Source organism: Podarcis filfolensis (assembly GCF_964270895.1).
Source record: "Podarcis filfolensis genome assembly, chromosome: 4".
Lineage (NCBI taxonomy): Eukaryota > Metazoa > Chordata > Lepidosauria > Squamata > Lacertidae > Podarcis > Podarcis filfolensis.
Window position 1 is genome coordinate 877,067 of NC_139607.1, and position 72,089 is coordinate 949,155.

General features: G+C 43.0%; 1 protein-coding gene across 1 annotated transcript; it reads left to right on the top strand.

Annotated features, from left to right (window-relative positions):
* Nucleotides 1-9,945: 9,945 nt before the first annotated feature.
* On the top strand, nucleotides 9,946-53,184 carry LOC310761199 (uncharacterized protein). Its single transcript, XM_083610986.1, has 2 exons — nucleotides 9,946-10,964; nucleotides 53,003-53,184. Exon 1 carries the CDS (start codon nucleotides 9,974-9,976, stop codon nucleotides 10,961-10,963), a length of 990 nt encoding a protein of 329 aa, XP_083467112.1. The 5' UTR covers nucleotides 9,946-9,973; the 3' UTR covers nucleotide 10,964; nucleotides 53,003-53,184.
* The last annotated feature ends 18,905 nt before the right edge of the window (nucleotides 53,185-72,089 follow it).

Below are 72,089 nucleotides of genomic sequence, written 5' to 3' on the forward strand. Positions count from 1 at the left end.
AATTGGCTGGCGCCGGGGGCGGGATTAGTAGGGGGGCATTTAAGGTCGGGGCAGCCCGTGCTCGCCCCTTTCTTTTCTTTCAGCTGCTGCGGTTTCCCACCCACCCTCTAGGTTTGCATTGGACTTTGCTATGGGCTTTGGCTGGTCACCGCAAGGGGCCTGGTAGGAGTTTTTCCATTTGGCTAATTGGCTGGATTTGGAAGCCACTTGGTTTTTTTCGCCTACCTCGTAGCAAAACGTCACAACACCTTTGGTTTTGGCGGTTAGGCATTGGCGGGGGTATTATTATGTAAATGAGTCGGGGGGGAGGAACACCATCACCTCCCCCAATTCTTGAAGGGTAGTTCGTTAAAGGACTCCGGGGGGTGTCGCCTCGTCCGAAACCTATGGAGGCTAGGACCTAAAGCGCGCTCCCGAGCGGTAACCCCTCGGGGAGCGCCTAGGGATGTGCATCTTGGGGGCTCCCCCTGTTGGTGCTTAACCCTTCCCGGTTTTATACCGGTTAGTCTGATAGGGCCAATGCCTAAAGCCAATACCGCTCTTACCTGTAATCAATAAAGTTGTGGCCATTTTTCGCCCATTAACCTAAATTCTGGTGTCCAGTGTCTTTATTTCTTTAATTATTCCATCTGTGGGAGGGGGCAGGAATCGTCACACAATGGTTAAGAATGTTATCAAATGATGACAACATCCCGGTTTGTTACCTTTGCTGCTTCACCAATTCGTCGGTGAAGTGGACCTTTAAATAACAATATTTAGTCTTTCTGAATCCTGAATCCTTTTCAACAGCCCTTTTGTACAGGATTGTTTATTTGGGTTGGTAATTATTCTGTCATTGTCCACATTGTCAAAATTCAACTTATAAACTCTTTGGGGCAGCTCTCTATGACTGCCTTGCTCACTTGTTAACTGGACTTTGTTTTGTATTTGAGTATATGCTTCTGTGCTTTTAAAATATGCTTCACAATGCCTTTTTGAGGGGGGAAAGTGTGATATGAATGCATACCCTCCAAGTGTCCCAATTTTCCAGGGACAGTCCCAGAATTACAAAAGCCATCCCAGATTCTGATTGAATACTGGAATGCCTCTATTTCCACTGCCAGTGCTGCCACTGCCGAGCTCAGGAGGGAGGATGAGCAGGCGCTTGTCCCAAGTGATGGTGGCTGCAAGGGAGCACCCCATGGCCTCTCCATGGCTGCTGCTGCCGCCGTCCCCCCTTGGGCACCTCAAAACAGCTGCTGGCAAGCAGGGGAGGGGGAGGGGGAGAGGCTGCAGTCGCCAAGGCCCATCCCTGAGTGACAGGGGCAGCCAGAGGGCAGGGCTGCCCTGGGCGGGATGAAAGGGTTTTTGGTTGCTGTCATTGGTTTGTTTTTTGTTTTTAACATGCTTTGTGTCTAATCTTTCTCCTTTCTAAAATTAATTTATTGGTGTGTGTTTTTCTTTTTGCAAATCTACCAAAGAATAAAATAAAATAGGGATTAAGGGGTTTTATCGGGAGGTGGTGGGAGTGGTGTGGTGGTGGGGACACTTGCCCTTCTTCTGATATGAAATGCTCCGTGTGGGCATTTTTCTTTTTTTTCTTTTTTAAAAAGCAGGAGTTAAGAGGAGGAACTACAGACATGAAGGGAAGCAAGAGAGGCAGTTCCTTCAACACACGATGAATTGATCAAATACGGCAAAGGATGGGCAAGGGTGACCCTGGCATTCCAGATTTTTCTCCCTCAGCTTTAACCAACCTGATGCTCTTCCAGTGTTTGGCCTGCAGTTCCCAGTACTGGCTGGGACTGATGGGAGCTGCCCTGCAAAAAATCTGGTGGCCCCCAAGTCAGCAAAGGCTGCTCTAAGCCACATGTTTCTTGTTTGGGGCAGGAGAGGAATGGATATATTTATTGATATCCCTTATATCTGTTCTAAAAGTTGACAACTTTCATTTAGTTTCACTTCTAGATGGGAGGAGTTGAAGGATGGGGAAAGTTGATCAAAGCTGCCCCAGGCTGATTTTCCCCTCTATGGGCTTCAAGCACAGGAAAACAACAACAACCAAGCATTAATGTACCCTAATCCTCCATTTAATCTCCCTTGGCTTGCTCTGGGTTTGTCAGCCAGATCCAGGAGTGCAGACACTGTTCTCCCTCAAACCCCCATGCCAGTTACATGTGACAACAGCAGTTCCATCAAATACAGCAGCCCATTTGAAGGAGTCCTTTTTCATAATTGCTTGCTTGTTACATTTTCAAAATAATAGGAAACAATGAGGCAAATACTATAAATCATGTCCTCCCTAAAAGAGGGCACGTGTTGCGGTGAGACCTGGAGACTGACCTCCTGGTTGTGGGTGGGTCTATTGGATAGCCACAATGCCCGATTGATAGGTCCCTCGTTGCTGGGTGTAATCTGGCCAATGGGGTGCAGTCTAAATGGTTCAAGGGACCTATTTAATCCCTTGCACGTGAACCAGAGATTCTCTTTTTTATTATTAATATTTTTATTAAGTACAAAGTAGAAAACATACATATTCACAACAAAAGAAAATACAAAAGAAAAAGAAAATACATCTAACCAAGGAGAAAAAAATAGAGAATATTTTGTCTCTTTTCATATTTACAGTTATTTATACCTCTATAAAATGCTATTCACAATAAAGCAGTGAAATGAAAGATAAGATATCAGAAAAAAGGAAAAAAGAACAAAGAAAGAATAAAGAAGTAAAAGAAAAAGATCATAAGTGAAAATTTTAAAAAGTAGATAAGTACTCACAATACATAACCGTTTCCCATCTATATTTATATTCAATTGTATAATTTCATCTTGTCCTTATCTACCTTAAATAAAGTGGTTTTTTAAAAAAAAGAAAAAAAAGACTTCCACCGTTTACCTCACGCGTTTTTAATAATCCATTCGTCAGAACCTCTGTTCTTCATATTTTCCCTTTGGATTTCCTTAATGTCTCACTTTGTATTTTTTATATTATGCAAAAGATAATTCTAAACACAACCAGGTTTTTGTAGCTGAGCCCTGGTTTTGTAAATAATCATTTAAGAACTCCCATTGCTTCATAACCATAGTTTTGGATTTTCTCCTTATTATATCCATCAGTTTTCCATCAGTTTTGCTAATTCCAGGTACTCGCAAAGTTTCCCCAACCATTCTCTTTTTGTTGGGATGCTGTCTTCTTTCCAATAGCTAGCAATCAAAATTCTTGCCGCTGTTGTCGCGTATAGAAATAAGTTAGTTTTATCTTTTGGGATATCTTTATCTAGAATTCCTAATAGATATGCCTGTGCCTTTTTTGTGTGTGATGTCCTTATCAATTTTTTTTTTATTTCGTCGTGGATCATGTCCCAAAAGGTTTTAATCTTTGGGCAAGTCCACCACATGTGGTATAACGTACCTTTTGTTCTGTTACATTTCCAACATTTGTCGTTGTTCCTTTTTTTATTTTTGACAATCTGTCAGGGGTTAGGTACCATCTGTGGTGAATTTTTCTGAAATTCTCCCTTAATAAATCACACACAGTAAAATTTATGTTTTCCTCCCAAAAAGTTTTCCATCTTTCCAGATCTATCTCATATCCCAAATCGTGCTCCCATTTTAACATGTTTTCCCCTTTCGTCTCTTGTTCTAAGGTGGTTTTCATTAATAATCTATACATTTTTGCAAGTATTTTTTGATCGCTTTGCAATATTTCCTTTTCTAATTTTGAGGTTTTATTTTCAAATCCCCCCTTTTTATGTCTTTTTCATATGTTTCTTTTAATTGATAATATTGTAACCAATTTATTCCAAATGTTTGTAATTGTTTGTAAGTTTTTAATTTAATATTTCTGTCTGCATCCTCTAATATTTCCCTATATGTTGGCCAAGACTTTTTTACATTACTCTTTAATGTTGTGGTTGCTTCCACTGGCGAAACCCATTGGGGAGTTTTCTCAATAATTTTTCCTTTTGTTCTTTCCCAGACATCCAATAGAGCCTTTCTTACTATGTGATTTGTAAATTTTTTATGTTGTTCTTTTTTGTCATAGAATAAATAGCCATGCAAGTCGTATATTTTGTCCCAGCCCTCTAGTGTTAGGACTTCATTATCTTTTAATAATATCCATTTTTTTATCCAACATTAACACGCTGCCTCAAAATACTTTCTTAAATCTGGCACTGCGAATCCTCCACTTTCCTTTGGGCCCGTCATTACTTCTAATTTTATCCTTGCCTTTTTTCCCCTGCCATATAAAATTTGCAAGATCTCTTTGCCAGCTTATAAAATATTTAGTTCCTATTACAATTGGAATCGTTTGAAATAAAAATAGAATTTTGGGGAGTATCATCATTTTAATCATAGATATTCTTCCTCCTAATGATAGTTTTCCCCATTTATCCATACTTCCTTTAATTTCTTTCCATTTTTTGATATAATTATCCTTAAATAAATTTGTATTTTTATTTGTAATCCATATCCCTAGGTAGTTCACTTTATTTTCTATTTTTAGTCCTGTTGTTCCTTCTAATTCCTTTTTCCCTTTCTCGCCTATATTTTTAGTTATCAATTTCGATTTATCTTTGTTCAATTTGAATCCTGCTACTTTGCCAAATTCTTTCATTCTTTCTAATGCTTTTTTAATACTTTATTTTGGTGTTTCGGTTGTAATGATCACATTGTCTGCAAATGCTCTTACTTTGTAACACTGTGTACCAAGACATATGCCCTTTATTTCTTCATCCTTTCTCAGAGCTATTAATAGGGTTTCTAATATTGTTATAAATAGGAGTGGGGATAAAGGACATCATTGTCGTGTCCCTCTCTCGATGTTAAATTCTTCCGTAATTTCGTTGTTTAGGATTAATTTGGCTCTTTGTTTTTTGTAAATTGCTTGAATTCCATTCATAAATCTTTTACCAAAATTTAAACTTTCACAGGTTTTGATCATAAATTTCCAAGAGACACTGTCAAATGCCTTTTCAGCATCTACCAAAAGCAATGAAATTTCTTTACTTGGGTTCATTTCGGCATATTCTATTAAGTCTGTAATTATTCTAGTGTTGTCCTTTATTTGTCTGGCTGGCAAAAATCCTGCCTGATCTTTTTTAATTACCCTTTTTAGTAGAGTTTTCATTCTATTTGCAAGAACTCCAGTAAATATTTTATAGTCTATATTCAATAAAGATATTGGCCTGTAGTTTTTTATAAGTCTCAAATCCGTACATGCCACGAATTGGGTATTTCTCCTTTGTCTAAAATTGCATTCATAATTAATTGTAATTTGGGTGTTATTATTTCCTCTAATTTTTCCTCTAATATGTTACTGAGATTCCGTCTGGTCCTGGCGATTTCCCATCCTTCATATTTTTAAAAACTTTTTTAATCTCTTCAAGTTCAATATTTGAATTTAAAATTGCATATTCTTCTTCTTCTATATCTGGTAATCTATTTAATAATAGGCATTTTTGGATTTTCTTTTCCTCTTTCAATTCTACTTTATATAAATTTTTGTAATATTTTATAAATCTTTCTTTGATTTGTTTTGGGTCAATAATTTCTTTTTCTTCGTCAATAATTCTATTTATTACTCTTTCTACCTGTCTTTTTTTAATAAACCATGCCAGCATCCTACCCGGTTTATTTGCTTGTTCAAAATATCTTTGTTTTGTCCATGTAATTTTTTTCTCAACTTCTCTATTAAATTCGATAGGTGGGCTTGTAAGTTTTTTATTTGTTGGAGGATATCTTCATTTTTGGGGGTTTTCACTAAATCTTTTTCTTTCTCTCTTATCTCTTTATTTATTTCCATAATATTATTATCTTTATTTCTCCTTATCCTTCCCATTTGTTGTATTACATACCCTCTCATATAGGCTTTACTCGCTTCCCAAAACATTTTTTTATCCGTATCCTGATTTTCATTTATTTCATAGAAATCTTTCAATATTTCCTTAGCCCTTTTAACCCTTTGATCATCTCTTTCAGCTCGTGCAAATGGAACAGCTCTCCTGTGTGCAGCCAAGAGACTTGCCTTCGATGATCTCATTGGGTGATGTTGTTTAGTTGTTTAGTTGTTTACTCGTGTCCAACTCTTTGTGACCCCATGGACCAGAGCACGCCAGGCAGTGCCAGGCAGAGCCAGTGTGGTGTAGTGGTTAAGAGCGGTAGTCTCGTAATCTGGCGAACTGGGTTCGCGTCTCCGCTCTTCCACATGCAGCTGCTGGGTGACTTTGGGCCAGTCACACTTCTCTGAAGTCTCTCGGCCCCACTCACCTCACAGAGTGTTTGTTGTGGGGCAGGAAGGGAAAGGAGGGTGTTAGCCGCTTTGAGACTCCTTCAGGTAGTGATAAAGCAGGATATCAAATCCTAACTCTTCTTCTTTTTCCACTGCATTACAATATTTATTCAAATAATCCTTGAATTTCTTCCAATTTTTTTGTTATTCCTCCTCTTTCTGGTCGCGGATTCTTCCAGTCAGGTCAGCTAGCTCCGAAAAATCCATCATCTTCCTCTGCCAATCTTCCACTGTTGGTATTTCTTGTGTTTTCCATTTCGTAGCTAATGAAATTCGAGCCGCTGTAGTGGCATACAAAAATAATTTAACATCTTTCTTTGGCAGTTCCAAACCTGTTATTCCAAGAAGAAAGGCCTCTGGTTTCTTAATAAATGTATATCTCAACATTTTTTTCCAATTCATTATAAATCTTCTCCCAGAAGTCTTTCACCTTGGGACAGGTCCACCACATATGGAAAAAAGTACCTTCTTTTTCTTTACATTTCCAACAGAGATTATCATTATTGTGATAAATCTTTGCTAATTTTACAGGGGTTAAATACCATCTATACATCATTTTAATAATATTTTCCTTTAACATCGTACATGTGGTAAACTTAACCCCTTTCTTCCATAACCTCTCCCAATCCTCCAACATTATATTATGTCCCACATCTCTTGCCCAATCAATCATGATACTCCTCTTCTTTCCGGTCGCGGATTCTTCCAGTCAGGTCAGCCAGCTCCAGAAAGTCCAACATCTTCATCTGGCATTCTTCTACTGCTGGTATTTCTTGAGATTTCCAGTTTTTAGCTAATAGCAGTCTTGCCGCTGTAGTGGCATACAAAAACAATCTAACATCTTTTTTGAGCAATTCCTATCCTATTATTCCAAGTAGAAAGGCTTCTGGTTTCTTAGCAAATATATTTTTCAACATTTTTTCCAACTCATTATAAATCTTTTTCCAGAAGTCCTTCACCTTGGGACACGTCCACCACATATGATAAAAGGTGCCTTCTTTTTCTTTGCACTTCCAACATAAATGATCATTCGTGTGGTAAATCTTTGCTAATTTTACCGGGGTTAAGTATCACCTATACATCATTTTCATAATGTTTTCTTTTAATGCAGTACATGCAGTAAACTTAACCCCTTTCTTCCACAACCTTTCCCAATCTTCCAACATTATATTGTGTCCAACATCTCTTGCCCAATCTATCATCACAGATTTAACTTGTTCATCCTTTGTATGCCACTCCAACAATAAATTGTACATTTTGGATAGGTTTTTAACACTGGTATCTAACAACTCCATTTCCAATTTGTTTTTTTCCTTTGCAAAACGATTTTACTTATCAAGCTTATACACCTCATTGATCTGATAATATTGTAGCCAACCATCCAATTTATCTTTGATTTGATCAAATGATCTTAATTTAAATCCTTCATTATCTTCCAACAATAAATCAGCATATTGCTGATTCCACCTGGCCCAGGGGGCGGGGCCCAGACTGACTCACCACTGCCACAGCTTAAGATGCCTCATGAGGCACTGGGACACCGCTGCGGCTGCTGCACCGTGGGGGTTGAGGAAGGCCGCTCCCTCCTGTAGGCCCATTCCACCAGGCCTAGGGGGTGGGGCCCACTCGCCACCGCTACAGTTTTAAGGACACTGGTGTTGCTGCAGCAAATGTTAAAAATGTTTTTATATATTTTAAAGTGTTTTAAAGGGGTTTTTACTTTTTACTTTGTTGTACCACCGTGAACGGTGGTCTGTATACATGTATTTTTATTTTGTTCCATTTTATGTTGGTTTGGGGTTGGATAGTGAGTGGGGTGGGGATTTGTTTTGTTGGTACAATTGTTTTTGGTTTGATTTGTTTTTTATTTTGTAAATGGAGGTTGGTTTGAGGCTTGGGATTGCTACCGTAGTGGGGCGAGGGAGGTATGGCGGTGAGGGCAGATGTCATAGGCGAAGGGGATCGAGATACGGATATGCTCGTACCCCTTCCAATCTGCGCCCCATCCCGAGGGACAAAGGTAGGGTGAGCAAGGATTACTCACCTCCGTCACTGGTGTTGTGCAATGCCAGGTCTATAGGCAACAAAACCACCACCCTGCGAGACTTCTTCACCTCGCAGGGGGTTGACCTGGCTTGTGTGATGGAGACCTGGGTGCGCGAAGGGGAAACTGTTACCTTACGACAGATGGCGCCCCCGGGTTTCTCCGTCCTCCACCAGTCGCGGACTGTGGGCCGGGGGGGAGGGGTGGCATTATTAATCCGGGAAGATTGTTCTTTCAGGGCTCTACCATCGCCATAGATTGCCGGCATTGAATGTGTTGGCCTAGTGTGGGGCTCCGAGGTGAGCTTGGCTGTCTGGCTGGTGTACCGGCCACCTAGCGCACCAGCAGCCATCCTGTCAGGCCCGCTGGAGGCGGTGGCCGGCTGGGCCTTGGAGTTCCCTAACCTATTCGTATTGGGGGACTTCAACATCCATGCTGATGCCATTCCCTCCTCACAGGCTCTGGACCTGGTGTCTTCCATGGCGACACTAGGGCTCTCCCAGTTTGTTTCGGGCCCCACACATCAAGCAGGCCACACGCTGGATTTGATCTTTGGCGCCGGTATAGATGTGATCATGCCTTCGATGAAGGTGCCATGGTCTGATCACTACACTCTGAAAGCCAGGATTGATTTTCCACCCCCACCCTGCTTAGGTGGCAAGCCAATTTGGGCTCGCCCGCAGAGGCTGATGGACCCTGATAGATTCCGTTAGGCCTTGCGGGACCTTGCTCCCCCTGGCGACTCACTGACTGAGCTTGTTGAGGGCTGGAATATCCAGCTCCTAGCAGCCATCGATGAGATCGCACCTAGGCGCCCTCTGCGACCCCGCAGAAACCGGGCTCCCTGGTTTACTGAGGAGCTTCGGAAAATGAAGCGGGACCTCAGACGGCTAGAGCGAGTATGGCGGGGTGCCCGTGACGGAGCCTCAAGAACATCTTATAGGGTTTTTATGAAAACCTACGAGATGGCAGTGAAGGCCGCTAAGAAGTCCTACTTCTCGGCCTCCATTGCCTCCGCTAGCTCTCACCCGGCGCAATTATTTAGTATAATTAGGTCTTTAACGTCCCTTGAAGGACAGCCAAATTTAAATAACAATTTGACACACAGCTGTGAGGCATTTGCGAGCTTTTTTGTGGAGAAGGTCCTGTTGCTCTGCCATGACCACCCTGCCAATTTGGATACAGTAAAGGAACTGGAGGCCCCTCGACTATCCTCGGGTCCAGTATTGGACCACTTTGACTGGATATCCCCAGCCGATGTGGACAGACTCCTCCAAGCTGGAAAGCCCACCACCAGTCCTCTTGACCCGTGCCCGTCTTGGCTGATTAGAGCGTGTCCAGACGAGGTGCGGGCCCCCCTGGGTGATATCATCAATTTGTCCCTTGGCACCAGGATATTCCCAGGGGAACTGAAGGAGGCAGTGGTGTGTCCGCTCTTAAAGAAAACATCATTAGATCCCTTAGGTCTATCCAATTACCGCCCGGTTTCGAATCTTCCATTCCTGGGTAAGGTGATTGAGAGAGCGGTTGCTGAACAGCTTGGTAGGTTTCTGGATGAAACATCGGCTCTCAATCAGCTCTTGGTGCAGCAAACTAAATATGACATAATAGGAATCACTGAAACCTGGTGGGATAAGTCCCACGATTGGAATGTAATAATGGAGGGATACAATCTATTTCAGAGAAACAGACCAGACAAGAAAGGAGGAGGAGTGGCGTTATATGTCAGGGATGTGTATACCTGTGAAGAGATCCAAGATTTAGAACCTCAAAGCCAAAGTGAGAGCATTTGGGTCAAAATTAAGGGAAAGAAGAATAACAGTGACCTCATTGTGGGAGTTTACTATAGATCCCCAAGCCAAACGGAGGACATAGATGATGCCTTCCTGGAACAGATGGCCAAGCATGCAAAAGGAAGGGAGATAGTAGTAATGGGGGACTTCAATTACCCGGATATTTGTTGGATGTCAAACTCAGCCAAGAGCATAAGGTCAAACAGATTCCTCACTGGCCTTGCAGACAACTTCATTGTCCAGAAAGTGGGAGAAGCAACAAGAGGAACAGCCATTTTAGATCTGGTCCTAACCAATGTTGATGACCTGGTTAGTGGGGTAGAAGTGGAAGGATCATTAGGCGCGAGTGATCATGCTCTTCTGAAGTTTACTACACAGCGGAAAGGAGCAGCCAAGCATACTAGGACACAATTTCTCGACTTTAAGAAAGCCGACTTCATAAAACTTAGGGAAGTGCTGGGTGAGATCCCATGGACAGTAATACTAAAAGGAAAGGGAGTTCATGATGGCTGGGAGTTTGTTAAGAGGGAGATAGTAAAAGCACAACTTCAGGCAATACCAATGAGACGGAAACATGGAAGGTGCCTAAAGAAGCCAGGGTGGCTATCTAAAGAACTTTTAACTGAGTTAAGATTAAAAAAGGATGTGTACAAAAAATGGAAAAGGGGGGAAACCACCAAAGAGGAATTCAAACAAATAGCCAGCACGTGTAGACACAAAGTCAGAAAAGCTAAAGCACAGAATGAACTCAGGCTTGCTAGAGAGGTTAAAAGCAACAAAAAAGGCTTTTATGGGTATGTTCGTAGCAAAAGGAAGAACAAAGAAACAGTGGGGTCACTCAGAGGAGAAGTGTAAAGTATTGCACTTGGGCCAAAAAAATGAGAGGCACAAATACAAGATGGGTGACACCTGGCTTGAGAGCAGTACATGTGAAAAGGATCTAGGAGTCTTGGTTGACCACAAACTTGACATGAGCCAACAGTGTGACGCGGCAGCTAAAAAAGCCAATGCAATTCTGGGCTGCATCAATAGGAGTATAGCATCTAGATCCAGGGAAGTAATAGTGCCACTGTATTCTGCTCTGGTCAGACCTCACCTGGAGTACTGTGTCCAGTTCTGGGCACCACAGTTCAAGAAGGACACTGACAAACTGGAACGTGTCCAGAGGAGGGCAACCAAAATGGTCAAAGGCCTGGAAACGATGCCTTATGAGGAACGGCTAAGGGAGCTGGGCATGTTTAGCCTGGAGAAGAGGAGGTTAAGGGGTGATATGATAGCCATGTTCAAATATATAAAAGGATGTCACATAGAGGAGGGAGAAAGGTTGTTTTCTGCTGCTCCAGAGAAGCGGACACGGAGCAATGGATCCAAACTACAAGAAAGAAGATTCCACCTAAACATTAGGAAGAACTTCCTGACAGTAAGAGCTGTTCGACAGTGGAATTTGCTGCCAAGGAGTGTGGTGGAGTCTCCTTCTTTGGAGGTCTTTAAGCAGAGGCTTGACAACCATATGTCAGGAGTGCTCTGATGGTGTTTCCTGCTTGGCAGGGGGTTGGACTCGATGGCCCTTGTGGTCTCTTCCAACTCTATGATTCTATTCTATGATTCAATCCATTCCAGTCCGGCTTCCGCGCTGGTCATGGGACCGAGACGGCTCTGGTCGCCCTAACAGATTATCTCCGCAGGCAGCTGGATCGAGGCGGGTCGGGGCTGCTGATTCTTCTAGACCTGTCAGCAGCCTTCGACATGGTCGATCACGAACTCCTGGACCACCGCCTTGCCGACGTGGGGATCCAGGGCACAGTCCTCCAATGGCTGTGCTTGTTTCTCTCTGGTCAGGGACAGAGGGTGGCGCTTGGGGGGGAATTGTCATCGTGCCACGCCCTGGTGTGTGGAGTGCCTCAGGGTGCGATTCTCTCCCTGATGCTTTTTAACATCTTAATGCGCCCCCTCGCCCAGCTTGTCCGGAGTTTTGGGCTGGGTTGCCATCAGTATGCCGATGACACCCAACTCTATCTGTTGATGGATGGCCATCCTGACTCGGCCCCAGACACACTGACCAGATGTCTGGAAGCTGTGGCTGGATGGTTACGTGGGAGCCGGTTGAAGTTAAATCCTTCGAAGACAGAGGTCCTCTGGCTGGGACGGAGCGATATGGGATTGAGGGGGCAACTCCCATCTCTTGCGGGGGTGCAATTAGTGCCAGCACCGTCCGTTAAGAGTTTGGGTGTAATCTTCGATACCTCCCTCTCTATGGTGGCGCAGATTACAGCTATAACAAAGGCGGCATTTTTTCATCTCCGCCAAGCTAAGCAGTTGGCTCCTTATCTCTCTCGCCCTGACCTAGCCACTGTGATCCACGCGACGGTCACCTCCAGACTGGATTATTGTAACTCGCTCTACGTGGGGCTGCCCTTGAGACTGACCCAGAAACTCCAGCGGGTGCAGAATGCCGTGGCGAGACTCCTTATGGGGTCTTCGCTGCGAGATCATATTCATCCGGTACTATACCAGCTGCACTGGCTCCCGGTGGAGTACAGGATCAGGTTTAAGGTGCTGGTTTTAACCTTTAAAGCCCTATACGGCCTAGGACCCTCTTACCTACGGGACCACCTCTCGTGGTATGTCCCACAGAGAAATTTACGGTCTGCAAATAAAAACATCCTGAAGATCCCAGGCCACAGAGAGGTTAGGCTGGCCTCAACTAGAGCCAGGGCTTTCTCGGCCGCGGCTCCAATCTGGTGGAACACTCTGTCACAAGAGACTAGGGCCCTGCGGGACCTGACATCTTTCCGCAGGGCCTGCAAGACAGAGCTGTTCCACCAGGCCTTTGGTCAGGGCACAGCCTGACCCCCTCCTCTGGCAATCTGCACAGAATTTTGCTTAATGGTTGCCATCAATTTGATTTTAATTTGATTTTAATTAATTTTATAATGAATGTTTTTAGAATGTTGGATTATTTTGATTGTTGTTAGCCGCCCTGAGCCCAGCTTCGGCTGGGGAGGGCGGGATATAAATAAAATTTATTATTATTAATTTATTATATTGCAACCATTTAGTCTCCATATTCAACTTTTTCTGGGCCTTTGCTTCCATTGGTGAGAGCCACCTGGGTGTTTTCCTTTCTAGGAGATCTTTATATCTTATCCAAACATTATATAAAGATTTTCTAATTACATGGTTTTTAAAACCTTTGTGGGCCTTTATCTTGTTGTACCATAAGTATGCATGCCAACCAAATACATTGTCAAATCCCTCCAAATTTAACAAATCAACATTATCTAGTTGAATCCATTCCTTAATCCAGCAGAAAGCTGCAGCTTCAAAATATATCTTCAAGTCTGGCAGGGAAAATCCCCCTCTTTTTTTTGAATCTGTTAGTAATTTATATTTAATTCTTGCCCCCCCCCCCCGTCAGATAAATTTTGACAATGCTTTCTGCCATTCTTTAAAACATCTAACATTATCAATAATTGGTAAAGCTTGGAATAAAAACAACATCTTTGGCAATACATTCATCTTAACCACTGATATTTGGCCCATTAATGACAATTTTAAATTTGACCAGATCTCAAGATCTCTCTTAATTTCATTCCATAGTTTCTCATAATTATCTTTATATAAATTCAAAATTTTCGCTGATAAATTCATACCCAAATATTTCACTTTCTTCACAAAAACAAGGTCTGTCTTTTCTAGAAGGATTTTTCTCTCCTCATTATCTAATTTCCCCCTCCCCAACACTTTGGGTTTACTCTTATTTAACTTGAATCCTGCTACTTGCCCGAACTCCTGAATCAGCTCCAGTGCTTTTACTGTACTGGAGTCTGGATCTTGTAAAGTTAACACCAAATCATCAGCAAAGGCTTTTAACTTATATTGTTTAGATCCTACTGTTATACCTTTAACTTGTTCCTCCTTCCTTAGCATGTTTAACAAAACCCCCAGGACTGAAATAAAACGTAGAGGGGGAAGTGGGCACCCTTGCCTGGTTCCTTTTTCAATTCTAATTTCTTCTGAAACCACATTATTAACTATAATTTTTGCTTTTTGTTCAAAATAGATTGTATTAATACCATTTCAGAAATCTTGTCCAACCCCAATACTTTCTAAATTCTTTTTCATAAAGCTCCAAGATACATTATCAAAGGCCTTCTCTGCATCAATGAACATTAACATCACTTTACAATTTTTTTTCACTTCCAACCTTTCCAACACATCAATTATATTCCTAATATTATCTTTCATATGTCTTCCAGGCAGAAATCCTGCCTGGTCCTTGTGAATATAATCTGTTAATATCTTCTTCAACCTATTGGCCAAAATATTAGCAAAAATTTTGTAATCCACATTAAGTAGTGAGATTGGTCTGTAATTTTTACATTGGATCTATCTTGATCTGGTTTTGGTATCCAAGTTATAAAAGCTTCCTTCCAGGTTTCAGGTGCTTTGTCCCCTCTTAATATCTTGTTGCATACGTCAACCAATGGCTGAACAAGCCAATCTTTCATAGTCTTATAGTACTTTGCAGACAAACCATCGGGTCCTGGGGTTTTGTCAAGCTGCATCTGATTTATTGCCCTGTCAACCCCTTGTCTTGTAATTAATCCATTAAGTAGGATCTTTTTATTTTCAGGAATTTTTTGCAGTCCATTTACTTTAATAAATTGCTCAATTTTATCCTTATCTTCTTTTCAATTTTTATACAGCTGTTTATAATATTTCTGAAAACATCTTATCTCCGCAGGGTTCTCCACAGACTTTCCTTCTGAGACAATATTAGTAATGGTACTTTGTTTCTATCTCTTTTCCAACTGCCAAGCAAGCAGTTTTCCACATATATTTGCAGATTCAAAATTTCTCTCTCTCATCATTTTTATTTTCCATTCTATTTCCTGATTTATAATCTGTAGTGCTTTAATTTCCTTTTGCATCTGCTGATTTTTCAGGTTGGATCTTAAATTAAATCTTTATCTTTTAATTGAGACAAAATATTGTCTTTTTTCTCATTCTGTATCTTTTTCTTAATAAAATTTTGTTGTATGAGGAATCCTCTCATTACTGCTTTACTTGTGTCCCAAACGACTCTTGTTTCCACCTCTGAATTCATATTTGTCTCAAAATATTCATTTAGAGACTTTTGGGCCTTCCTAATCGTCTGTTCATTCCTCAATAAATCATCATTCATTCTCCATCTGTAAGATCCCTGCAGAAACAATTTCATTTCCAAAAACACTGCATTATGATCTGAGCAAGTCTTTGGGCAAACCTTTGGAGTGTACTGATGGTGAGTTGGTCAAGGATGTTAAAGTTTCGATCAATGCACTTAGAGAAATCATTCCTGGTGCGCATTTGCCATCAAGAATGTGAAACAGAATACGTAATGGTTGTTATGTCAACATCTTTAAGCTCCTTCCCCCTAATGAATTCCCAGATAGGGATAAGCAGGTATCAGCGGGCAGGGGTAAGGCCGGCTCTCACAAGTCGGAGATAACTTTTGAAAAATGGCTCAATGCTTCTCAAGTATTTGCTGGAGTCATTTCTGCAGCTTATCCCAAGAGAAGTCTGCACCTGTGGATTTAGCAATTTTTGGTGTGTAAGGCTTTCACATCGCCTGGAGAGGCAGCAGCTATAAGCTATGATGAGAGCTTTAGATGTCGGGCCGCCAGGATCCCTTCTGTTCGATGGGATCAAAAGGATCTCAATGTGTGGACTACTTATGTCTCTCCTAATTTTTAGCATAAGTCCACTGAGCAGCAGAAACCAAAGGATGCTAAGAAGTCAGGGAGGCGTCTCTTTTGCTGGGAATACCATAAAGGGTCCTGCCAGCGTCAGGGCTGTAAGTATTCCTATGCATGCGACAAGTGTTTTGGGGGCCACCCTGCTGCATCATGGGTGGCCAAACGGCCCTTTTGGGGGGCAAGGAGAGGCTTCCAGCAGGAACCAAAGGGAGCCTCTCCTCAAGCAGCCCGCAATGCTTAATAATGTCTTATTGAGCCTAGCTCGCACTCTCATTAAGTTGCCCGCCTTGAAGGCATGGCTATTCAGGTACTCTGACATGGTTGCTGCCTCTTATTTGTGGCTTGAATTTTCAGAGGGCTTTCGTATTCCAGTGGCATTTCTGCCCAGGGATGGGAAAGTTGAAAATCAAAAATCAGTAAGGGAGATGCCGGATGTTGCTAGGAGGAAGATGGGGAAAGAGCTGGTGTTGGGAAGGATGGCTGGTCCATTTGAGTGCCCTCCTTACTCTGATTTGCACCTCTCCCCTTTGGGTGTGGTACCCAAGAAGGCTCTAGATGAATTTCGTTTGATTCACAATTTAGCTTACCCAAAGTGTTCATCAGTAAATGATGGTATCCCTCCTGAGTTATGTTCTGTCTGGTATGCCACCTTCGATCAGGTTGTCAAGCTGATTAGGAGCTTTGGAAAAGGGGCACTTTTGGCAAAGTGTGACGTGGAATCTGCATTCCGTTTACTTCCAGTCCATCCACATGATTTTAAGTTGCTTGGATTCCAGTTGGATAATAATAATAATAATAATAATAATAATAATAATTTTTATTTATACCCTGCCCTCCCCAGCCAAGGCCGAGCTCAGGGAGGCAAACAAGCAATAATAAAAAGTTGAATGAATACAACTTAAAAACAAAATTAAAATACAACATTAAAATATTGAAACATTAAAATATTAAAATGTAGCCTCATCGCAGGAGGAGAAAGGAAAAGAAAAAAGAAAGAGGGGGAGGGAATCAAATTGGCTCCAAGCCAAAGGCCAGGCCAGGCAGAATAACTCTGTCTTACAGTCCCTGTGGAAAGAAATCAGATCCTGCAGGGCCCTGGTCTCATGAGGCAGAGCGTTCCACCAGGCCGGAGCCAGAGTTGAAAAGGCCCTGGCTCTGGTTGAGGCTAATCTAACTTCCTTAGGGCCCGGAACCACTAGGGTGTTGCTATTTATGGACCTTGAGGCTCTCCGTGGGGCATACCGGGAGAGGCGGCCCTGTAGGTACAAGGGTCCTAGGCCATGAAGGGCTTTAAAGGTCAAAATCAGCACCTTAAATCTGACCCTGTACTCTACCGGGAGCCAGTGCAGCTGGAAAAGCACTAGGTGAATATGCTCCCATGGCAGAGACCCTGTGAGGAGCCTCGCTGCAGCATTCTGCACCCACTGGAGTTTCTGGGACAGCTTCAAGGGCAGCCCCGCGTAGAGCGAATTACAGTAGTCAAGCCTGGAGGTGACCGTCGCATGGATCACTGTGGCCAGGTCAGGGCAGGAATGGAGCTTATTATGTGGATAAGGCCATGCCTATGGGCTCCTAAATATCCTTTGCAGCTTTCAAAGCCTTCAGTACATTTTTGGACAGGGCCTTGCGTGCCAAGACGGGTTTAAGGGGCGTGTCCTATTATATTTCTGACACTCTATCCCATTTTCAGATGGAGCGCTTCAGATCACTGGCTTCGGATGCCCAGCAACTTCCATAATATTTCCCAGTTCAGCTTTGCAACCGTGGCAGCAGCTAGTCCTTCAGGGAGTAGTAGCTTCTGTTTCTCCTTCCACATTGAGGTCTTATAAGAAGGCCTGGATGGACTTTTTAGAGTTTTGGTTGCAGCACTTGACAACCGACAGTACCATGTTGGCATCCACATATAAGGTGTTGCAATATTTGGCTCACCTGTGGTATATGGGTCATGCTGTGAAGTTCATTAGAATTCAGTCTTCTGCCATTTCATTTTTCTGTAAATCCCTTTATTCTAGAGACCTTTGTGCAAAGTTTGTAGTGTGCAAGGCTCTTGAGGGTTGGGCCAGGTTGCAGTGGCATAAGTTGCCAGGTAGGAAGCCGGTCACCTTTGACCTTTTATTCCCAGATGTGCAGAAAGTTAAGACTTGTCTGCTGGTCCATTTATGAGGTGAGACTCTTTTTGGCAGCTTAATCCATTGCATTTTTTGGTGCACTGCGTGTGGGCGAGGTGGTGCTGGAATCAGCACAGGGAAGGGCAGCCAGGGGCCTGTTATTGCAGCATGTTCAGCTTTCTGATGCTGAGCTGGTTCTCACCATCAGGAATTCCAAAACAGACCAGTTGGGCAGAGGTGCCTTAATGAGGCTGCCTGCCACTGGTAAGCCAGGCCCTTGTCCAGTGAAAGATGCCAAGAGATATCTGTCACTTTGCCTGCCTGAGGATGGTCCCTTCCTGGTTCACGAGGACGGGTCCTCATTAAAGATGCATCAATTTGCTGCAGTGATACGTAAGGCAATTGGAGCACGTGGCCTGCTGGCCAGCGATTATGCACCTCATTCCTTCTGCTGCACACTGGGGCCTGTCTATTGACAGGATTAAAGATTTGGGCCGCTGGAAGTCTGACGCATACAGGGGTTATGTGCGGAAGCGGCGCTGAGGTGCAGTTATTAATATTATTTTGTTCATTCCTAGGTCTGCCTACCCTGCACGTCTGGATAGTCGAGCACAGCATTGTCCACTGGGCCAGCAGAAGGGCAGCAGAGTCTGGATTCGGACGCAGGCTAGGACTCCCTGTCCATGTGTGTCTCTCCTGGGTATCCAGACAAGGAATGTGTTGGGAGGAGCTTCTCCTGACGGTGCGGGCAAAGGTGTCTGCGGAAGGCACACCTGCGGCGATGGTGGTGCAGCTGGGTGAGAATGATTTGTGGAAGCTCCCGGCTTGAGCTTGTGGATCCGCATGCAGGAGGACTTGGAAGAGTTGAAGGCAGCTCTTCCTGGACTCAAATTTCTTTGGTCGCAGCTGTTGCAGCGACGTGTGTGGCGAGGGAGCCAATGCCCAGCTGCCACTGAGAGGGCCAGGAAGTGCGTCCAGAGCGCAGTGGCCAAGAAGGTTCTGACCTTGTGTGGGACAGTGATCTGTCACCCGGACATTACCTTCTGTGATGAGTCCCTTTACAGGCTTGATGGGGTTCAATTGTCTGATTGGGAATGATTTGTGGCTGACCTCCATGTCAGCGGGGTTAAGGGATTGGTTACAGGTGTGAGTGGTTGGCGGCAAGCATGGTGCTTGTGTGGCAGATAGGCACTGGTTCATGTGATAGGGATGGGATAACATTCTCGCCATCCCTATGTGAAGGGTATTCCGTTAAAGGAATCCAGGGACTCAACTTAGTTTGGTTAACCCCTGAGAGGGGGTTGTGCCCATGCCTGAATCCAGGGGAGCAGTTGGGGGAGTGAACAGAGTCTGTTCCCGGGTTTTTCACCTACCTCAGGTGTTCACCCTTGGCTGACCTATGATAGTGCTCTGGGTCAGCGCTACCTGGAACGGTGTTGGAAGCTAGTCGAACCAGAGTCTATGCAACCACCCACTTTTTCTGTAATCAATAAAGTTGTGGCCTAAATTCTGCCAAAAACCAAAACTAAAATTTGAGTCAAGTGTGTATTTATTTAGGGGGAAGGTCTCTGGGTCTGAACATGCAATTCCTGAAGTCTGTCAAAGGTTAAGATCAGCCAGTTCTGAGTCACGATATGACAAGAGTCAAGCCATTGACACAAAACAGCTGCCAGGCCTTTTTTTATGCAAGTCATTCAGCACAATATTGAAAGGGGAAAAACATCATACTCGTAGCAGCATTTCTTGTAGAATTAATGCCCAGGTGAGACCTCCTGAAATACCACAGTTGTGTCTTATCAAAAACAAGATGCAGTAAAGGCTCATACTCATTAGGACCCAATTTTCCTTAGCAGCAGCCAAGTGCTTCTGTTTGCTCCCAGTGGCCATAGGGAGGGAGGATTGGGGAATCAAGATACTTAAATTAAAATGGGAGTGTGCCATGCACATTTGGAATGCAATATTGACAGCTCTAATTTCACCCCTCTTTCCAGCACTCATTCATTAAGTCAGAGCAAGAGAGACCAGGAACAGCAGGAGCAACATCCCAGAGTGGCCAGCCTTCCCTCCTTTGTTTGTAATATGCTGCATGCTTTCCCCTATTTATTTGTAATTAAATAAAAGCAGATGATTTCTTATTAATGCTATCAAATGTGTACACTGACCATGGTAAACATTAAAAAGACAGGGAGATGGACAAGACTTGCCCAATAAGATCTGCACATAGTTTAATCTATTAAGCCCACAACTGTGCAAACAGTTATATTTTGCTTTTGTTTTCCATTTCATATTTGTTATTGAAACCTCTATGCCTTTACTTTTCATTTTTTAGAATGGCACTTCATTTTGACATGAAATTTTGCCTGTTTCACCATCCAATCCAAATTTAAGACTGGCGATTTCCCCCTGCTCACCCTCACCTTCCGTTTTCCTTGTAGTCCAGCCATTGGACCCAAATGCTCTGCTGGGGAATCTTTCTTTTCTTTTCTTTGGTAATAGAAGCATGAAATGGTGCCAAATGCATAGCATCTTTAACTGCCATTGGAACTGCTTGCTCCTTGACTATTCTTCTTATGATGAACAAGGACTGAAAAAATCAGTTTCATTTGCCCTGTTTTTCAGTTCATGCATCTCCTCCTCAGTATTCTACAAACTATTGGAAGGATGTCCAGCAGGCAGTGCTGGCGTGCATCCCAGGGGCAGGGCGTGCCACTCGCAGGGGCATGGAGCTTTGTGTGCTGAAATCATGATTACTGACACCAAAGTCAACATGGATTGGTTTTCTGCTTTCAACAACAACCATCAAGATTGTTGTTTGTCCCACACATCTTGTTGGGAGCAGACACTAGAGCACCTCAAGTGGACCTCTTGGAAGGTGGTGTTGCACGCCACTCCAAACTCTGAGCAATGCAGGATTCCAGGGGCCCAGGACTCCAGCCACTTACCTGGAGTTCAGTTTCCTTTGGAGTGAGGGACAGCAGTGACTGTGGTGTCTTTAGGACATATGGTTTATTTACACATATATACAATCTTAGCCTATGCTGGAGGGACTCACAGCATTACCCCCCCCCACCAGTGGGCCTTGCATCTCCTGAGCCACAGCCTCAGATTGTGGGATGTATTACATCAGTACAGTCAATTACAACATGCTTTACTTCCTAGAGTGTACAGAGACGGGGGATATGTAACTTCCTATACCTCTTGTAAATGACTCAGCAGATGAGTGTGACTCTCAGCGTAAATTAATAATGCAGAGTCACAGCTTCCAGAACAGCGTGCTCAGCGTCGGGTCGGAGTTTGAGCTCTGAGCTGCTCGAGACAGACTCGGCACCTGGAGAGGCGAAGCAGTAGCAACAGGAGGCGTAAGTTGCCCCTACTCGGGTGGATTTCCCAGGAGAAGAGGCTCAGTGGCGCAAAAATGGGTTTCCTGACCCTAGAACTAGACTTTAAGACACTTTAAAAAGAAGAAATTTAGGGGGAAACCTCAGCGCAAAGGAGCGAGACTGCCCTCCGGTGCCTGACTGCTCCAGACCCCATGAGCTAGCGCTGGACTCTCCAGTAAGATATTGACACAAATTCAAGGAGCGCCCCCCCCCATATATACAGTGAGAAAGGGGTTATTTAAGCCCCAACAATACATCAGAAACAAAAAAAAGGGGGGACTAACAAACAGATAAAATTAAGAAGTTGTGAGAGTGGAATGCTAAAAGAGGGTCATCCCTCACAACAGAAATTAACGCTGCAGAATGGGCAGTGTGGTAGAGATCTTGAGGGGCTTCTCTGCACTCCCAAAATAACACAGTCAACCCAAGAAGTGTCACTGGAGTTTGGAGCGGGGGAACAGTTTAGACCAGCTAAACAGATGACAGAAATAAGGAGACCTCTTTACCAGAGACTTGCGGCGATCTGGAGAGGTGAAGAGAAGGCTGGAGAAGTGTGTCAGCAGATTGAGTGGGGTGGGCGGCAGCCATTACTGAAAGACTACACTGGAAAAGACTTCAAAGAGCTGCTTTAACACCAGAGAAAGATAGAGTGAGGAACAGCAGGAAGAGCGACCCAGCGGCCACTAGTGGAAGAAAAAAAATAACAGCTAAGAGACATAATAGTCAAGAACCGTAGGAAGAGCTATACAGTGGCCACTAGTGGAAGGAAAAGATATAACAGCCAAGAGGTCTTTCTGCATGGCAATAATCAAATCATTTACATCCATACTTGCTTCACCTTCCTTGCTTGGCTGGCAGTTAAAGTTTGGCCAATTGTTGATTGCGTTCTCTTTGAACCCATTTGGGTATTTGGATATTTTTGGATATTTTTTATATAGTTTTATAAATTTTTATTAAGCTTTTCCTTTACAAATAAATCCGTACAACCATGTTTACAAATTTCCTGTTTTTGAACTTTCACCAGCACATCCCTCAATCATCCATTTTTCTTATCTTCACGCATTTTCTATATGATATTGCCAATTTAATATTATCTTTCCATCTCTATTTCTTTTTTACAATATACCTTATACTATCACAAAGCCTCCTTAAAACCCACTAGCGTTGTCTGTTCGTCACAGATAGTTTTCAGATAATCCGTGAACTTTCCCCAGTCCTCGATGAATTTGTGATCTTTCTGATATCTGATTTTTCCAGTCATTTTATCCAATTCTGCATAGTCCATAAGTTTCATTCTCCACTCATTCAAGGTCGGTAGTTCCTCTTGTTTCCATTTTTGGGCCATTAATATTCTTGCCGCTGTTACTGCATACTGAAAAAGTTTGTGATTATTTCTATTTATCTCTCTTCCTGTTATTCCTAACAAAAAGGCTTCTGGTTTTTTTACAAACGTGTAAAAACGGCAGCACATATACTAAAAAAGAGGGAAAGTATATAGCCATACCCGTAACGCCAATACTTGCTTAGAGGAACTGTAAAGCATAAACATCAGATATAAATAAAGGGAAAAATTAAAATTTCAAATATATCCAGCATAAAGATAAAATTAATTACCCATGAAAATTAGTTCCAATTAAACTTCCCGCAGGGGAACTCCCAATAGCTTTAATCTTTGGAGACTATATAGAATCCGAAGCGGAGAAGTGGAATCGAAAGACAATTGAACTCAATCTCGAAATAACCAGCCATCCAAAAATATCCAAATACCCAAATGGGTTCAAAGAGAACGCAATCAACAATTGGCCAAACTTTAATTGCCAGCCAAGCAAGGAAGGTGAAGCAAGTATGGATGTAAATGATTTGATTATTGCCATGCAGAAAGACTTAGGAGACAAAATAAACACAGTAGCCAGATAAAATCACTGGAAGAGAAAGTAGTAACTATGAGCAATAAAATTGAAAAAAACTCAGCTCTTATAATGGACCTTACACATCAAATGAACCAATTGACAATGAAGAATAAAGAAATTGATAAAACAGTGCAAGAAGTGAAGGCAAAGACATTGAAGCAAGAGCAAATAACCAAAAAGATGGGGGCTGAGCAAAAAGAACTGAAAAAAAATCCAAGACAAAAACAAGGGGGAAATAGAGGACCTAAGTAAGATGCAGGAGGAGATTTGGGATGAATTGGCGGTCCTTGAGTTGAGACAAAAAGAAATGATTCTCTGCCTGAGAGGAATATCAGTGAGCCAGGATGAGGACATTTCGACAAAATTATTAAAAGTCCTGGCGGACTGGTTGGGGGTCCAGGAGGAGGACTTATCACTAGATATTGATAAACTTTTCAGGATAAAACTGCATAAATCTAAAACCAAAAAAGGACCAGGAGACTGCCTAGTCTTCTTGAACTCAAGAAGTCTCAAAGAAAAAATATTGTTGAAAAGTAGAAGTAATGCCTTATGTATAGATGACAAAGTCATAGAAATAATGAAAGAGGTCCCAACTCGCCTCCTGAAGAAAAGGGAAAACTACAACCCCCTGTCAACTGCTCTAAAGAAAAACAAAATTTTATTTAGATGGGAATTCCCCAAAGGGTTAACTTTTACCTATAAAGGAAGACGCAAGACCTTCAGATCGGCAGAAGAAGCAGACACTTTTCGTAAAAAAAACTGGAAGGACTTTGGGGGAGAAACCACAAGAAGCTGAAGAAGCAAGATTATAACAGTACTGGAAAATAGGACTTTATTTTTAAACTTTAAAATATGCAAGATCACATTCTCCTGGTGCTATATCAGAGCATACACAGAGTTTCCATTGAGCACAGGCTCCACAGAGCACAGACATACACTGAGACACACACACTGAGAGAGTGTGACTCTATAAAAGGCAGGGTCACACAGCCATTTTGTTCTTCTGTTTGATTTCAGCTCTGTTCGATTCAGTTCAGTTCCGTCTCTGGCTCTTAGCCAGCAGTGCTTAGGCCAACCTCACCAAGGATGTGAGCCTCGTTATAGCTTTGTAACCTGAAGGTTTAAGCCTGCCTTCTAGGATGTGTACTGTGAACATCTTGTGAGTAAACTTATTGTTCTACTTTTAAAGACAGACTCGTAAGTCTTTATTGTATTCTAAGAGGGAGAAAGGGGGACACCAGGAATAATCCATCTGGGCAAGTCAGACTGTATTAGTCATCTTGTAAAGATTCAAGCAAATAATCAACTAGCTTCCGTGAATATAGAGGGGATCTGCTCTGCTACATCACTCACTAGAGTGAGTGAAGGAAGGATAATACTTAACAAATATTTCCTTGCCTATTATCCTAAACATCCCCACACAGATTCCAATAGAAATTGGGCATGGCTCTGTCTCCCAGCTGCCCAGCCTGCAGCCTGCCAGCTCCCAGCTCCCAGCTCGACTCCACTCTCTTCTCTGGCCTTTGTCTCTCTAACTACCAGCAAGTTGAGGATGGCAAGGGGCATGCATTTGTCATCTGGCACAGAGACATTTCCTTTGCTACCTTAATGGGCCATTACCTCCCCAGGAAGCTAGCCTGGCTATTCCAAGAATTGAATTTGTGCTGGATCTAGGAATTAGAATAGAGCTGATCCTCCACCCCAATGCTTCCCTTGATCTCTGGATATAGGCTACAATTAGCTGCAGAGAGGGAAACACAAACACAAGTCAGGCAGGTTTTTTGAGGGAAAAAAGAAAAAGACACAGAGAGAGCCAGTCATATCCTCCTATATTTGTTCAATTTAAAACTAAAAAACCACCCATGTTATTTTAAGTCCTCTCTGGAGTGCTTGTGAACTCTTGCAGAAAGGCAGCATTAAAATAATAATAATAATCAAAGTAATAAATACTTCCCTCACCAGGGAAGCAGAGTTTTCTTACTATTTTCCCTCAAAATATATGTGAGTGTGTATTCTGCTGAAGAATATTTATTTTATTTACTTTTAATATGAAGACAGGTATAGAAATCTTTTTTATAGTTGTCTGCTGATTGTTGATATACTGCATGTTCCATTTATATTACTTTTGGATTGTGGCCTTTATCCATATGCAACAACAATTTGCACAGATGCCCTTCTTGCTTTGTTATGGGGCATGGCTGCCTGTGTGGAGAAAGGGGTTGGCAAGCAGGGGCCGGAGCAACCTCTCCGCTGGCTCCCTGGTTGCCCTCATTCAATGGCAAGAGTGCTGCTTTCTGCTGCTTCTGTGATTCTTTGAATCAAGACAACTAATTGGTTACTTTGCACACAGCCGTATGCACATTGTTTCCTTGCTCTCCACATCTCCTTATATACTTGTGACTTACTGGGAATTTGCCAAGACTTTCCAGCAATCCGTGTCTGCTGGCTTGGAGCCCCAGGGCTTAGCACTGGAGCTGCAAACAGCTTTGCTTTGCTCACCTTTAATTTTACTTGTCATGTGGCCAACCCTATCTCTCATCTAATTTTTGTTTTATGTCTCTCCTCCAGCAGTCAGAGTTTAGTTTTGAATGTGCAGATGTAATTACATCAATGTCATCTCTAAAAGCCATTTCCCTTTTTTTTAAAAAAAAAATGCACAATTTCTCAGTAGTTGGTAAACATCTGTTACCAGGTTTGGTGTAGAATATGTTTATATCATAATAGAAAATCACTTCCTAAGGCTAACAAAGGTAGGGAGAAAGGGAAGTTTGAAAGCATTTTGCTCTGTAATAGCTATATTATTATCATATTTTTTTGCTCTTACATATATATTTGAAAGTAGTCTTATTGTGTTCAGTGTAAGTTTATATAGATTTGTTACCCTAAGAGCTTGCATAGTAATTTTTAATTTTATTCATGTCCACTAATCTGATTCTTTTCTCTTTAAAACACATAAATTGCACATGTGCTTAAATGGCATTGAAATATTATGAAACATTTTAATCCATTTATATGACATAGTATTGTGTGATACACACACTAATTTCACCATATGTGAAGTAAAAAAAAAAAAAAGCTGCTTCTTGGGAGTCACATCTCCAGCATCTTTTGAGTGGGCAAATTGCCCTGAAGACGTGCATCCATGAAAGTCTGTGCCCAGGTGGAGATTGGTGATCCTACTCTGGTGCCAAGCTGTCAGGGGCTTTGAAAAACACACCAGCATTTTGAACTGAGCCCAGGAGTGACTGTAATTGTTTCATTCTCAACACAGGCTCTGAGTTAGCCACCTTGCAGTTGTCTTGTAATTAAGTGTACTTTACCCTAAACCATCTTGAAAGGCACCCATCCCCCGTTTCCCATGTGGCATATTACAACACCCTGACTTAGAGGCATGGAGAACTCAGATTGCCCTCAAATAAGAAAGCTCTGTGATACAGCAGGCAGGGAAGCAAAAAGCTGGCAGAAGGCCTCCATGGTAGAGATCCTACTCACACACACACACACACCAGTGACTGCTAGTAGACCCAGGAATATCCCAGACCTTTGATCTTGCTTCTATTGTTAGAGCACAACCCTCTTCAGAAGATGTTGAACTCCATCAGCCTGGACACACCAGCCAGGCACCAAAACCCCTCCCTATTGTCGCAAAGCAGTTTCCATTTATTGGCCCTCATCTGGTCCATTGTCAAGTTTAAACTTGGGTGCAGTACCTCACCTGCATCATTCAACACTGTGTTCATAGGCACAGTTTGAAATATGGGACTAAGCTATTGTAAAATATTAAGTAGCCCCATTATGTTTGCTGCCCAATTTGAAGTCATTCTGTGCTGTTTTTGTGAAGCCACATGTCTCAAATTGCAGTGTGCTAAATACCTTCTTTCTAGCAAAGGCTTGACCTTCTCTTAACCCAAGTCCCTTTTCTCCGCTGCATGAATTTGTCTTGGGATTGTGGCAGGTCATATGACTCTCTCTGAAGATATGGTTCTTATTGATCCATAGATCATCTGTCAAGGGAGTGTAATATGAATAGAACAAATCAAGCTCTTTGTTCCTCTTCCCACTAGACCAAGGTCAACACCTCTATGATAAACATTCTCTCTGGAAGGGTGTCCCTGAATTTTCCATCAGTTGGCTTTCAAATCATTTCTGCTTGCAGAAAATTTAAAACATTTTCCAGCTACACTTTCCTCTGCTGACTTATAGCAAAATGATTTGATGCCTCCCCACACCCCAATTTCTCAGGTTTAAATTTAACTGAATGCATTTCCCTCAAAATCTGCAGTGTAAAATTTTTCGCTATTGCCTATAAAGGTCAATTTGATAAGCTCATTATTAAAAAACAGTGAAGCAACACCAATTACAGACCACAATCTCGATTCATCCTATAGTAGGCTGCATCTATGTGCGTCATTTTACTTCTTTTTCTGATTTTAAGTGCATACTTTCATAAGCTGAATTGTGCATGATGTTCCTCTTTCACAATAATATCCCCAGGTGCAAATTAAGATAAAGGTAACTAATTAGGTATGTGCCTTTTTTCATGAAAGTAATTAACCATCATTATGTTCCCCTAATAACAGCAAAGTGAGTGCTTTCATGTAGCATTTACACATGACTTTATCATTATAGAAATATTTCTGATGGAAATTTTAAAAGAAGAAATGAAATAGATTTGAAAGTTGCTCAGGTAAATGTGGCTGCAGACTAGAGAAGTTTGTGGGGGGAGGGGGCAATGAAATGACGCCCAAAGGTTCTTAAATAGCACTCTGTATGTGCATATCATCATATCATATCTATATTGATATATAGAAAAAAATAGTCTTAGGGAGTAATCCTATGCACAAGAAACTGGAAGTAAGCATGTGGGTATAAATTACATGAGAGTCAACTCCCCATTCATCAGTTTTCCTAAGCCTGGCAGAGGGGAAACAAGCCTTTAAAATAGTATTCTATCCTGGATTGCCAGGTCACAGGTTTAGGATCCAGCCTAAGTCCGCCCACCCCTCAGTCCTGCCCCCTGGAATGCCCCTTTTGGGGAACTTCACTGGCCTCAGCTCAGCCAGCTTCAGCCGAACCAGGATGCATGTGTTACCCCAGGGTACCTTCAGCTGAGCTGGGGGCAGGGGAACCTCCTGCTGGCTGAGTCAGGAATCAGCTGGCAGAGCCCAAGATCAGTTGCATCCAAAGCTGCTCCTACTAGTGGATCTTGCTATGGGCAGGGCCCACTCCAGACTTAATTTGGCATTATATGTATTGGATTATATCTATTGGCACTATGAGGTTTCCTAGTAGGAATCAGACAGCCCCACAGAGGCATCTGTGGTTAAACCAAGGACTGACCAGCCTTTTAGGACTTGTAAGCATATTGGGAAATATGGGAAACAGCAACCAAAACTGGGTCTCTTGAAGCTGGCAGGACCACTTTTGGCCAGGGCATGCACTTCCAACATGTGTGGAGAGAAACCGCTGACTTTTGCCCAGTTGGAATATAAGCTACTTGAGAAAAGGAACAGGGGGCAATCCTGTGACGAGATCCACCAGGATGAACAGTTTAGGAGGCAGCAGATCTGCGGCTCAGCTGGTGTTAAGTTCCCAACTCCGAGATCCACTGGTGTAGCTTGTTCCTCCCCACTGAGCCAGCGCCCAGCCAGCTGAGCCAAAGTTGGTTGTTGGTCTCCCCAAAGGAGCATTATGGGGGTGGGGCAGGGACAGGAGCAGAGAGAGGCAACTTAGGCTGCATCCGAAGCCAATTCAGCTCACTCACATGCCCTGGCAACACAGCACAGAATATGGTATTAAAGGCTTGTTTTCTCTGTTCCAGGCTTAGGTACAGCAGCCTGAGGAAATTTGCTTTATGCCAGCTTTTTGTGCGAAGGATTGCTCCCACAGATACTTTTGGAAGAGGCAGAGTCAGCCTAGTAATGCAAGTAATGCAAAATAAACAGGAGGTGCAAAAACATATACATTTTAGATCATCAGGTGAGTGTGGAATCTATTTTTGGGCTCCAGGGAATTCTCCTTTCACTCTACCATATGACTTTTCCTTTTATGGAATACCAACAGTTAGAACCTTCTTTATATTTGCATTTGGTGAAAGTTGTAAAGAAATAATGAATCACTAATGTGGCAGCCTTAGGCTGGAAGAGTATTCTAACATACACTGGTGCCCTTCAGTCATTTTAAGAGAGCTTGTGCAGGAGAACCTCTGGTTGGATGTGCCCTTTGCCTTTTTAAAGTAGTTGCAAATCTGTTTTTGCTAAGCACACATAACAGATGCAAATAAATGTTAATTTATTCTAATACATAATGAGGATGAGTCATTTTTTCGTTGGACTATCTCACCCCAAAAAGGCTGTATCTTTTCTGAATGCTTTTCTGTTCCTATTAAAAAGATTAAGTATAATTTTATTATTTCCTGTAGAGTTTACCTGATCTTTCCTGGAGCTGGTTTCTCCTACCTTCTCTAGTTCTTTCCCTTTGGAATTCAACTGTCTGAACAGCAGGCAGTCAAGAAAAAGTAAAGCTTGCTTTCTGGCCAGATGTTCTATTTTTCTCTAGGGCAGTGTCTCTGTTTGAGCAAACATCCCTCTGTCTGCTGAGCCCATGGACTTATGGTCTGAGTGGAGCTCTGCAGGTTTATCAGAGACTTTTTTGTCTGTAATTTCTGTTTTTAAAGAAAATCAAAACCTGACTGTATTGTTTGGCACAATATTGATACTTTCTTCCCACAGTGAATAAAATGAAGTCTATAAGTGAAAGTGGAAAAAAGAGAACTCTATAAAGCAATTCAGAGATTTCCTTGTTTGGATTCCATCTGAATGCTTCTGGCAATAAAGCTGGTGTGTCAGTGGGGCTCACATTTGCTAACAGGGGTTTCATTTTTCTTCTGCAGGTACTACAAAAATCATTGTATTATCTATTCTGATTCACAGACTCTGACTGTGGTTCCTCCAACAAGAAGCAACTCTGATTCTTGGAGGGGTTGTTTGTATGGTGGGGCTAGATTTTGGCCATGCTGGACAAAGTTCTTAAGGAATAATTCTACTGCAGTAACTTGTGCTTTAGGCTGAAAACCGACATGGACAGACTTAGAAAGAAGTCTTACTAAAAGCATTCCCTGCCTGCAAAGGTAAGGCTAAAGGAACTTGATATGCATTTCTGAAACCTAAGGACATGGGAGCTATATCCATTATGTATGTTTCAGAAAGCAGCAGCAGCAGCAGTACATGCTTTGTGTCAAGGAGAAAATGCTTCCCTCCCCTAGGCCTTTGGGTGGAGGTGAGTTGCCCAGGCAACTCATATGTGACCCATGAGAGCAGCAGAATAACCAGAACATACATCAATGATGGGATAAAATCAGGCCAAATCTTTATTGACAGCAGCAGACAGGACAAGGGTTGGCACAGCATTGGGTCCCAGGATCAGTTCATCATTCCACAAGTTGATGGAATGGATCTGCTGGGTTTGGATTGTATGACAGGAGTTGGCCAGTGTTGAACCTTGCCATGGTTCAAGCCAAGCAAGCAAGGTCTCACGGGGGACCAGGGTGCAGATTCCTAGCAGGCAGATACCTAACACAAGCTTGGGTTTGCCATGGTCAATCCTCCCTTCAGACCTATCATACTAGGTTGATCCAGCCCAAGGCCATTTCCGCCCTCATACAAACAATGTTCTTCTGCCTAACAAAGGAAAGCCATAATTTCACTGAGTGAAAGGCGAAAAAATCCCCCAAACCAAGTGCCAATCAGGTTGAGAGAAAAATATTGCTTTCTGGCCCTGTCAACCAGCGACACAAAATTCCTCATTGTAGGCTTTAACCTGAGGGCGGGCAGGCGAGAAGCTCTCAAACCAAAGTTTTATATAGGCATTCCCAGAGCAGAATACAGTGGCACTATTACTTCCCTTGATCTAGATGCTATACTCCTATTGATGCAGCCCAGAATTGCATTGGCTTTTTTAGCTGCCGCGTCACACTGTTGGCTCATGTCAAGTTTGTGGTCAACCAAGACTCCTAGATCCTTTTCACATGTACTGCTCTCAAGCCAGGTGTCACCCATCTTGTATTTGTGCCTCTCATTTTTTTTTTTTGCCCAAGTGCAGTACTTTACATTTCTCCCTGTTAAAATTCATCTTGTTTGTTTTGGCCCAGTTCTCTAATCTGTCAAGGTTGTTTCGAAGTGTGATCCTGTCCTCTGGGGTGTTAGCCACCCCTCCCAGTTTGGTGTCATCTGCAAATTTGATCAGGATGCCCTTGAGTCCATCATCCAAGTCATTGATAAAGATGTTGAATAAGACCGGGCCCAAGACAGAACCCTGTGGCACCCCACTAGTCACTCTTCTCCAGGATGAAGAGGAACCAGTGATGAGCACCCTTTGGGTTCGGTCAGTCAGCCAGTTACAAATCCACTGAGTGGTAGCATAGTCAAGACCGCATTTTACCAGCTTCTTTACAAGAATATCATGGGGCACCTTGTCAAATGTGTTGCTGAAACCAAGGTAGGCTACATCCACTGCTTAAGCCTGCCTTGTAGAATTTTAAGCATAACCTTGCTAACATGTTAAATGAGCGCAATTGTGTGGTAGTTGGAGCATTCTTTGGCACTGCCCTTCTTTGGGATTGGGATGTAGACTGATCTTCTCCAATTCTCTGGCCACTGCTGAGTTTTCCAAACTTGCTGGTATATTGAGTCCAGCACCTTAACAGCATCATCTTTTAAAATTTTAAATAGTTCAGCTGGAATACCATCACTTCCACTGGCCTTGTTATTAGCAGTGCTTTCTAAGGCCCATTTGACTTCACTCTCCAGGATGTCTGGCTCAAGGTCAGCAACCACACTACCTGGGGTGTACGAGACATCTACATCTTTCTGGTATAATTCCTCTGTGTATTCTTGCCACCTCTTCTTGATGCCTTCTGCTTCTGTTAGGTCCTTATCACTTTTGTCCTTTATTCTGGTAATTGCACAAAATGTTCCTTTCATATCTCCAATTTTCTTGAACAGATCTCTGGTTTTTCCCATTCTAATGTTTCCCCTCTATTTCTTTGCATTACTCATTTAAGGAGGCCCTCTTGTATCTCCTTGCTATTCTTTGGAAATCTGCATTCAATTTCCTGTATCTTTCTCTATCTCCCTCGCATTTTGCTTGCCTTCTTTCCCCCGCTATTTGTAAGGCCTCGTTGGACAGCCACTTTGCTTTCTTGCATTTCCTTTTCATTGGGATGGTTTTCATTGCTGCCTCCTGTATAATGTTGCAAGCCTCCATCCATAGTTCTTCAGGCACTCTGTCCACCAAATCTAAATCCTTAAAACTGTTCCTCACTACCACTGTGTATTCATAAGGGATTTGATTTAGATTGTATCTTACTGGCCCAGTGGTTTTCCCTACTTTCTTCTGTTTAAGCTTGAATTTTACTATAAGAAGCTGATGATCTGAGCCACAGTCAGCGCCAAGTCTTGTTTTTGCTGACTGTATAGAACAGTGTTTCTTAAACTTGGGTTCCCAGATGTTGTTGGACTACAACTCCCATCATCCCTGAGCTCTGGCCTTGCAAGCTAGGGATGATGGGAGTTGTTGGCCAAAAACATCTGGAGACCCAAGGTTGAGAAAGCCTGGTATAGAGCTTCTCCATCTTTGGCTGCAGAGATTAAAATCAATTTGATTTTGATGCTGTCCATCTGGTGATGTCCATGTTTAGAATCGTTTCTTGTGTTGTTGGAAAAGAGTGTTTGTGATGACCAACTTGTTCTCTTGGCAGAACTCTATTAGCCTTTGCCCTGCTTCGTTTTGATCTCCAAGGCCAAACTTGCCAGTTGTTCCTTTTATCTCTTGACTTTAGCATTCCAATCCCCTATAAGAAGAAGAACATCCTTCTTTGGTGTCATTTCTAGAAGGTGTTGTAAGTCTTCATAGAATTTGTCAATTTCAGTTTCTTCAGCATCAGTAGTTGGTGCATAAACTTGGATTACTGTGATGTTAAAAGGTCTGCCTTGGATTCGTATCAAGATCATTCTATCATTTTTGAGATTGCATCCCAGTACAGCTTTCATCACTCTTTCATTGACTATGAGGGCCACTCCATTTCTTTTACAGGATTCTTGCCCACAGTAGTTGATACGATGGTCATCTGAACTGAATTCGCTCATTCCCGGCCATTTTAGTTCACTGATGCCCAGGATGTCAATATTTATTCTTGCCATCTCATTTTTGACCACATCCAGCTTACCAAGGTTCATGGTTCTTACATTCCAGGTTCCTATGCAATATTTTGCTTTACAGCATTGGACTTTCCTTTCGCTTCCAGTCATATCCATAACTGAGCGACCTTTCGGGTTTGGCCCAGTCACTTCATCAGCTCTGAATCTATTTGTATTTGTCCTCCGCTCTTCCTCAGTAGCATGTTTGACGCCTTCCGACCTGAGGGGCTCATCTTCCAGCGTCAAAACTTTTATATGCCTGTTGTCTTTGTCCATGGAGTTTTCTTGGCAGGAATACTGGAGTTGCTTGCCGGTTCCTTCTCCAGGTGGATCATGTTTGGCCAAAACTCTCCACATTGACCTGTCCGTCTTGGGTGGTGCTGCATGGCATAGCTCATAGCTTCTCTGAGTTATTCAAGCCCCTTCACCACGACAAGGCAGTGATCCATGAAGGACTTTTGGATACCACCTAGATTTCATGGGCGCTCCAATCCCATTTTTACATGGCCACCATGACATTTCTTTAATTATTTCTTAATAAATTTACCTCATTAAAAATTTGTATCTAATTATTTGTGTGAGGCCTTGCTACTAAATCCAGTTTCTAACTTAACTTATCGGTTGCTTGCTGCTGAGTAAGTTGACAAGCCTAAGGCTCAAGGAGGGTAGGACTCAAACTCATGGCATAAAGTTATAAGAAAGGAGATTCTGACTTAACAACAGGAATAACTTTCTGACAGCAAGAGCCTTTCAACAGTGGAACAGTCTCGGGAGGTCATCGACTCTCCTTCCTTGGAGGTTTCTAAGCAGAGTTTGAATGGCCCTCTGTCAGTGATGCTTGAGCTGAGATTCTTGAAAGACCTACATTGGCTCCCAGTATGTTTCCGAGCACAATTCAAAGGGTTGGTGCTGACCTTTAAAGCCCTAAACGGCCTCAGTCCAGTATACCTGAAGGAGAGTCTCCACCCCCTTTTTTCAGCCCAGACACTGAGGTCCAGCACCGAGGGCCTTCTGGTGGTTCCCTCACTGCAAGGAGTGAGGTTACAGGGAACCACACAGAGGGCATTCTTGGTGGTGGTGCCTGCCCTGTGGAGCGCCCTCCCATCAGATGTTAAAGAAATAAATAACTATCTGACTTTTAGAAGACATCTGAAGACATCTTGCCCTGTTTAGGGAAGTTCTTAATGACTGATGTTCTAATGTATTTTTAATATTTTGTTGGAAGTCGCCCAGAGTGGATGGGGAAACCCAGCCAGATGGGCAGGGTAGAAATAAATTATTATTATTATTATTCCCTTCAAACTCTATGATTCTATGAGCAGAGAGCCTCACTTTTAGCTTTTGCTTCCCTAGAATCTGGGTGACCAGGCTATATAAGCTCTGCCTCTTCTTGTCTCCCGGTCCCCCTCATCTCCTGCTTCTGATTCCAGCCTTCTCTCTGCCACAGACTTTTGTTGGAAGTCGCCCAGAGTGGATGGGGAAACCCAGCCAGATGGGCAGGGTAGAAATAAATTATTATTATTATTATTCCCTTCAAACTCTATGATTCTATGAGCAGAGAGCCTCACTTTTAGCTTTTGCTTCCCTAGAATCTGGGTGACCAGGCTATATAAGCTCTGCCTCTTCTTGTCTCCCGGTCCCCCTCATCTCCTGCTTCTGATTCCAGCCTTCTCTCTGCCACAGACTTCTCCTGCTCACTAAACCCTTTTACCTCTTCTGCCTCTGAAACCTCCTCCTCTCAGTCTGCCCCCTCTTCTCCCTCTCATCGCAGTCCCACCACCAACCCCCTGGCTCTGTGCTGTCTTTTCTTGGGGGTTCTCCATCTGGTGCCTTCCACCATTCCTCTGAGCTGTCTTTTCTTGGGGGTTCTCCATCAGGTGCCTTCCACCATTCCTCTACATCCAGCCAGTCACATGACACCCAATAGTCAAGCAAATGGGTCAAAACTCCATCAGCTGCCACGATCAGCATGGGGGGAATTTGGCACCCCCCTTAGGGATGACACCAGAGGCGGTCCACCCCCCCATGTGGTGCCCCTGCATAATTGTCCTTATTAAAGTAATTTCTCCTTAAAGGAACTGACCTTGACTAATAAACCAACTTTAAAGCAGAGTTACACAATTGGTAAGCTTTTTAATTAAGACTACTAGGAAAAATAGCTTATATCCCTTAAACCAGCAGTTCTCAACCTGTGGGTCCCCAGATGTTGTTGGACTACAACTCCCATCAACCCATGAGCTCTGGCCTTGCTAGCTAGGGGTGATGGGAGTTGTAGTTCAACAACATCTGGGGACCCACAGGTTGAGAATGGCTGCTGAAACATTAAATGCTTAGTGTGTATAATTCAATTCAGACTATAGTTCTAAAAATAAAAATATACTGTTACCTTGAAGAGGATTCTTGCCTATGTTGGTTTAACTTCTGAACTATGCATAATCACTTGAACATTCAAGGCATATTCATAATTTCAAGACTTCGGCTTGAGATCTAGTCTTGCTCCACAGCTGTGCCTTGCAAAATTCTGATTTTACCTGCTGAATTGGATCTTTTCAGATCTGTGGAAAACCTGAAGCGTGATTTTGCTTAACTGATTGATTTCAGCATGTAAGATCGGATTTTCAAAAGGCACAGCTGTGGAACAATGAGAAAAGCTCTTGGACCCAGGAGAACCAATGTGCACACAAGACAATCAATATATGGGTCAAACAAAAGTGTGGAAGAGCCCCTAGATCCTATCACCAGCAGAAGCAGTTTGGTTTGCAAAGGGGGAGAAAGGAATGTGTTGCATCTGAACTGCATATTTCATATCAATACACTCTCCTCCTTCCAATGTCTGGCATAAAGCTCTCTATACAAATTCTTCCTTACCATCGGCTGCAGTGAGGACTGCAGGGCCTGCTCCCTTACAAGGCCTTCACCAGCTGGCCTAGGGGGTGAGGCCCAGGCCCTCACATCCCCAGCTATAAAGAGACTCCTGCTGCAGTGAGGACTACAGGGTTTAGAAGGTGGGACTGGACTCACTGGAACGAACTCTTGGGGAAGTGTGTGGGGGGCATTGTTCTGCTATCGCTTCTGCTCCAAGTGACTAATGTGCTTTAAAATGTTCTTAAGCAGTCAGTAGAATTTTAAGTTTTGTTTTTTTGGTTTTGTTTTTGCTCTGTTGGGGGTAGGATAAACATTTAGTTGGTGCCGGGGATCAGTTTATTTTTAGTATAATTGTAAATTGATTTTATTGATTGACTGATTGATTGATTTAGTTTCTATTGTTTTAGTGGTTTGTTGTATAGTCTGTACAGTGGTACCTTGGGATGCGAACGGGATCTGTTCCGGAACCCCGTTTGCATCCCGAACAGAACGTAAGACGCGACAGTGCGACAGTGCATCAGCACGTCTGTGGGTCACTTTTTGCCACTTCCGTGCATGCATGTGATGTCATTTTGACAGTCTGCACATGCGCGAGCGGTGAAACCCGGAAGTAATGCACTCTGTTACTTCCGGGTCACTGCGGAGTGCAACCCGAAAGCGCTGAACCTGAAGCGTATTTATCCCAAGGTATGACTGTATTTTGTTTTTAAGGGGAGAGGGTCAGGGATGCCAAGGAGTGGCCCCAGTCAACAGAATGGCTGGAGCTGGTTCCACGGTGGGGAGATGCACTGGGACCTCAGTGATCACGGGCAGGAGGAGGAGTTACACTAAGACCAGACCATGTTATTACTAAGGAGGCAGGTTTAGTCGTTGTTTGAAGACTATTCCTGTGTCCGGATCTGGTCTTGACCAGATGAATACTGGAATCAACAAGGGAGACCCACATGACCTGAAGGTGGCCAAGTCAATGATTCATAAGACCATTGCCATCCATGACTTGATCATGGATGGAGGACTTGACCCGGCATGTGTAATGGTTAGATGAAGCAAATGGGCCTGTTCTTGTTGCTGCTTGTCCACCAGGTTTCTTTTATGCACAGCAACCCAGGTCATATGGGCGGGGGGGGGGTTGCAGTGATTTTTAGGAAGTCATTAGCTAGCACCAGGTGTCCTATTGGGAAGACCCAGTTTTCTGAGTGCATGTTCTGGAAGTTGGGCAATAGGGGCAGTACAGGATTCCTTTTTGTGTACTGACCTCCCCACTGCACCAAGGATTCCCTGCCCAAGCTGCTTCAGGTCATGGCAGATGTTCTTCTGGAGACATCTAGTTTGGTTGTCCTAGGGGATTTTAATATCCATGCCAACACGACCTTACAAGGGGCCGCTCGAGACTTCATGGAAAGCATGGCCTCCATGGAGCTGTCCCTGAATAAGTTTGGCCCAACTCATAGTTACAGACATGCCTTAGACCTGGTGTTCACTTCTATGGATGTTGTGATCTGACATTGAGTAAAAGTGAAACAAAAGAAGTGCCATGGTCGGATCACTTCCTGGTGGAACTGGACTTCTCCACAACCCTTCCCCTCTGCAGGGAGGTGGGACCGATTTGGATGGTGCGCCCCCAACACTTAATGGATCCAATGGTTTCCAGAGAGTGGTAGGGATGTTTTGTCCCATGTTAATGGCCTTTCAGCTGATTGCCTGGTGGCCCGCTGGAATGCGGATTAACCAGGGCTATTGACTGTCTGGCTCCGACCCTCCGACCCTCTCTGATTGCATGAAGCCTGGACAGCCCCGTGGTTTTCTCTAGGGCTGAGGGCAATGAAACAATCGCTGAGACAGCTAGAGTGCCAGTGGCAGATAACTCATTCTGAAGCTGACCAGACACGGGTGAGAGCTCAACGTCGAGCCTACCAAGTGGTGGTAGTGACGGCGAAGAGGACCTTCTTCACCACCTCTATTGCATCTGCAGAAAACAGCAGCAGGAGACTCTTTCAGGTGGTTCACAATTTAGTGGAAAAACCTTCACCATCGGGGCCTGGTAAGGACTCCAAGATCTCCTGCAATGATTTTGCAAAGTTTTTTTGCTTAGATTTGGAAAGAGGTAGACTGAACCATGGGAACAGGGTTGGGGCGAGAGAGTGCTAGAGTCCTATCTAGTCAAGTTGCATGGGATCAATTCCAATCTGTTACTCCTGAGGTTGTAGACAGGCTACTTGGATGAGAGAAACCAACTACCTATCTCCTTGATCCTTGCCCATCCTGGCTCATAAAAGCGAGCTGAGAAGGGCTAGCCAATGGACTTTGCGGGGGTGGTGAATGCTTCTTTGAATGAATCCCTCTGTGAGGGAGCTTTCTCAGACCCACTGGAAGAGGCGATCATTAAACTGCTTCTTAAAAAAAAATCTTTAGAACCAGCCAATATAGCCAACTATCGCCCAGTCTCAAATCTTCCATCCTTGGGCAAGGTGATTGAGCGGGTGATTGCTGAACAACTGCAGGCATGCCTGGAGGATACGGACCATTTGGATCTCTTCCAGCCGGGATTCAGGCCTCATCATGGGCCTGAAACTGCCTTGGTCACACTGGTTGATGATCACTGGTGGACTAGGGACAAAGGTGAAAGCTATTTCCTAGTTTTGCTGGACCTTTGATACCATTGACCACAATATCCTTCTGGAATGTCTAGAGGAGCTGGGAGCTGGAAGAACTGTTATAAAGTGGTGTTGGGGGATGAGTGTTCAGACCCCTGGGCTCTCACTTGTGGGCTGCCTCAGGGTTTTGTCCTCTAAGCCATGCTTTTTAACATCTACATAAAGCTGCTGGGAGAGATCATCAGGTTTGGGCTGGGTGTTCATCAGTATGTGGATGATACCCAGCTCTACCTCTCTTTTAACTCAGAACCAGTGAAATTGTTGAAGGTCTTGTGTGAGTGCCTGGAGGCAGTTAGAGGATGGTTGGTGGCTAACAGATTGAAGTTGAATCCTGACAAGACAGAAGTACTGTTTGGGGGGGACAAGAGGTGGGTGGGTGTGGGGGACTCTCTGGTCCTGAATGGGGTAACTGTGCCCCTGAAGGAGCAGGTGCTCAGCCTGGGAATAATTATGGACTCAGCTGTCCATGGAGGCGCAGGTTAATTCTGTGTCCAGGGCAGCTATCTACCAGCTCCATCTGGCATGCAGGCTGAGACCCTATCTGCCCGTGGACTGTCTTGCCAGAGTGGTGCATGCTCTAGTTATCTCCCACTTGGACTACTTCAAAGCGCTCTATGTGGGGCTACCTTTGAAGGTGACCTGGAAATTGCAACTAATCCAGAATGCGGCAGCTAGACTGGTGACCAGAAGTGGCTGCTGAGACCATATAACACTGGTCCTAGGAGACCTACATTAGCTCCCAGTACGTTTCTGAGCACAATTCAAAGTGTTGGTGCTGACCTTGAAAGCCCTAAACGGCCTTGGCCCAGTATACCTGAAGGAATATCTCCACCCTCATCATTCTGTTCGGACACTGAGGTCCAGTGCCGAGGGGCCTTCTGGCGGTTCCCTCACTGTGAGAAGTGAAGTTACAGGGAACCAGAGGGCCTTTTCAGAAGTGGCACCAACCCTGTGGAACACCCTCCCTTCAGATATCAAGGACTTTTAAAAGACATCTGAAGGCAGCCCTGTTTTTAATGTTTGAAGTTTTATTCTGTTTTTAGTGTTCTGTTGGGAGGCGCCGAGAGTGGCTGGGGAAACCCAGCCAGATGGGCAGGGTATAAATTGTTGTTGTTACCATTTGTTTTCTTGTGTTCATCCACAAAGGAGGAAAAACCTTTCTCTTCTGCCATTTTAGGATTGTGTGCTCCCTCCCTCTCTTTGCCCATCTTGCTTCTTGGAGGCTGTATTGGTATGACATAGTCTCACATCCATAACCCTCCAACAGGAGAGAGAAAGAGAGAACAGATATTGCAAGTATTTTCCCATAGAAAAATAGTGTCCAGACAGGGCAACAAGACTGCAGATAACCTTATTCCCATAGGATTGGAAGCACCTAGCTAATCAGGACAGTTATTTGCTGCAATTTGCAGAACATCATTTGTTCAAGAATGACACAAAGCAACCCACAGAAAGCACTTGGAAACATTTCCCCTATGTAACTCCGATTTATTCACCCATCAAAATTCTTTCAGGATGCTGGCAACTGATCCCATTGCTTCTGCTGCCACTGCAGTTCTGTGCTGAGAGAAAAGAGTTTGATCTAAACGCCACTTTGGAAGCTGGGCAGGATGCAGCAGAAGGAGCAGGCAGGTTGTGTTGCTCTGGCACAGTGGAAGGACAGGGAACCATCACAAGGTCACCTGGCATCTGTGCTCCAGTGGGAGAAAGGGGCTTCCTTTATTGCAGCTCAGAAAAGCTCTCCACTCACCTCTAGATTCTTCTCTTCTCAGCCCCTTACCTGTTTATTTCTGCCCTCCCAGCCCCCAGCCCTTTCTCCCCCTTCTGGTGCCCCAGTTTCTCCCCACCCCACCTGCTTGCCTCACTCTTTCTTTCTCTTCATCCACACTATTTCTGCTCCCTCTGAGACTCATCCTTGCTCTTGCTCTTCCCACTCAAGCTTTTTCTGTCAAGTGTATTCTGAGGGCCAAGAAACTGTGCCTGAACTTTTGGAAGATGGAGGCTCTTTGGGTGGGTGGTTCCCACGCTTGGGAAATTGGCAAGAACTTTGCTTCAAAGGGGTTGCCCTCCCTCTGGAGGAGAAAGTGCATAGCTTGTGGGTCTCAGTCACGAGGGGCTCAAGTGTCTTGTGGCCACAAGTGCCTTTGACCAGCTGCATCTGGTTTGCCCATTGTGGCCATTCCTGGGCAGCGATCGCCGGATCCCAGTACTCCATGCATTGGTACCTTCAAGGCTAGATTACTGTAAGGCGCTCTATGTGGGGTTGCCCTTGGCAGCGGCGGAGCTTCATGCTCCGGCACTGGGGGGCGGAGAGCAGGTGGTGTGGGGCTGGCATGTGACCCGGGGGCGTGGGGTGGCACCTGCAGGGGCGTGGCGCACATCCTGGGGCATGGCGTGCCAGTGCAGGCAGGGGGCAGCAGCGCTGGCCCCCCACCGGGATTGCACTGCTGGGGGTGGTACGCTCTCCCCACACTCCTCTTCCTCCGCCAGTGGCCCTTGGGCCTGGCTCGGAAGCTCCAGCCAGTGCAGAAGGCTGCAGCCAGATTGCGGGTGGGAGCTTCTGGTTGAGAAGATGTGGAATCATCATTAAAGCAGCTGCCCTGGCTGCTCATCTGCTACCGAGCCAGATTTGCAGTTCTTGCCTTGCCTCACAAAGCACTGGGTGCCTCAGGGATTGCTTGGATCCTTATGGTCCAGCTCAGTCATCAAGATCTGTAGGAGCAACAGTGGTCATTCCCTGGGTTGGTGAGGTTTGTTTGACAACAACAAGAAATTGAGCCTTCTGTGTCATCTGCTCTGTCCTGTGGAACTCCTGGCCAATGGAGGTTCAGAAAGCACTTTCTGTGCCAACTTTTAAATGCCACAATCAAAACAAATGCAAACGCAACACGCTGGCTAATAACTGGTAGTGGATATATAATTAATTAAAATGTCATTCAAAATATACAAATATGCCACTTCAAAGTAATGTATTTACATCTCACAAAATATGCAAGTGACTGTAAGTTGTTGTATATATAAGAGTCAAATGAGGAGTCAAACAAATCAATGAATGGCGAGGAATACCAAGCCATCACTCAAAGGAAGAAATCCTAGAAAAGTCTCAAAGGAAAACATCTCTCAGAAATCTTAAAAGGAAGTCTCAAGAGGACAGTGTGTCCAGAATAATTCACTGTTTCGGAATAAAGTCTTCATCAGCTGAAAATGGAAAAGAAGGCATTGCTAGCAATGAATGACAACAAAACTGAGCAACCTGCATGTATGTTATACAGTAAAACAAAATATATAAAGAGGTACATACCGAATAATTATCAATGAAAAATTTTCATACTAGTGGGAATCTTGCTAGTGGATCAGTGCTCACTGGATAGTGTAGCTGCTGATGCTTACAACACAAATGCATAGGATATATAAAGTTAACCACAGGTGTTTCAAATAACAATAAATTGAGGACAATGTAAATAAACTTAAAGGGACAGTACATCAATATGGTATCATTAATGCAAAGACAACCCATAAAGTGACAGACTTAAAGTAGCACAGATTTGAATACTTGTAAAAAATTATTTACATATGACGGATTTTACATAAAACAGATTTTAAGTGAAACAATTGAAGTCAAGTTCTGAATTCAACCGCCCCGGATATATAGATTTAAACAAATAAATTAAACGGGTTTCTTGTTGACGCAATAGATGTTCAGAATCTTGCCTAACCTCACATTTCTTCTGGTTTATCCATAGTACTGTAAATAATATATCAGTTTCCGAATGGTGATATGTGATGAAGTGTTCAACCAGAGGTGCCTCCATCACTGCATTCCTTATACGGGAATGATGTTCTCCAATGCGAACCCCGACTGCTCGTGTTGTGGAACCAATGTACAGTAAGTTACACGGACATCTGATGAGATAAACTACATCTTCAGTTTGACATGTACTAAATTGACGAATGGTGAACCTAAAGTTAGAATTTTCATCATAAATCTCTTTGATCTGTAACGAGAAGGGGCAGGATGAACATCTGCCACATTTATAATGATCCGTAGGGCTGGTATTGACAATAGAATGAGTGAAAATCATCTCAGTATGCACCAATATGTTCTTAATAGACTTGGTCCTCCTAAGGTCAATGAGGGGAAAGTCGGTACATCCTTGGACATGCCACAGAATGTGCCAGTGCTTACGAAAGATCCTAATAATTCTATCTGAGTAAGAGGTGAATTTTAACGATCCTGTGATGCGGGTATTAGACACTGGAGATGGGTTCATGGTGAGAAGTGTTGAACAATCCTTTAATAAGGATCTTTGTTTAGACATATTAATGACTGAAATTGGATAACCCCTAGAGTGGAGAGAATCCAAAAGAGCATCCGCACTATTGAGGAAATCATGATGAGATGAAGAGTTTCTTTTAATATGCAAAAATTGTCCATACAGTAGATTGTCCTTAAGACATCTAGGATGAAAGGAAGAGTAATGTAGTAAAGAGTTGCAGTCGGTGGGCTTCCGATAAGGTTTAACAGACAGATAACCATCCTGTTTGATGACTTCAACATCTAGGAAAGTACATGAAATGAACTGTGATGTCCAAAAAAAGATAAAGAGGAATGTATGGAATTAATCCATGCTGAGAACTGTAAGAAATCATGTTCATTACTGAAAAGAAAAAATAAATAATCTATGTATCTGTAATAAATAAAGATGAAGAGTAGGAGTTATTATGTAGAATGTGAGCATTTTCAAAGGAATTCATGAAAATATTCACTACTAAAGGAGATCCCATCGCTACTCCCTGTGATTGAAAATAAAATTGATCCATGAACCGAAAATAATACTTTTCGAACACTATGTCCAATAAATCAAGCAAGAATTCAGAAGGGGGAGAGGGGTCTCACCGTGATTGCCAGAGATGGCTGATGATGAACTGTACTTCATCTAGAGGAATATTGGTGTAGAGGGAGGCTAAGTCTAAAGATGCTAATACCAAAGTTTCAGTGACTCTAGTACGCTCTATTATACTTTTAAATGCCTGCTGAAAACATTTCTGTTATGCCAGGCTGATGCAGGCAGTTAAGAGTGCAGCCCCCACAATGGCTTGATGATGTTTGCTTTTACTTTATTTTTGCTTTTAACTTGTTTTTAACTTCTTATGATTTTATTGTTTGGCTTTGTTTTTATATTGTTGTAAACTGCTGTGTTCTATTATTATGATGCAGCGGTATATCAATATTTTTATAAATAGATAAAATAAATCCCTGTGTGTGTTTCTGTGTCAAATGTGCTCAATGCAGCTGTGACTTCTGTCTCTACCTACTACTTAAAATAGGTTTATGCTTTGAAAGTACACACATTATTTAAAGCATGTAGTCAAAACATCCTTTTGAATAAATATCACCTATACCAACAAGTTGTCCTCAGCTAGGTTTTCTTTCTTATTTGAATGTATAGTGATTTGAATATATTATAATTTATAATATTATATTAATTCAGATTATGCAACTTGAATAATTTTTGTACACTTTGAAGTAAACACCTTTTGCTTGCATTTTCCCATTTTTAAGATTCTTTGCAAGTTAGGGAAAAAAACTTTGTTTTGTTTCTGAAACTGTCTCAAAACTGGAGTCTCAAAATGGTAGTGGTATGTCTAAACCACAGACTCTGTTGGAATTTGGTGTATATTTTATTTTCATTAATTTAAAATCCTTTTATACTAACCTTCATAAAAATATCTTACAATATTTGCAATAAATCAGTTCACAATAAATAATTAGAAAAACAACAAATGCAATGAAGAAGAAGAAGAAGAAGAGCTTGGATTTGATATCCCGCCTTTCACTCCCTTTATGGAGTCTCAAAGCGGCTAACATTCTCCTTTCCCTTCCTCCCCCACAACAAACACTCTGTGAGTTGAGTGGGGCTGAGAGACTTCAGAGAAGTGTGACTAGCCCCAGGTCACCCATCAGCTGCATGTGGAGGAGCGGAGATGCGAACCCGGTTCACCAGATTACGAGTCCACTGCTCTTAACCACTACATCACACTGGCTCTCACAATGCAGCAGCAAAAAATCAGGTATCTGGCAGCTGATATCTGTACAGTGGAACCTCAGGTTGTGAACGTGATCTGTGCGGGAGGCACGTTCGCAACCCGCAGCACCGTGTCTGCACACGCACGGGTCGCGATTAGGTGCTCCTACGCATGCGTGAGAGCCAAAACCCAGAAATAACCCGTTCCGGTACTTCCAGGTTTGGCGCGGTGCGCAACCCGAAAACACATAAACTGAAGCGTCTGTAACCCAAGGTACCACTATATTGGATTTTAATTGATTTTATTTATGTGCTGTTGTTTAATTAATTAATTAAACTTATTTTCATATATCAATCAATCAATTTATTACAGTCAATAGACCAAAAATAAAAGGCATAGAGTACACAAGATTCTCAGAGCAAAGCAGATTGTAAAGTGTAGTGTACGAGCAATCCTATAAAGCTACAATAATTTCAAGTTCATCACTGAAGTTGGTCCCTGCAGTTGCAACTGGTGAGCTGGTCATTTGCTGTCATTGCTACTGACAGAAATTAAGGAACTACCAGTGATATATTGGGGTTTAACATAAAATTTCACCGACCTTCCTGGTCATTTAGTCAGCAAAAGGCCAACTGTCTCCTGCTGACCTCCAGCACAGAAGTGAAACAACAGAAGGATTCCACCTCCGAATCATTTTGTGGTTCTACCCTTAAGAAAAGAGGGTTGCCAGCCTTCTTGCCCCCATGCACTTGAGAGGGAGGAACATGAGATTTGGCGAGAAAAAAAGCTCTGCAATATTTAACATGATGTAGATTCCTAAAGTAGGCAGCAAACTGGAATAGATGGTCACATGTAGGAAGAGCAAGCTGACTTTCCTTTGGCTTTGTCCTCTTAATGGGAATTTCTCACCTTTAACAATTAATTAGAATGTCTTGTGCACAATTGGTACCTTAAAAACCAAGTAAATATTGCCAAATCTCCCAGTCATCCCATTTCTTTCTAATGTGCTTTACAATTGTTTATTTATTGCTTCCATATCCCACCTTTTTCTCCAAGGAGCTTCCTGCTCCTCATATATTTCCCACAAGGACCCTGTGAGGTAGGGCAGACTGAGAGGCAGGGACTGGCCCCCAGGGCCACCCAGGGGGGATTCAAACCCTCTTCTCCCTGACACCAACTACCAAACCACACTGCAACATCCCATTTCTATTTAAATGGTATATTTCAGAACTCCGTAAATGCAAATATAATTAAAGTATCTGAGGAATTATTCTTTTTGCAAAAGCAGTAAAGTGTTTCTGTAATTCCTCTTGAATTCTGTAATTCCTCCAAATTTAACCATAAGTCAATCCCTCCTTCCCTTCTCTTCCTCATTTTGTAGGGTGATCTGCATTTTGAATGAGCTGACAGACTGGATATGTTTGATCAGAGTTTAACACACATCCTTCTTATCTGAAATAATGTGAAAAATGTTATTTGGATTATAATCAAAGCTTTCATTTGTACAGCCTATGGCTGTCAGTGTCATAAATATGCACAGATCTCTGCCACAGCAAGACTTTTCCAAGAGCATTTCATGGTACTTTTCATTCATAGGAACCAGATTGGATTTGTTTTAGGGCATAATATACTTCTCCCTCACCCCCCCTTTTTTTTTTGGCTATGATACAGGATTAAAAAATGTGCTTTTAAGAAACTTGCTCTCGTTGCATGACTGTCCTCATTTCGTAAAGCCCCAAGTTTTATTAACTGTCTAAATAGCCTGTTATCATTATTGTTTATGCACTGAGCAACCCATGACATCCTGCTTACTGTATCTACCTTCCATTGCTCTATCTCCCAGCTGATGCATTTGCCCTCAGTTAGTATTGTGAATTTTTCTAGCAGATAATGACAGTGTTTCGCATTCGTAGCCACGAGCCAAGTTACATGCCACAGAATACAAATGTGCGAGAGGTGGTGGTTTCATTATCTTAGGGTCAGTAGAATTTCAAGAGCTCTGAAATTACCTCTATCAGTGATGCAAGTGTCAACTTAGTTTTAATAAATCTTTCGAAACAGCCACAAGTTACTTCTAGGACATCTTCTTTCTGGAAATACATCATTCAGCTGCCAAAACTCACTATCAGTTGGGAGCAAATAGAATTTTGTCTATTAAATGCAAAACCCCACTTTGGCTTCAGCACGCCATCCCACTGTGATAGCTAGAAGTGTGATTAACTTGGGTGTTTAGCTGATATCAATCCCAATATATCCGCTTCCACTTAAATAGAAGCAAGTTTTGGGGAAATTGGCTCTTGCACAGAATATGCAGAGGATATACTGCCTTCACCACTCCTCAGATTAACTCTGGCATTTGAACTTTAGATGCCATTAATGTTGTGAAAATAGTTGGGGGGGGGTATATGAACTAACGGGGGACCCGGGATGTGTAATTGCAGCTAGTTGTGCAGTAAAGTGCAAGTGACGGATTTTCATTTCTAACACGCTGATCCTAAACACATTACTTGGAAGTTAATCCTATTAAAATCAATAGTACTTAATCCCAAATAAATTTGCTTAGAATATGCATGTAAGAATGCCAGTAAAATGACTTTGCGGAATGCAGAACTTCATGCAATAATACTTTCCTAGCCTAATGCATTACAGACACTGAGTGCTATAGCAGCAGCTCAAGACTTATTGATTGATTTGGTTTATTTCTATGCTGTCTTTCCATAGTGAGTTGTGTCCAAAGCAATTTACAATGAATTTCCACTTACTATCCAAATACAAAGTGTTCAATGGGGGGATCACTTTATCAGTGAATTTAAATATAACAAAGTCCAGCAATTTAGCAAACATAGAATAAATTGAATATCACAAAAGAAATAGTCTAGACTTAAATGCATGAGTATAGCGCAAAAATAACATTAACAGATCATAAAGTTCCTTGTGCTGGTCTTGCTGCACTCCAAGGAGGCTCAGACTCAGTTGCCCATTTTACTTGAGCATGAAGTCAGGGGCAGGTGCACCCCCACCACACACCCCCTACCCCCCACTTCTGTCACACTGCTCACATCCAGTTTATAGCCTTCCATGAGTTCAAGAGTCATGAACTGGGGTGAGTCATCTCCTCTACTCTTGGAGGCTCCCTGCACAATAAGACATTGAAATCATGAGCAGAGGAGGCTCCTTGCTTCAGATCTTCACCCTTAAACATGTGGAGAGCTGTCAACAGAGTGATGTGCTGGGGGCCGGGTGGAAGGGGGCAGTGCACTCCCCACTCAGTTGAAACGTGCTTTAGTTGAGAGTCCTGCATTGGAAGGGATTGCACAAGATGAGCCTCAGGGTGTCTCCCAGCTCTACCGTTCTATGATTATCTTAAAATGAGCAGCTATAGAGTGCTCTAGTGAAACATGTGTTCTAAGATGTTCAACACTCAGGGCAGGACTATTGCTCATGCAGTTACACTGTGAACTGCCCCGAGATCTTGCACACAATCAGCATGCACACTCCTGCGGACAAGCACACAGAGAACAGGGCCAAAGGGGGGCGGGGGAAGAACAGGGGAAAGCTGGGTAGAACATATTCTGCATCCTCATTCCTTTATGAGATGCATTTCTCCAGCATTGCCAACTCATGGTGGGAAGATGGGCTGGGCCAATGTGAAGTGCAGTGATGTCAGAACTACATGCATATTGATTAAGGCAGGCGGGACTCATGATGGGGCTGTTGCAACATTTTCTTACAGAAAGCCATGTCTTGGCACACACATTCAGCCATGAGAGAAAAATCATATTACACATCAAAGCTTAAAAAGAAGAGACCTCCCAGTTTGAACTTTCCATTTTCACAGTCTGATTGAAATCTGCACATGTCAGTTCAAATCTTTCCAAGCGGCTGTAAGAGAATAATTTCCCACTTTGCTGTTGCAGCAGTTGTCATAGACTGCAGCAATGTAGATCGGAAAGTGTGAGTAGACAAGTCACTGCAGACAGTAGCCAGAGAGGTTTCTGTGTTGACACATCCCAGACTCAGGTCCCGTTGACAAACCAAACTATGCATTCCGTGCCATTGCATGAAAGGAAGCCCTGAAAAGCTATGTGTGTGTGTGTGTCTCAGACACACATGTGGGAGATGATTGTCTATGGAGAAATAATGAGAGGAGATGTGTGATCCTTACACACAAACAGCCAATTTTCTGTTGCCACTCCTCACCAGGTGCTGTTTCAGCTTGCAGGGTTCCAGTTGCATGTCTGCCATTTCCACAAATGTAGAAAGCCACAAGAGGGAAAGAGGTTGGAGAGAAAGGTGCTGCAGAGAAAAATTGATTGCAGAGAGGGTTAAGCACAGTCTCCCTTTGCCATTTCTGTGCTGAAACTCCATCTTTCCCAACACTGCTTTTTGGGGGGCGGGGGAGTCCCCGGGGTTTTTCTACATGTGGCTGTGTATTGCATTTCTCCTGAAAGCCAAATCAAGTACAGTATACAAACACAGAATTATGATAGGCAAGGTCAAAGTTTAAAGAGGTGATCTACTCTAAGGAAACAATTGGGTGAGATAAGAGACAGTAGCTCATCTTGCTCAGTCTACAAACTAGCTCATGTTTACAAGCAAGAGCCTTTTCCTTCTTGCTGCTTGAGATCCTTTTCGCTGAAGATCCAGGTAAAATGAACTCCAGAAGGCTATAAAGGCAGGTTTTTACTACAATTGCTCCATGGTGGAGACTTGTGGGCTATAGATAACCCTGGTCCAAAATAAGTTTCCATGTAGATGGTTACAATGCCTAGATCAGGGGCCCTATAGCTCCTGCTCTGCCTGTGCTGACTGGGGCAGATAAGGGTTGAAGTCTAACAACATCAGGGGAGGGGGAACAAGAGCCCCATCTCTGACTTGGCTCAACAAAGTGAACTACGTTAGTGAAGCATTAAATCTTGTCATTAAAAAAAAACCAGGCATATACTGTAAGTCAACATTGTTTTTCTGGTTGGATATTATTATTTTGAAAGTTTGGAGGAGAGCGTATTATACATAGGATAAGCTCTACATAGTAGTTCTGAATTTGGATTTTTCAGTTCCTCTCTTATATGATTTGGACTACGTGAAGGCCAAAAGTATATAGATGCAATAGCTGCTTGGTGTTTCACTTCAGAAATTTGTGCTGGTGTTTTCTCCTGTAAATTCAACTTCCTATGAGGATAATTTACATTTCCTAAAAAAAGTTTAATTTATTGTCTTGCAGATATTAACAAAGCAAACAAGGGCCCCTTTCTCCCAAGAAGAGTACAGGCAGCTCCCCATATACCTGGGGGTTGGGTTCTGAGGCACTGCCTGCGCCAGTGGGACATGCCTAAGCCCCCTTACTGTGCCCAAAACAAGGTGTGCATCAGTGGTTCTGCACATGCCGATCATGCAGAAATGGGGAGTTGCCTGTACATCACTGAATCTTAAAACAGAGCAATACAAGCCATGTTGCCCATCAAGCAAAGTGGTTCCTCCTTAAGTCTCCAGAAAATTTACATTGACATTTTACATTAAGATGGATTTCACTTTCTTTAATCTACCATTTTAAAGATGCAATTTATATTTTTGAATTCAGACACTGCCAGGCCAACAGTATACTGTAAGGGACTTACCCCTAAGAAAATGTGCACAGAATTGCAGCATTAAGTCTGTGAATTAATGTTGATTGTCTCCTCTTGCCATGTGAATGGCAGAGAACTGCTGGAGCAGAGTAATTCTCATGCACTACAGGAGGTCTGGTCTTATCCAAATCCCAACGGTACTTGAGCGAATCGATGAAATGACCAGGAAAGCCTAATTAAAGCTGTTCAGCTCAAATGTATTGATGTATTACATCTATTATGGCTTGGTTCAATAGGTCCACCCTGTGAGTGCTGCCACAGCCTGTAAAGCAAACTAAACAGGCTGAATAAATAATGCCGAACGGAAAAAAGTTGCCCGTGAAATCAAGGTGCAGAACAGTGAAATGCAACAGGGTGACCCGTGAACTTATTATCACATAGTTCTATATAGATAATTACATTGTTTATTGTTTTATCGGGTGGGAGGGATGCAAATGCCAAGATTAAAAATTAATAGCTGCTTTGTATACCCAAGTGACTGCTCTCCTGCGCTCAGCCATCTTTTGCTGTACTGGAAGTGTGATTTTTACCACTTCAAACCACTTTGTTCCATTCCAACGTGTTGTGGATGACCTGCAGCTAACAGTGATGGATAATGTTTCATGTGGCAATCTCTAAAGGCCTTCAAGATATTTGGGCTCCCCAGGCTAGACAGAAAACATTGAAAACGGACTGGCATTGCCATTGGAAACCAGAAGCATCAGAAGGCAAGTCATATGAATCATAGAATCATAGAATCATAGAGTTGGAAGAGACCACAAGGGCCATCGAGTCCAACCCCCCGCCAAGCAGGAAACACCATCAGAGCACTCCTGACATAAGGTTGTCAAGCCTCTGCTTAAAGACCTCCAAAGAAGGAGACTCCACCACACTCCTTGGCAGCAAATTCCACTGTCGAACAGCTCTTACTGTCAGGAAGTTCTTCCTAATGTTTAGGTGGAAACTTCTTTCTTGTAGTTTGGAACCATTGCTCCGTGTCCGCTTCTCTGGAGCAGCAGAAAACAACCTTTCTCCCTCCTCTATGTGACATCCTTTTATATATTTGAACATGGCTATCATATCACCCCTTAATCTCCTCTTCTCCAGGCTAAACATACCCAGCTCCCTTAACCGTTCCTCATAAGGCATCGTTTCCAGGCCTTTGACCATTTTGGTTGCCCTCCTCAGGACACGTTCCAGTTTGTCAGTGTCCTTCTTGAACTGTGGTGCCCAGAACTGGACACAGTACTCCAGGTGAGGTCTGACCAGAGCAGAATACAGTGGCACTATTACTTCCCTTGATCTAGATGCTATACTCCTATTGATGCAGCCCAGAATTGCATTGGCTTTTTTAGCTGCCGCGTCACACTGTTGGCTCATGTCAAGTTTGTGGTCAACCAAGACTCCTAGATCCTTTTCACATGTACTACTGTCAAGCCAGGTGTCACCCATCTTGTATTTGTGTCTCTCATTTTTTTTGCCCAAGTGCAATACTTTACATTTCTCCCTGTTAAAATTCATCTTGTTTGTTTTGGCCCAGTTCTCTAATCTGTCAAGGTCGTTTTGAAGTGTGATCCTGTCCTCTGGGGTGTTAGCCACCCCTCCCAGTTTGGTGTCATCTGCAAATTTGATCAGGATGCCCTTGAGTCCATCATCCAAGTCGTTGATAAAGATGTTGAATAAGACCGGGCCCAAGACAGAACCCTGTGGCACCCCACTAGTCACTCTTCTCCAGGATGAAGAGGAACCATTGATGAGCACCCTTTGGGTTCGGTCAGTCAGCCAGTTACAAATCCACTGAGTGGTAGCATAGTCAAGACCGCATTTTACCAGCTTCCTTACAAGAATATCATGGGGCACCTTGTCAAATGCCTTGCTGAAACCAAGGTAGGCTACATCCACTGCGTTCCCTTCATCCACCAGGCTTGTAATTCTGTCAAAAAACGAGATCAGGTTAGTCTGACATGACTTATTTTTCAGAAATCCATGCTGACTCTTGGTGATCACAGCATTCCTTTCTAGGTGCTCACAGACTGTTTGCTTAATGATCTGCTCCAGAATCTTCCCTGGTATTGATGTCAGACTGACTGGGCGGTAATTATTTGGGTCCTCTCTTTTCCCCTTTTTGAAAATAGGGACAACATTTGCCCTCCTCCAGTCTGCCGGGACTTCGCCTGTTCTCCAGGAATTCTCAAAGATGACTGCCAGTGGTTCTGAAATCACATCTGCCAGTTCTTTTAATACTCTTGGATGCAGTTCATCTGGCCCTGGAGACTTGAATACATCTAGACTAGCCAAGTATTCTTGTACTATCTCCTTAGTTATTCTGAGCTGTGTTTCCTCTGCTGAATCATTTGCTCCAAATTCTTCAGGTCGGACATTGTTTTCTTTATCGGAGAAGACCGAGGCAAAGAAGGCATTGAGGAGTTCAGCCCTTTCTGTGTCCCCTGTTTGCATTTCACCATCTTCTCCTCTGAGTGACCCCACTGTTTCTTTGTTCTTCCTTTTGCTACGAACATACCCATAAAAGCCTTTTTTGTTGCTTTTAACCTCTCTAGCAAGCCTGAGTTCATTCTGTGCTTTAGCTTTTCTGACGTTGTGTCTACACGTGCTGGCTATTTGTTTGAATTTCTCTTTGGTGGTTTTCCCCCTTTTCCATTTTTTGTACACATCCTTTTTTAATCTTAACTCAGTTAAAAGTTCTTTAGATAGCCACCCTGGCTTCTTTAGGCACCTTCCATGTTTCCGTCTCACTGGTATTGCCTGAAGTTGTGCTTTTACTATCTCCCTCTTAACAAACTCCCAGCCATCATGAACTCCCTTTCCTTTTAGTATTACTGTCCATGGGATCTCACCCAGCCATCCCTAAGTTTTATGAAGTCGGCTTTCTTAAAGTCAAGAAATTGAGTCCTAGTATGCTTGGCTGCTCCTTTCCGCTGTATAGTAAACTTCAGAAGAGCATGATCACTCGCGCCTAATGATTCTTCCACTTCTACCCCACTAACCAGGTCATCAACATTGGTTAGGACCAGATCTAAAATAGCTCTTCCTCTTGTTGCTTCTCCCACTTTCTGGACAATGAAGTTGTCTGCAAGGCCAGTGAGGAATCTGTTTGACCTTATGCTCTTGGCTGAGTTTGACATCCAACAAATATCCGGGTAATTGAAGTCCCCCATTACTACTATCTCCCTTCCTTAAGTGAGTCAGCACTTAAGCATAGTCTTCTATATGAAAGTGCCCAGCATTGCTTGGGTATTCCAAGAAACAAAGAAATATTAAGATTTTAAAATGGAACAGGTCCATGTTAGTTTCTGTTTGCCACTGAGCAGTGCTTTGGAGTCACAGGACTCTGTTTACATTCCACACATTCCATACTGTTGGAAGTGTCACGGGAGACGGGAGACAGATTTGACATACTGTTTTCCTGTTCCTTTGTTTCATTTGCTCTCTGCTTTCACAGACAGAGAATGTGTTTTTCTTTGCTGCCTGCGTAACTTAGTAATAGAACTCATAGCAATGTAGCCCAAACCTCTCTTCTCTTTCCTGTGCTGGAAACTCTGCTGAATGGAAATGTGCCTGAGGCTTCATCAAAGGCTCAGGTCGTTAATTATCATCGGAGGCGATTCCGAAGGACTCGGCCGGAGGAAAATGAGCTTTATCAGCTTGGCTGAGCGGACATCCCGACAGTCCATGCAGTCAAAGTGTGGTGCGGGGGTGTTTGAAAGCCATCTTGCAAACATCCCTAGGCCATCTTTTGCAGAATTAGGAGTTATCCAGCAATAGTTAGTTAAATTCATGACTTGGTTGTATATCCAGAAGCTGATGCAGTCATTTTTCCAGAGTGAAGAAACCTCCTATAGGTCCCAAGTATTTTGTCATCAGTTCTACACTGGAGATGTGGTGAATCACAAGTAATTTTCAACCTGGCTGGGCCTCTGGCATTATGCCACTAGAACACAAGTGAGAACTTCATGCTACACTTCTTTGAAAGCCATCCGGCTGAGATCCTTGTTCCACAGGCAGAGGTGACTTCTCCATGTGACAAACTTCCAGCAGAACCTTTGCTTGACTGCAGCACCAGGCCCAGGATCTGTTGCAGAAAACATTTTGTCATTAGCTGTGGAAAAACCATAAATAATCAGTTCTGATTATCTAAAGCACAGAATGAACTCAGGCTTGCTAGAGAGGTTAAAAGCAACAAAAAAGGCTTTTATGGGTATGTTCGTAGCAAAAGGAAGAACAAAGAAACAGTGGGGTCACTCAGAGGAGAAGATGGTGAAATGCAAACAGGGGACACAGAAAGGGCTGAACTCCTCAATGCCTTCTTTGCCTCAGTCTTCTCCGATAAAGAAAACAATGCCCGACCTGAAGAATTTGGAGCAAATGATTCAGCAGAGGAAACACAGCCCAGAATAACTAAGGAGATAGTACAAGAATACTTGGCTAGTCTAGATGTATTCAAGTCTCCAGGGCCAGATGAACTGCATCCAAGAGTATTAAAAGAACTGGCAGATGTGATTTCAGAACCACTGGCAGTCATCTTTGAGAATTCCTGGAGAACAGGCGAAGTCCCGGCAGACTGGAGGAGGGTAAATGTTGTCCCTATTTTCAAAAAGGGGAAAAGAGAGGACCCAAATAATTACCGCCCAGTCAGTCTGACATCAATACCAGGGAAGATTGTGGAGCAGATCATTAAGCAAACAGTCTGTGAGCACCTAGAAAAGAATGCTGTGATCACCAAGAGTCAGCATGGATTTCTGAAAAATAAGTCATGTCAGACTAACCTGATCTCGTTTTTTGACAGAATTACAAGCCTGGTGGATGAAGGGAACGCAGTGGATGTAGCCTACCTTGGTTTCAGCAAGGCATTTGACAAGGTGCCCCATGATATTCTTGTAAGGAAGCTGGTAAAATGCGGTCTTGACTATGCTACCACTCAGTGGATTTGTAACTGGCTGACTGACCGAACCCAAAGGGTGCTCATCAATGGTTCCTCTTCATCCTGGAGAAGAGTGACTAGTGGGGTGCCACAGGGTTCTGTCTTGGGCCCGGTCTTATTCAACATCTTTATCAACGACTTGGATGATGGACTCAAGGGCATCCTGATCAAATTTGCAGATGACACCAAACTGGGAGGGGTGGCTAACACCCCAGAGGACAGGATCACACTTCAAAACGACCTTGACAGATTAGAGAACTGGGCCAAAACAAACAAGATGAATTTTAACAGGGAGAAATGTAAAGTATTGCACTTGGGCAAAAAAAATGAGAGGCACAAATACAAGATGGGTGACACCTGGCTTGACAGTAGTACATGTGAAAAGGATCTAGGAGTCGTGGTTGACCACAAACTTGACATGAGCCAACAGTGTGACGCGGCAGCTAAAAAAGCCAATGCAATTCTGGGCTGCATCAATAGGAGTATAGCATCTAGATCAAGGGAAGTAATAGTGCCACTGTATTCTGCTCTGGTCAGACCTCACCTGGAGTACTGTGTCCAGTTCTGGGCACCACAGTTCAAGAAGGACACTGACAAACTGGAACGTGTCCAGAGGAGGGCAACCAAAATGGTCAAAGGCCTGGAAACGATGCCTTATGAGGAACGGCTAAGGGAGCTGGGCATGTTTAGCCTGGAGAAGAGGAGGTTAAGGGGTGATATGATAGCCATGTTCAAATATATAAAAGGATGTCACATAGAGGGAGAAAGGTTGTTTTCTGCTGCTCCAGAGAACCGGACACGGAGCAATGGATCCAAACTACAAGAAAGAAGATTCCACCTAAACATTAGGAAGAACTTCCTGACAGTAAGAGCTGTTCGACAGTGGAATTTGCTGCCAAGGAGTGTGGTGGAGTCTCCTTCTTTGGAGGTCTTTAAGCAGAGGCTTGACAACCATATGTCAGGAGTGCTCTGATGGTGTTTCCTGCTTGGCAGGGGGTTGGACTTGATGGCCCTTGTGGTCTCTTCCAACTCTATGATTCTATGATTCTATGACAACCATATGTCAGGAGTGCTCTGATGGTGTTTCCTGCTTGGCAGGGGGTTGGACTCGATGGCCCTTGTGGTCTCTTCCAACTCTATGATTCTATGATTCTATGATCATAAGTGGGACAAATTGACAAATTAATGCCCTGCAAACTTCATCTATCAGCTCACCTTGCTGCTGTGAAACATAAATGCCACATTACATTTTACAGGCAACTGTGAAATACACCCGCATCTGCAGTGGTAATCACATAATAAAGTGTGAAGGAGAGACACAAGGGGCAGCAACAATCAGTTACTCCTCCCTTTTATCTCACTTTCAAGCTTTCAGTATTTATTCCAGCAAATGCCACCATATATAGATTTCATGGCAGAATAGTCATGGTGAGACATGGAATGGTTATGATGAGAGCTGGTGAATTTAGAATGGGCATTCCGCAATATTCTTCTAGAATGACACCCACCTGATTTAAATAAGGTGCACCCATGGACTAAATACATAGCTGTATAGATGCTTCTCACAGACAGTATAGTATGTACAGGGTGATATTCACGTACAGTGGTCTCTTTCAGGACCACAGATTGTTGGTGTGCGAACACAGCTCACGTATGGGCTGGCTTGAGAGATTGGTGGATTTTGAATGTCACACTGTGTGGAACACAAATAAGGCCAATGGCAAAGAGTTAGCCAGCAGTAAATCACATCGTTCAAAGTTGGCATTAACTATCTGTTAGCAAAAAGACAATCTTCACATACTTGGCTGGGTTTCAGGCCTGATGAGCCCAGCAGCTCTTTCCTGGTAGGACTTACTCCATGAATCAGTTGCTGAGACTGAAAGTTCCCACCTCCCCACAGCTGTCTAACTCCCCTCTTCTCCAGGGCTTTCCCCAAAGCAATCAGATACTGTGTCTGTCTGTCACAGCCCTCTTCTGGTTCTGGGAGATGGAGGGAGGGGAGCTGGTTGCAGCAGGAGGAAACACCCGTGACTCTTCACCATCTCTGCCTCTTGGCCTTCCTCCTCTCCTGTTTCTGCTTCTGCCTCTGCTTCTGGACTTCTCTCTGCTACACTCTCCCAGTTCACCAACCCTTTACCTTTTCAACCTTTTCTGTTACCTCCTCCTCCCAGTCTTCTCCCTCTGACCATTCATCATCATCCCGCCACCAGTCCCTAGGCTCTGAGTCTTCTTCGCTTGAGGGTTCACCAGTTGGTTCCTCCCACAGTTCCTCTGCGTCCAGCCAGTCCATGACAGCCAAATGCTTTGTCTGTGGGGTGAATGTCTCAGGGCCTAACTGCATGAAATAGGAAGCTCATATGATATATCTGTTTGGGGGCTGTACCATTTGTATTTCACTGCAGGTGGGAGATTGCCTGCAAGTTTCCCCCATGTACAAAGCTAACTAATGAAGGAGGAAGTTCTAGGTTATTTATTTTTCTGTGTTAAGTGTATTTTTATGTGGGAGAGACCATTCCATCATATGATTCGTGATCTGCACTACAAAATGGTGGAACCATGCAACAACTGCTCATCTACTTTAGATCTAAGGGTCATCATATTTGGGGTTGGGAATAATGTAGAGGTTGGGGATGGGGCCAGCAGACACGTGTGGTATGAGTCTCCTCCACGGGTTTGGTGCACCCATGGAGAAGGCCTTATGTGGAAGGCAAAAAACATCAGTGGGTTTTGTTTTTTTTAAGTATTTGTTTAAACAGCATAACAAAATATACTCAGCGCTACAGAATGACTAAAATCTCCTTGCATATACAGTTTAATCAACACTTATTTCCAGTCTTCCATGTCTATTACTAACCTTCTTTCATGAAGCTTTCATTGTCATTTTCTGGCCACAAACAGCATTAAAACAAACAAACAGATGCTGATAAGGTTTTTCTGCCTGTTGAATAATGCACTACTTACAAAATATGCAGAATCTTTCAGAAAACTTCCATTGGGTGAACAGAAAAAGTTAAACATAAATGGAGTTTATAATAAACTTGAGTTTATGTTTTAATAAACTTGAGTTTATGTTTTACAGTAGGGATAAGTGTTAGTTTAGATTGAACTTAACAACTGCATTAATTATCTGGCAACAGCTGTAAAAAGCAAGTTAATGGGATAATGAAATCCACAGGTGTCGCCATGTTTGGAAAGAGCAGTAAAAAGAAAAGAAGACACACAGAGTTCATTGTTAGATGGAAGAGACATAAAAACTTGGCTCTATACCAAAAAAAAAAAAAGTGGGGAACAATATCCAGCAAATTGACAAGTACAGGATTCATTTAGTATTATGGGCCTGGTAAACACTTTTGACAGAATGAGGAGGTAAAATGCTCAGGTGGAAAAATGGACTTTGAGTAGAGGGTGCGAATTCTGTCTGTTCCCAGTCATTAAAAGCTCCTTATAGAAAGAAGCTCAGCACAGGAGACAAATAACTGGGCTGCAACCATTCTTTCTGATTTCTCAGTAGTATTTTAAATATATACATCAGGAGGCTTAGTTTGGTCAGAATCAAGCATATACTTTCAGAGTCAACACTAAATACATTACTTCTGGTCAATGACCCACCATCGCAGCTAGAGGGCCATGAAAATTTGTGTCCGGGGCTTTTTAGACTCATCTAGCCAGGTACCATATTTTTCGCTCCATAGGATGCACTTTTCCTCCCCTAAAAAGTAAGGGGAAATGTCTGTGCGTCTTATGGAGAGAAGCCAGCAAGAGCCGCTGCTGCTGACACGCTCTGCGCAGCTCTCCTGGCTCATTGTAAAGCCAGCAAGAGCCGCCGCTGCTGAGCTGAGCTGGGGAGGAGGGAGGGAAGGGGATTCTGTCCGTCCCTCCCTCCTCTGTGGCTCCCTTTGAAGCAGCAAAGTGGGAGGGGAGCCCCTTACACTCGTATAAGCAGCTCCTCTCCCACTTTCCTGCTTCAAAGCAACCACGGAGGAGGGAAGGAATGGGACCACGGATCCTCCGCTGCTCGAGGCGGCAGCGGATTCCCTCCTCCCAGGCTCCCTTTGAAACAGCAAAGCAGGAGGGGAGCCCCTTACACTCGTGTAAGCAGCTCCTCTCCCACTTTCCTGCTTCAAAGCAGCCACAGAGGAGAGAAGGAAGGGGATCCATGCATTGGATTCCCTCCTCCCGGGCTCCCTTAGAAGCAGAAAAGTGGGAGGGGAGCAGCTTACACTCGCCTCCCCAGATTTCCACTGAGACGGTCAGGCTAATATCGATGGCCATAAGAGCTGGAAACTTGCATGGGCTGTTTATTTAAAGACGAAAACATGCACACACATGAAAGAAATCCTCCCAGGTTCCTGGACACAACCCACGCTTGATATTCACACAGGTTACATGGATGGCATTGGCAACTGGAGGAGCAGCATGGTTAAAGAGCAAGTCCTGGTTTCAAGCTGAAGATCAGCTCTTTCGTGGTGGCCTCAAACAATCCTTTGGCTGCAACGGGAATCCCTCCCTTAATTCAGGGTGCTAAAGTCTACAGATGCTGTGGCTGGCTGCCCTTTCCCCTGAGCTGTAAAAGCACCTTCAATAGGGTGATGGGAGGTGCCACAGTCGTCTTCCAGATGTGCAAAGAACCACCCTTGCCACACTAAACGTGACAGCAAGCCTTACACTCAGATCTGAAGCATAAATGGGAACCTAGGAAGCTGCCTTATAAGGAGTCGGACCCACTACTCCATCTAGCTTAATAATGGCAACACTGACTGGCAGCAGTTTGCCAGAGTTTCAGGCCTGGAGAAGCCGGGGATTGAGCGTGTGGTGTTCTGCAGGCAAAGCCACTGAGGTTACAGCTGTTCCCTTTAAAAACAAACTAAGATTGTAGTCCTCATGATTCTGAAGAAAGGGCTAATTTAAACAGGAACAGAGGGACCTTCCCTGTACCACGTCAGGACCCCTTGAGCCCATTTAGCTCAGTTTTGTCTGATGGGCAGAGGCTCACCAGGGTTTCAGGAGACCCACCCTCAGCCCTACCCGGAGAAGCTTTCAAAGACTGAACTTGGGATCTTCTCCATGCTCTCCCCATTGAGCTATGATGGCTCCCTCCCCTCCTCCTCTGCAGGAGGCCTATCTCGGCCTGTTATTATAATGTATAAATGTCAAGGGCTTTGAGATGCATATAAAGTCAGGCTCAGCATTATTAACTGGACTTAGATAAGCCATGGTTCCCCTCTAAAAACTAGGTGCGCCTTATGTCAGGTGCGCCTTATGTAGCGAAAAATACGGTAATATCTGAAACTCAAGGGGCACATTGGTTGCCAAATGTGAAATATATTGGCCTTATTTCCAGCTCCCCTATGCCACTACTCGGTCTCCGCATGCCAACAGACTGAGGTGACAGATTGCTGAGGTAGCAGAAGGGACCAAACCTTTGAAAGGGCTTTTCTCTTGCTCAGAAATAGAAGGACTTTCAGGATTTGAGTGCTGAACTGTCATGAAACTATAAAGAACAGATACGACATGAAAGAAAAATATTAAAAGGAGCTGAAAAAACACACAAAATATTTTATGCCATGTGGTAGAAATGTATTGTACATACCAGTGACACACAACTGAAAAATGCTCTGCCAGCTGCATCATTACAAATTTGATCTTCTTGATTCTGTATTCCTCAATCATTCCCTTGACCATCTGTGTGGACATATTGAAGTATCCAGAGATTCTCCTGAACTGCACATAAGTTGTTGAATTACAGTATTGCAGAGGGGAAATTGAGGGGGGAAAGTTAACATAATTCTCATCTGGGTACTGGCATGGCAGGAGGGGATCTGGGGAAGGTTGTTGGTTTTAATATTTGTTTATTTAAAAACTGATACAATTTTAAAAAAAGACAAAAAAGAGTTTGAGACTGAAATATGATTTCATAATTACTTTTAGAAAGTTTTGTGATGCATAAAAACTTTAACTGAAGAAATAATTTAGAATGCTTACACACATTCATCTGCATCTTCACCACAAATCTTCACCATATTTACCACAGAGCTAATGTCTTCTCAGGTATAAGAAAACACGGCAGTGCATTTGGTTCAGGAGTGTTGTTCATTACAAACCCTGCAGGAGCAAATACTAACAGTAAAATCTAAATAAACAAGGACATATGTAAAGACTTGCACATTGGAAAAAACCTAATACGAATTATTAAGATGGCAAATATAAATGGTTAGGGAGCAGCATTAAGAAACATGTTGGAAGTTACAGTTAATAACAAAATCAATGCTATTGATTTAGCTATTGAATCTATTGATTTAGATTCAGTTGCATTAAGACTCAGACTATACATTGCACAGACTTCTATGATTCTGTTCTTTGTTGGGAGGGAGGGTGTGCATGTGTAGAGATGGCACCTGAGATGAACAAAATGCAGGGAAGAAGGAGTGAGTGAAGATCTACTTCATGAACAATGGGACAATGAAGCTCTATTTCAGAATCTGCTGCCCCCATGGATCCTGCCACCTGAGGTGGTGCCGTGTGTGTGTGTGTGTGTGTGTGTGCGTGTGTGTTCAAACCCAAAGAGACCCTGGGCAGACTGTTGTCTGAGAATGGACAGTTCTCACAATGGAGGGATCTAGAAAGGAGAGTCTCCTGAGATCAGTGCTTTTAAGCTTGATCATAGATGATTTAAAGTTAGGGGTAAGCGCTGAGGTAGCCAAACCTGCTAAAGATACAGAATTATCCATGGTGGTTAAAGCAAAAAGACTGCCCAAAACTCCAAAATGCCTGACTGAGTAGACTCTTCTTATGCTCTTATATTTTTATCAATATTGGTGCCAAAAATACATCCCTGTGCAGTTTAGTTGCCAAAGACCTTGTGTGAGAGACTGTCGCTAACCAGTCTGGATTTGTCTTTCCAAAGGCCTCAGGTATGTTTCCTTTCTCTTTACTGCAGGAGGCAAAAAGCCATTGGCTCTCTTTGTAGCCTCTTCTTCCCAAAAATGAATGGTCAGGAATGAATAGCAAGTACTCAGAATTCTAGCCAGTAGCAGTACCAGCAACTGCCGAAATGGCCTTTTTGTGGTTCTGTTTTTACTGGAGGCAGCGAGTTTGGGTAGAATTCAGCTGTCAAACAATGCAAAATCCATTTGGTTCCACTACAATACAACGAGGCAGGGAAGAAATCAGCTGACAAAAGGCTGAACCATCTGTCAAAATAAGGAGGTAACTCCATCTTCCTTCAGCTTATTTTGGAAAGAGAGGGAGAGAGTTTATTTTCTTTATGGATCCTTCAGACTTTTAAGCAAAACAATCCACAGTCAATGGCAAGCTGCCATCTGCGTATGAATGTTTCCAAAAAACAGCAACAGATTTTACTATTCTCTAATGAACCATATTCCTAGAACAACAGAATAGTCCTGTTGCATAATAATAATAATAATAATAATAATAATAATAATTTATACCCCACCCATCTGGCTGAGTTTCCCCAGCCAGTCTGGGCAGCTCCCAATCAAGTGTTAAAAACAATGCAGCACTGAATATTAAAAACTTCCCTAAACAGGGCTGCCTTCAGATGTCTTTTAAAGATAAGAAAGCTACTTATTGGACTTCCGGGTTAGCGCCATCGACTAATGGTGGATTCCCTCTGAGCTCCGAGCTCCGGAGCGAATCGGCTCCGCAGGATTTGGGTCTTGCCGCTGCGGCGACGCGGGGACCCTCAGAAATCACAGGCGCTGAAGCCTGTGAACCTGGTGACACGGCGGGCACCATTTGCGCCCCCGACCCGCGAAGGAGCCTTTTTAAAGGCTTCGGAACGGGGGACGGGGCAAGCGGCGCGGTGCTGAGTGTCGACTGCTTCTCCTGTGGAGTGAAGCCGCATGCCATGGTCGGAGAGTGCTGACTTCTTCTTGTGAACAATTGGACTTTAAAAGCAACAACCTGTGAGTAGTATGGAAATTGGATTTGCAAAGAAAAAATTTTTTTTTGAATTAGGCATGATTGGGGAAGGCGCAAACAGGAAGTCCGTCTCCCCGTGCCACCCCCCCGGACCCGGGAGTGATCCGCGAGAGAGCCTGTTGAGGAGATATAGAAGAGTTTGACAGCTGTCAAATTAGCTGTCAAGAAGGAAAAAGAGAACTTTGTTTCTGCTGTCTCTGCTGGATATATTTGTTACAATTTGGTTATATTTTGTTGAAAACAAGGAAGAACTGATACAAACTAACTTGATTTTTGGATTTTAACTGGAAGGAAGATTAAGTAACCAAAATCCCTCTAGAGGGGGTTTTGGGACATTACAAGAATGGCTGAAGGAGGAAAAATTCAAGCTGAATTGGACAGAGTTTTTCTTCTCTTGGGAAAGTTACAAGGCCAAATTGATGTTTTGGCTACCAATGTTGCAACTCTGGACTTAACAGTAAACAAATTCATTGAATTTGATAAGGATTTAACTCAGGAAGTTCATGCAGCTGGACAAAAAGAGAAACTTGAGAGATTTGAGAGTGTGGAGAAAGAGATATATGTTGTTTCTGAGGGAAAGGGAGGAGGAGATGTAATGTTGCAGATGACAAAGGAGAGCCAGAGGCCTGACATGATGATTACAAAGGAAAATAAGTACTGGATGATGAAAATCTGGTCTGAATTGGAGATTGAAGAATGGAGAGATCTCCTTATGTGGAGATCTGAAGACCTATGGATTACAAATTTGATTAAGGTGGAAGTTGGAGCTTTCGGGACATTTGGACTTAAAAGGAGTAAGAAACAAGATTCGGGCTCCACTTTTAAGTATGGAGGTCTGGCTGGAAGAAACATGGACCCTATTGGGACAGAGCTTCTCCGAGATCTGGTGTTTAATACTAGGGACTACCAAAAAAACCGGCAGAGAGGAATTGAGAGACAATTAAGAGCCTCGGACGTGAGGTCTCCAGGCTGATAGTAGATTAAGACTGATGGACATTTGTTGGGGATCGAAAGCGGGAAAGGGTGGGGTGGGGTTTGGGAATCCAAAGGGTGTACAATTATAATCTGTTTTTTATTTTGTTTTGTTATTAGTATGAAAATTGGGGAATTCGTGGAAGGGAATTTGGGTCGACTTTAGAAAAAGGTTTTAAGAATGAGCACTGATGTACAAATATTGATGTTTATAAGTTAAAATTGGTTTTTCTAAAATGAATTAAATATAAAAAGGTCAAAAATTGGGGATAAGAACTTGTTGAACTAACAATTTGGACTGGAATATAAGAAGGGGAGGTGTGGGGAAGTCAGGGAAATATGTTATTGAAAATACGGATTGTAAACTTTATGTGCTTTTAACTTTTTTGTTTTTTCTTTTTTGATTTTTTAATGTATTAAGGTGGAAAATCTCAATAAATATCTTTTTTTTTTAAAAAAAAAAAAGATAGCTACTTATTTCCTTCACATCTGAAGAGAGGGCGTTCGGCAGGGCGGGCGCCACTACCGAGAAGGCCCTCTGTCTGGTTCCCTGTAACCTCACTTCTTGCAATGAGGGAACCGCCAGAAGGCCCTCGGCGCTGGATCTCAGTGTCCAGGCTGAACGATGGGGGTGGAGACGTTCCTTCAGGTATACAGGACCGAGGCCGTTTAGGGCTTTAAAGGTCAGCACCAGCACTTTAAATTGTGCTCGGAAATGTACTGGGAGCCAATGCAGATATCTCAGGACCAGTGTTATGTGGTCCCAGTGGCCACTCCCAGTCACTAGTCTAGCTGCCGCATTCTGGATTAATTGCAGTTTCCGGGTCACCTTCAAAGGTAGCCCCACATAGAGTGCATTGCAGTAGTCCAAGCGGGAGATAACTAGAGCATGCACCACTCTGGCAAGACAGTCCGCAGGCAGGTAGGGTCTCAGCCTCACCAGGTGGAGCTGGTAGACAGCCGCCCTGGACACAGAATTAACCTGTGCCTCCATGGACAGCTGTGAGTCCAAAATGACTCCCAGGCTGCGCATCTGGTCCTTCAGGGGCACAGTTACCCCATTCAGGACCAGGGAGTCCCCCACACCCGCCCGCCCCCTGTCCCCCCAAAACAGTACTTCTGTCTTGTCAGGATTCAACCTCAATCTGTTGGCCACCATCCATCCTCACACAGGACCTTCACTGCCTTTACTGGTTCTGATTTAAAAGAGAGGTAGAGCTGGGTGTCATCTGCATGCTGATGAACACCCAGCCCAAACCCCTGATGATCTCTCCCAGCAGCTTCATATAGATATTAAAAAGCATGGGGGAGAGGATGGAACCCTGAGGCACCCCACAAGTGAGAGCCCAGGGGTCTGGACACTCATCCCCCAACACCACTTTCCGGACACAGCCCAGGAGGAAGGAGCGGAACCACTGTATAACAGTGCTTCCAGCTCCCAGCCCCTCTAGACGGATGTTATGGTCAATTGTATCAAAGGCCACTGAGAGATCCAGCAGAACTAGGAAACAGCTCTCATTTTTGTCCCTAGCCCTCCGGAGATCATCAACCAGCGCGACCAAGGCAGTTTCAGTCCCATGATGAGACCTGAGATCCAAATGGTCTGCATCCTCCAGGGAGTTGTTCAGCAACCACCCGCTCAATCACCTTGCCCAAGAATGGAAGATTTGAGACTGGCCGATAGTTGGCCATACTGGCCGGGTTTAAAGATGGTTTTTTAAGAAGCGGTTTAATGACCGCTTCTTTCAGCAGGTCTGGGAAGGCTCCCTCACAGATAAAAGCATTCACCACCCCACAGAGCCCACCGCCCAGCCCTTCCCGGCTTGCTTTTATCAGCCAGGATGGACAAGGATCAAGAAGACAGGTGGTTGGTTTCACTCATCCAAGCAGCCTGTCCACATCCTCCGAGGTAACAGATTGAATTTGATCCCATATAACATGACTAAACAGGACTCTAGCACTCTCCTGCACCGGCCCTGCTCCCACGGTGGAGTCTCCCTCCTTCCGAATCTGAGTGACTTTATCTGCAAAAAACTTTGCAAAAGCATTGCAGGAGATCTTGGGGTCCCTACCTGGCCCTGATGACAAAGGTGGTTCCTATAGGTTGCGAACCACCTGAAAGAGTCTCCTGCTGCTGTTTTCTGCAGGTGCAATAGAGGCGGTGAAGAAGTTCCTCTTCGCCGTTGCCATCGCCACTTGGTACGCTCGACGTTGAGCTCTAACCCATGTCCGGTCTGATTCAGAGTGAGTTTTCTGCCACTGGTGTTGTAGCCATCCCAACGATTGTTTCTTTTTTCTTTTTTTTAAAGAAATATTTATTGAAGTTTTACAAAAACATAAATACAAGAACACATAATAAAAGAAAAAATAAAAATAAAGATACAACATATAAAAGCACAGAAAAAATAAGAAAAATTAAAAACAATTCATTTTTCGTAACTTAAAACTCATTTGCTTGTTTCTTTGACCTCCTCACACCTCCCCTTCTTGTATTCCCATTTAAATAATCAAATCAGCAAATCCTTACCCTCTTTCATTTATCTTAACTCTATGTCTTAATATTTTATAACTCTGTATTTTCATCCATTATCAATTCATTTTTGCATATTCTTATTAACTTTGCTGCTAATACCACTTATTTCCAATCCAACATCATTTTAACATTCATTGATTTTACAATGTTTCTGCAAATAATCTTTAAATTTCTTCCAAATCTTCTTCCACCAACTCTTCTCCCAGGTCTCGGATTCTGCCAGTCATTTCCGCCAATTCCATAAAGTCCATCACTTTCATCTGCCACTCCTCCAGAGTGGGTAGATCTTGTGTCTTCCAATACTTTGCAATAAGTATTCTTGCTGCTGTTGTTGCATACATAAAGAACGTTCTATCCTTCTTTGGCACCAATTGGCCGACTATGCCCAGGAGAAAGGCATCTGGCTTCTTCAGAAAGGTATATTTAAATACCTTTTTCATTTCATTATAGATCATCTCCCAGAAAGCCTTAATCTTTGGGCACGTCCACCAAAGGTGAAAGAATGTACCTTCATTCTCTTTACATTTCCAACATTTGTTATCGGGCAGATGATATATTTTTGCAAGCTTGACTGGTGTCATGTACCACCTATATATCATTTTCATAATATTCTCTCTCAAGGCATTACATGCCGTAAATTTCATACCGGTGGTCCACAACTGTTCCCAGTCAGCAAACATAATGTTATGACCAATGTCTTGTGCCCATTTAATCATAGCAGATTTAACCGTTTCATCCTGCGTATTCCATTTTAACAGCAAGTTATACATTCTTGAAAGTATCTTAGTTTTGGGATCTAACAGTTCTGTTTCCAATTTTGATTTTTCCACCTGGAAGCCAATTTTTTTATCCAAATTATAGGCCTCTCTTATTTGATAATAATGAAGCCAGTCTCACACTTTATCTTTTAATTTCTCAAAACTCTGCAATTTCAATTTGTCTCCATCTTGTTCCAATATTTCCCAATATTTCGGCCATTTGGCCTCCATATTGAGCTTTTTCTGAGCCTTGGCTTCCATTGGTGACAACCACCTTGGGGCTTTATTTTCCAATAAGTCTTTGTATCTTATCCAGACATTAAACAATGGTTTCCTGACAATATGGTTTTTAAATGCTTTATGTGCTTTAACCTTGTCGTACCACAAATATGCATGCCACCCAAAAACATTGTTGAAACCTTCTAAGTCCAAAATGTCTGTGTTCTCAAGAAGCAGCCAGTCTTTCAACCAGCAGAATGCTGCTGATTCATAGTAAAGTTTAAAGTCTGGCAGGGCAAATCCACCTCTTTCCTTTGCGTCAGTTAGTATTTTAAATTTTATTCTGGCTTCTTGCCCTGCCAGACAAATCTAGAAATATCTTTCTGCCACTTCTTGAAACAGTCCATCTTGTCCAAAATTTGCAATGACTGAAGCAGAAATAACATTTTTGGCAATACATTCATCTTTATAGCTGCAATTCGACCCAACAAGGAAAGCTTCAAATTTGACCATATTTCCAAATCTTTTTTCACTTCTGTCCAACATTTCTCATAATTATCTTTAAATAAATTTAAATTCTTAGCAGTCATATTAACCCCCAAGTATTTTACTTTCTTAACTAATGTTAAACCTGTCTCCTTCTGAAACCTCTCCTTCTCAATTGGTGTAAAATTTTTCTCTAAAACTTTGGTTTTTAGCTTATTCAACTTAAATCCTGCCACATGACCAAATTCTTGAATCAATTCTAATACTCTTTTCATACTAGATTCTGGCTCCTGTAACGTCAAAACTAGGTCATCTGCAAAAGCTTTCAATTTGTATTGTTTGGCTCCGACCTGAATACCTTTAATCAGGCGGTCCCTTCTGATCATATTTAGGAGAACCTCCAGGACCGAAATAAAAAGCAATGGGGAAATTGGGCAGCCTTGTTGTGTCCCTTTCTCTATCTTAAATTCCTCTGTCATTGCATTATTGACTATTAACTTGACCTTTTGTTCTGAGTAAATTGCACTTATACCATTTTCAAACACTTGACCCACCCCCATTCCCTGAAGATTTTTCTTCATAAAATTCCAAGAAATATTGTCAAAGGCTTTTTCCGCATCTATAAAAATTAAAACTGCTTTGGTATTAATGTTCACTTGCAACTTCTCCAAAATGTTAATTATATTCCTCATGTTGTCAGACAAGTGTCTACCTGGGAGAAAGCCAGCTTGGTCCTTATGTATCTCTTCAACTAGTACCTTTTTTAATCTATTAGCCAAAATATTGGCAAAAATTTTGTAATCCACATTAAGCAGGGATATGGGGCGGTAGTTCTTAAGTTGTGTCTTTTCTGACTCAGTTTTCGGTATAAGTGTAATGTAAGCTTCCTTCCACGACTCTGGCGCCTTTTTTCCCTCCAAAATTCATTACAAACCTCCTTTAGTCGCTGACTTAACCAATCTTTCAAAGATCTATAGTATTTTGAGGTTAAGCCATCCGGCCCTGGAGATTTACCCAACTGCATATTCTGAATGGCACCTTCTACCTCCTGTTCTGTAATTTTGTGGTTCAGCATTATCTTGTTTTCTTGAGAGATTTTTTGTAATCCGTTTGTTTTTAAAAACTGGTCTATGTCAGTCTCTTTCTGTGGCCCTTGTGTATATAGTTGTTTAAAATATCTCTGGAAGCACTTTCTAATCTCCAATGGATTCTGTATGTTCTTTCCTTCCACATCCAAATTTGTGATAGTGTTTAATTTTTGTCTTTTTTTCATCTGCCAGGCTAACAATTTCCCGCATTTATTAGCCGATTCAAATGTCTTTTGTCTCATCTGTTTAATTTTCCATTCTACTTCCTGGTTTATCATTTTCATATATTGTACTTGATATAACTTTATTTCTCTCAGAATCTCTTGCGAATTTGGTTTCGCTCTTAATTTCTTCTCTCCTTCTTTTATTTTTTCCAAGATTTTATCTTTTTTCTCATTTAGGATTCTCTTCTTTATTGCATTCTGTTGGATCAGAAACCCTCTCATGACCGCTTTATTTGCATCCCAGATTACTCTTTTTTCAACCGTGGTATTCAAATTTATCTCAAAATAGTCTCTCAAGATTTTTTGGGCCTTCATGGTAACCTCTTGATCTCTAAACAAGGTGTCATTCATCCTCCATCTGAAGGAACCGATTGGTGTTAGTTTCATCTCCATCTTCACAGCATTATGGTCGGAGCAAGTTTTTGGGCAAATTTCCACTTTTCGAGTCTTAGGTGCCAGTCCTCTAGTTATCCATATTTGGTCAATTCTTGTCCATGTCATTTTGGCTTCAGAGAAGAATGTACCCTCTCTTCCTAAAGGGTTCTTAGTTCTCCAGATGTCAATCAAGTCCATATTGTCAATCAAGTTAAAAATTTTTTTGGTAGTCTGCCATCTTTAGTTACAACCTGTCTCTGCGACTTGTCCATATTTGTAGATACCACTCCATTCATGTCTCCCATCATAATAATGTTGTAATCCATATAGTCCAACAATGTCTCATGCAATTTCTTAAAAAATTCAGATTTCCCCTCATTTGGTGCATAAACTCCTACTATCAAAAATTTTTCTCCTTGTGCTTGAATTTCAATTGCCACAAATCTTCCTTGTTCATCTTCAAAAACAAATTTTGGTGATAGGCTCCCTTTGGCGTAGATAACAACTCCTCTCTTTTTAACCTTATCCGATGAAATAAACTCTTGGCCCAATCTTTTATTAATCAGTACTTTCCTGTGTAGCCTTATCACATGTGTTTCCTGTAAGCAAATTAAGTCCAATTGTTCCTTTTTCAATAAATGAAAGACTTTCTTCCTCTTCTCCGGGGAGTTAAATCCATGAATATTCCAACTTAATAATTGCAGAGACATGATGTGGTTATTCTATTTTCCTCCAACTGCTCCCAAAAGTTCTTCCTTTTCTGGCGGTGGTATCACTTTTTCTAGTTTGTCCAATCCCGAGGGTGGTGGTACTATGTCTAGTACTCCTGATTTTAAAGCTCTCAGCTCTTCTAGAACTTCTTTTTGCAGGTCTTCTTCGTGGTCTTTCAAAAATTTTCCCTTGTCTTCCACTGATCTTATTTTGAACTTTTTCCCTTTAAAGGTAAAAGATAATCCCTGGGGGAATTCCCACCTAAAAACAATTCTATTTCTTCTCAATAGGGCCACCAGATCTCCGTAGTTGGTTCTAAGATCCAATAGATGTTTCGGAATGTCCTTAAAAATCTCCACTCTTGAATCGTTTATTTCCAAAGTCTTCTGGAAGTGTGCACTCAGTATTTTGTCTCTCTCTTCTTTCGTCCGGAGGGTAACCAAACAGTCTCTCACCCTGTTCTTCTCCCTCCTCTTCCAAGCCTAAACACACTTACTATCTTAAAGTCTTGCTCCACCTCCAAATTTCAAAATTTTTCAAATTCCTGTGTCAGGTAGTCACTTAGATTGTCTTTTTCAAGTTCCGGTACAGCCCTGATCCTCAGATTGGTCTGTTTCTCCCTCAGTTCAATCATAGACAGAAGTGACTGATGGTCCCCAATCTGTTTACGCATCGGCTTTATTTCTTCCTCTACAGCCACTGCTTTTTCTTTTGCTTCCTCAGCTATTTTTCGATTAGAGGCAGATTCTTGCAGTAATTTTTCAATAGATTCTGTATTGGAATTCACCTTCTGTCCCAAATTATTAATGCTAGCAGTATTCCGATCTATTTTAGTTGATTGTTCAGTAACTTGTTTACTTAGGCCTTCCAATTTTTCATAAATTTTGTTTAACACTGAAGTGAAATCCCCTTCTGAAGCCATTCCTTTTGGCCCAGCTTGTGCAAGATCTTCCCCCTGCGTCACAGGAGGGCCGGGAACAGATGATCTACGTTGCTGGGATACTGCACTGGGCTGCTGCACTCTAACCTTGCCTGATCTTGTTGTCCTGTCAGTCATCACACTTTTGTCTATGAATCAAGGTCGATCCCATGGTCAAATCTTACCGTGGAAAATCCCCAGAGTTAAGAATGGAAAAATCCCCCAGCTGGGTGTGCAGTTTCAAAGTTCCTCTAGGGGGACACTGTAACAGTCATTCAAGTTACAATAAAGAGTCTTTTCCAACTTTCCAAAGTCCCCTTCAAGAAAAA

What these genes read in the sequence shown, in the direction of transcription:
- LOC310761199 (XM_083610986.1), top strand. Translation starts at nt 9,974, where the DNA reads ATGGAGGGATACAATCTATTTCAGAGAAACAGACCAGACAAGAAAGGA.